The 72,089-nt window shown below is 42.6% G+C and overlaps 2 protein-coding genes across 5 annotated transcripts in view; one reads left to right on the top strand and one right to left on the bottom strand.

The window, feature by feature from the left end:
• Positions 1–10,271, bottom strand: part of zgc:110329 (uncharacterized protein LOC550500 homolog) — a 22,083-nt gene extending 11,812 nt beyond the window's left edge. For all 4 annotated transcript variants that reach the window (XM_024417889.1, XM_042320706.1, XM_024417890.1 and 1 more), the window contains exon 1: positions 9,931–10,271. In XM_024417889.1, coding sequence (XP_024273657.1) covers positions 9,931–10,017 — 87 coding nt within the window. In that variant the 5' untranslated portion in view covers positions 10,018–10,271. The remainder of the gene's footprint in view (positions 1–9,930) is intronic.
• Positions 10,272–26,156: 15,885 nt separating this feature from the next.
• LOC112248668 (substance-P receptor-like) lies at positions 26,157–54,825 on the top strand. Its single transcript, XM_042320705.1, has 5 exons — positions 26,157–26,973; positions 37,466–37,660; positions 49,976–50,126; positions 51,664–51,860; positions 53,140–54,825. Exons 1-5 carry the CDS (start codon positions 26,564–26,566, stop codon positions 53,507–53,509), a joined length of 1,323 nt encoding a protein of 440 aa, XP_042176639.1. The 5' UTR covers positions 26,157–26,563; the 3' UTR covers positions 53,510–54,825.
• The last annotated feature ends 17,264 nt before the right edge of the window (positions 54,826–72,089 follow it).

Here is a 72,089-nt window from a genome sequence, read left to right as displayed (position 1 = left end):
GCATAGATGGAAACAGAAAAGTCTGAGCCTTTTGGGTAAAACACCGGGGTAAATCCTCAGTGGAAATGCGGTATTACAGTTTGAGAGTGAGAGAAAGAGAGAAAAGTGTGCAAATTGAACATGAAAACAAATGCAATTTCCTTTGAGGTTAGAAGGAGAGTCATGGAGTGAGTCATGGAGTGAGAGAGAGGGTGAGAAAGCAGAGAGAGAGACAGAGAGAGAGGGATTCATTATACCCACTGATTGATTCCAGGAAGACGAGTATTCACAAACAATTGTGGTGGAAAGAGAGAGTGATGGAAGGGGCATGGTTACATTTAACTGATAAAGTAAATGGATGAGTAAAATACTCACTATCAAAATTGGCTGACTCATCCATTAGCCTAGGATAGGGTTTGCAATTCAAATATGACAACAAACAAACAAAAAGTGTCAGAGAGCACTAGCATATACTAGACATTCTAGTCTCAACACTTTCCAGGCAGCGCACCAACACCTAGGTTAATAACTACATAAGAACACACACAACAAAATGGAATTATTCAATGGCGCTCAAAGGTTGTCTACGGTGAGTCAGATATTGGCGATTTTCCCATTAAAGACGTCACCATATGCCTAAACACTGAGTCACTACTCACTACCCAAGAAAACCACTTGAAAGTCATGGCCAAAGTCACTCATCCATATCTCATACAATCTTCCCCCAGTTCCCTTCATCCTCTCTCCCTCTTTCAGAGGGAAACGACTGCCCCCCCCCTTCCATCGTTGAACCCACGGGAGTTGAAGGTCGACCACAGTACCGCAGGCATTGTTAGCAGAAAACATGACACCCCTCCATTATAGTGAATGGAAAAATGGCAATCTTCATGGTCAATTTGAGTAAATAAATACAAAATTCAAAAGACAATCGTGGTACCAGTAACTTCTTCTAATTACACCAGATGTATGTCCTTGAACCAAATTGTTTAAAAAAAAAAATGGCACAAAGAAGAAGTTATGAGGATAATTGAGTTGCTAATTCAGCCTGCAGTTCCCCGGTGGCCTTCAACTTGAGTTCAAATCTAATTTTATTAGTCACATGCGACGAATAGAACAGGTGTAGGTAGACCTTACAGTGAAATGCTTACTTACGAGCACCTAACCAACAACGCAGTTCCAAAGAAATATGGATAAGAAGAAGAGAAAAGTAGCAAGCAATTAAAGAGCAGCAGTAAAATGAAATAGTCTGGGTGGGTAGCCATTTGACTAGATGTTCAGGAGTCTCATGGCTTGGGGGCAGAAGCTGTTTAGAAGCCTCTTGGACCTAGACTTGGAGCTCCGGTATCACTTGTCGTGCGGTAGCAGAGAGAACAGTCTATGACTAGGGTGGCTGGAGTCTGACAATTTTTAAGGCCTTCCACTGACACCACCTGGTATAGAGTTCCTGGATGGCAGGAAGCTTGGCCCCAGTGATGTCTTGGCCCGTTCGCACCTCCCTCTGTAGTGCCTTGCAGTCGGAGGCCGAGCCGTTGCCATACCAAGCAGTGATGCAACCAGTCAGGATGCTCTTGACGGTGCAGCTGTAGAACCTGGATCTGAGGACCCATGCCAAATCTTTTCAGTCTCCAGAGGTAGAATAGGTTTTGTCATGCCCTCTTCATGACTGTCTTGGTGTGCATGGACCATGATAGTTTGTTGTTGATGTGGACACCAAGGAACTTGAAGTTCTCAACCTGCTCCACTGCAGCCCCGTCGATGAGAATGGGGGTGTGCTCGGTCCTCTTTTTCCTGTAGTCTACAATCATCTCCTTTGTCTTGATCACGTTGAGGGAGAGGTTGTTGTCCTAGCACCTCACGGCCAGGTCTCTGACCTCCTTCCTATAGGCTGTCTCGTCGCTGTTCAGGCGACGTCGCTGATCACTGTTGTGTCATCGGCAAATTTAATGATGGTGTTGGAGTCGTGCAGTCATGAGCGAACAGGGAGTACAGGAGGGGACTGAGCACGCACCACTGAGGGGCCCCTGTGTTGAGGATCAGCGTGGCGGATGTGTTGTTACCCATCCTTACTACCTGGGGACGGCCCGTCAGGAAGTCCAGGATCCAGTTGCAGAGGGAGGTGTTTAGTCCCAGGGTCCTTAGCTTATTGATGAGCTTTGAGTGTACTGTGGTGTTGAACGCTAAGCTGCAGTCTATGAGTAGCATTCTCACATAGGTGTTCCTTTTGTCCAGATGGGAAAGGGCAGTGTAGAATGCAATAGAGATTGGATCATCTGTGGATCTGTTGGGGCAGTATGCAAATTGGAGTGGGTCTAGGGTTTCTAGGATAATGGCGTTGATTGTGAGCCATGACCAGCCTTTCAAAGCACTTCATGGCTACAGACGTGAGTGCTACGGGTCGGTAGTCATTTAGGCAGGTTACCTTGGTGTTCTTGGGCACCGGCACTATGGTGATCTGCTTAAAACATGTTGGCATTACAGACTCGGACAGGGAGAGGTTGAAAATGTCAGTGAAGACACTTGCCTCTCAGTGAGAGGGGGCAACACTAAGCTAGCCTTCAATGTCACTTCCTGGAGTAGCTTAAACTGGGCATGTTATGTCTCTATCTTAACCAACTTCATTTGGCTTCAATGCGGTATTGAGTCTTTACATAGGAATGAACAGTGTCACGTGATCGATGGCTTTGTCCATTCATATATACAGTTACTGGCTGCATCACTCCTCTCTGCCTGGTGGTGAGATGACCGTAGAGACTGTTATAGTTAATATTGCATCACCTGCAGAGACCGAGCAGAGTGTACAGTTGATCCCTCTCAGGACCACTGCTCTCACTCAAGGCCTCGGTCTCAAGAGACTCAAAATACATCTCAACACACCAGTTGCTTCCGAAATGGCACCTTATTCCTGATATAGTGCAGTACTTTTGACCAGGGCCCATACTGAACACAGCCATATGGACCCTTGTCAAAAGTAACCGTACAGTAAATGTAAGAAGTAGAGTAAGGCTTTTTTGGCTGAATAGATAGATGCAGTTCAATGCATGATTAATATAATTCACAAATATACAGTACGTCTTGGTAGTCCCACAAATATTGCTATCAGGTTTCAAATCACAGCCAACCTGGAACATTGTTTACTTCCTCAAGCTATTCGGGATGCACTATTTCAACTGGCATGCTCTGATCCAGTAGAAACATCATAATATAGGCCTACCCGATTACCTCTTATCAGTGCATGACTTTGATTGAAATAGGTTCCAGTACTCATTGTGAGTGCTGGTACTGTTTATATTTAGGTGCAGGAGCTCCACAATACTTTTGATCTAATATTCCTTAAGAGGAACAGGAGCTCAAGCAGTAGAAAATGTGAGGTGCTGGTAGTCAGCTTCGGTGGGCTCCTGCCCAAGTGAAGTACTGCTTATTATCCCTTGCGCAAATAGCCTACAATAGCTTGCTGGCACATGCTTTTGGCCAGGCCCAATTTAATACAATGTTTCAAGTTCATTGCAGACAGGCCAGGTGTAGCGTAGCGGGTCAAGAGATTCAAGTTCCTTGGTGTCCACATCACCAACGAACTATCAGTCTAAACACACCAAGACAGTCGTGACACCAAACCTTTTTCCCCTCAGGAGACTGAAAAGAGGCGCTACAGAGGGTAGTGCGTACGGCCCTGTACGTCACTGGGGACATGCTTACTGCCATCCAGGACCTACAGTTGAAGTCGGAAATTTACATACACCTTAGCCAAGTATATTTAAATTTAGTTTCACAATTCATGGCGTTTAATCCTAGTAAAATTTCCCAGTCTTAGGATCACCACTTTATTTTAAGAATGTGAAATGTCAAAATAATAGTCGAGAGAATGATTCATTTCAGCTTTTATTTCTTTCATCACATTCCCAGTGGGTCAGAAGTTTACATACACTCAATTAGTATTTGGTAGCGTTGCCTTTAAATTGTTTAACTTGGGTCAAATGTTTCAAGTAGCCTTCCACAAGCTTCCCACAGTAAGTTGGGTGAATTTTGTCTCTTTCCTCCTGACAGAGCTGGTGTAACTGAGTCAGGTTTGAAGGCCTCCTTGCTCGCACATGCTTTTTCAGTTCTGCCCACACATTTTCTATAGGATTGAGGCCAAGGCTTTGTGATGGCCACTCCAATACCTTGACTTTGTTGTCCTTAAGCCATTTTGCCACAACTTTGGAAGTATGCTTGGGGTCATTGTCCATTTGGAAGACCCATTTGCGACCAAGCTTTAACTTCCTGACTGATGTCTTGAGATGTTGCTTCAATATATCCACATAATTTCCCTTCCTCAATATACCATGTATTTTGTGAAGTGCACCAGTCCCTCCGGCAGCAAAGCACCCCCACAACATGATCCTGCCACCCCCGTGCTTCACAGCCAGCTGGTTTCTTCACGCATCTCGCTGACAGATACAAGCATCTTTCTGGTAAGAAGAAGGGCGGAGGTGTATGCCTTATGATTAACGAGACGTGGTGTGATCATAACAACATACAGGAACTCAAGTCCTTCTGTTCACCTGAATTGGAATACCTCAAAATCAAATGTCGACCGCATTGTCTACCAAGAGAATTATCTTTGATTATAATCACAGCCGCATACATTCATACAAGCAGACACATTGATGGCCCTGAACGAATTTCATTTGACTCTATGTAAACTGGAAACCACATATCCTGAGGCTGCAACCATTGTAGCTGGGGATTTTAAGGCTAATCTGAAAACAAGACTCACTAAATTCTATCAGCATATCGATTGTGCAACCAGGGCTGGTAAAACCCTGGATCATTGTTATTCTAACTTCTGCAATGCATATAAGGCCCTCCCCCGCCCTACATTTGGAAAAGCTGACCACAACTCCATTTTGTTGCTTCAAGCCTATAGACAGAAACTAAAACAGGAAGCTCCTGCGCTCAGGTCTGTTCAATGCTGGTCCGACCAATCGGATTCCACGCTTCAAGATTGCTTCGATCATGTGGACTGGGATATGTTCCACATTGCGTCAAACAACAACATTGACGAATACGCTGATTCAATGAGCGAGTTAATTAGCAAATGCATCGGCGATGTCGTACCCACAGCAACTATTAAAACATTCCCAAACCAGAAACTGTGGATTGATGGCAGCATTCGTGTGAAATTGAAAGCGCGAACTACTGCTTTTAATCATGGCAAGCTATTCCCTTCACAAGGCAATCAAACAAGCTAAGCGTCAGTATAGAGACAAAGTAGAGTCGCAATTCAACAGCTCAGACACAAGAGGTATGTGGCAGGGTCTACAGTCAATCACGGATTAGAAAAAGAAAATCAGCCCCGTCGCGGACCAAGATGTCTTGCTCCCAGACAGACTAAACAACTTCTTTGCTCGCTTTGAGGACAATACAGTGCCACTGACACAGTCCGCTACCAAAACCTGCGGACTCTCCTTCACTGCAGCCGACGTGAGTAAAATATTTAAACGTGTTAACTCTCGCAAGGCTGCAGGCCCAGACGGCATCCCCAGCCATGTCCTCAGAGCATGCGCAGACCAGCTGGCTGGTGTGTTTACGGACATATTCAATCAATCCTTATCCCAGTCTGCTGTTCCCACATGCTTCAAGAGGGCCACCATTGTTCCTGTTCCCAAGAAAGCTACGGTAGCTTCCGTCATCATGAAGTGCTTTGAGAGACTAGTCAAGAACCATATCACCTCCACCCTACCTGACACCCTAGACCCACTACAATTTGCTTACCGCTCCAATAGGTCCACAGGCGACGCAATCGCAACCACACACTACCCCAACCCATCTGGACAAGGGGAATACCTATGTGAGAATGCTGTTCATTGACAACAGCAAAGCATTCAACACTGGGTCTCGACTAGAGGTCAACCGATTATGATTTTTCAACGCCGATACCGATTATTGGGGGCCCAAAAACGCCGATACCGATTAAATCGGCCACTTTTTTTTTATTTGTAATAATGACAATTACAACAATACTGAATTAACACTTAATATAAAACATCAATAAAATCAATTTAGCCTCAAATAAATAATGAAACATGTTCAATTTGGTTTAAATAATGCAAAAACAAACTGTTGGAGAAGTAATATGTGCCATGTAAAAAAGCTAAGGTTTAAGTTGCTTGCTCAGAACATATTAAAGTTGGTGGTTCCTTTTAACATGAGACTTCAATATTCCAAGGTAAGAGGTTTTAGGTTGTAGTTAATATAGTATTTATAGGACTATTTCTCTCTATTCCATTTGTATTTCATACACCTTTGACTATTGGATGTTCTTATAGGCACTATAGTATTGCCAGGGTAACAGTATAGCTTCCGTCCCCCTCCTCACCCCTACCTGGGCTCGAACCAGGAACACATCGACAACAGCCACACTCGAAGCATCGTTACCCATCACTCCACAAAAGCCACAGCCCTTGCAGCGCAAGGGGAATAACTACTCCAAATCTAAAAGCGAGTGACGTTTGAAACAGTAATATTTCAACCGGACAATAACGTCGTCAATATACAAAGTAAACAAGAAAGGCACTCTCTCGCGATTGCGCATGAAAAAGCTCTGTGACACGTCAGGGTCCACTCATTCAGACTGGTCTCCATTTATCAGAATACCATCCGGAGACAATTTCTAAAGACTGTTGACATCTAGTGGAAGGCATAGGAACTGCAATTTGAGTCCTAAGTCAATGGATACTGTAATGGCATTGAATAGATAACAACAACAAAAATAAAAAAAACGACATCCTGAATGGATTTTTCTCAGGTTTTCGCCTGCCAAATCAGTTCTGTTCTACTCACAGACACTATTTTAACAGTTTTGGAAACAGAGTGTTTTCTATCCAAATCTACCAGTTATATGCATATCATATCTCCTGGGCCCGAGTAGCAGGCCGTTTAATTTGGGCATGCTTTTCATCCAAAATTCCAAATGCTGCCCCTACCCTAGAGAAGTTAAATCATCCCCCAGCATTGCATCGATTATATGCAACGCAGGACACGCTAGATAAACTAGTAATATCATCAACCATGTGTAGTTAACTAGTGATTATGATTGATTGATTGATTGTTTTTTATAAGATAAGTTTAATGCTAGCTAGCAACTTACCTCGGCTTCTACTGCATTCGCGTAACAGGCAGGCTCCTCGTGGAGTGCAATGAGAGGCATGTGGTTAGAGCGTTGGACTAGTTAACCGTAGGGTTGCAAGATTGAATCCCAGAGCTGACAAGGTGAAAATCTGTCGTTCTGCACCTGAACAAGGCAGTTAACCAACCGTTCCTAGACCGTCATTGAAAATAAGAATGTGTTCTTAACTGACTTGCCTAAATAAAAGGTGTCAAAAAATAAATACATTTTAATTTAAAATTTAAAATTAAAATAAAATAAATAAAATCCCAAAATACCGATTTCCGACTGTTATGAAAACTTGAAATCGGCCCTAATTAAATCGGCCATTCCGATGAATCGGTCGACCTCTAGTCTCGACCCCGCCCTGTGCAACTGGGTCCCAGACTTCCTGACGGGCCGCCCCCAGGTGGTGAGGGTAGGTAACAACATCTCCACCCCGCTGACACTGGGGCCCCACAAGGGTGCGTTCTGAGCCCTCTCCTGTACTCTCTGTTCACCCACGACTGCGTGGTCATGCACGTCTCCAACTCAATCATCAAGTTTGCAGACGACACTACAGTGGTAGGCTTGATTACCAACAACGGCGAGACGGGCTACAGGGAGGAGGTGAGGGCCCTCGGAGTGTGGTGTCAGGAAAATAACCTCACACTCAACGTCAACAAAACAAAGGAGATGATCGTGGACTTCAGGAAACAGCAGAGGGAGCGCCCCCCTATCCACATCAACGGGACAGTAGTGAAGAGGGTAGTAAGTTAAGTTCCTCGGTGTACACATCACGGACAAACTGAATTGGCCCACCCACACAGACAGCGTGGTGAAGAAGAAGCAGCAGCACCTTTTCAACCTCAGGAGGCTGAAGAAATTCGTATTGTCACCAAAAGCACTCAAACTTTTACAGATACACAATCGAGAGCATTCTGTCGGGCTGTACCACCGCCTGGTACGGCAACTGCTCCACCCACAACCTCTCTACAGAGGGTGGTGCGGTCTGCACAACGCATCACCGGGGGCAAACTACCTGCCCTCCATCACAACTACAGCACCCGATGTCACAGGAAGTCCAAAAAAATCAGCAACGACAACAACCATCCCAGCCACTGCCTGTTCACAACGCTACTATCCAAAAGGCAAGGTCAGTACAGGTGCATCAAAGCCGGGACCGAGAGACAGAAGCTGTTTTTCAATCTCAAGGCCATCAGACTGCTAAACAGCAATCACTAACTCAGAGAGTCTGCTGCCTACATTGAGTACCAATCACTGGCCACTTTAATAAATGGATCACGAGTCACTTTAAACAATGCCATTTTAAATAATGACACTTTAATAATGTTTACATATCTTACATTATTAATATCATATGTATGTAGTGTATTTTATACCATCTACTGCACTTTGCCTACGCCGCTTGGCCATCCATATATTTATGTACACATATTCTCATTCACCCCTTTAGATTTGTGTGTATTAGGTAGTTGTTGGGGAATTGTTAGAATACTTGCTAGATATTAATGCACTGTCAGAACTAGAAGCACAAGCATTCCGATACACTCGCATTAACATCTGCTAACCATGCGTATGTGACCAATAAAATTTGATTTGATGTAAGAGGACTCCCATGGTATTTACATATTTATAGAAATCCATTCGGGTGTATTCTGTGGCTCATGGCAAATCTTTCTAATGATTTAAAGTCTTGATGTTGCTACTGCCTGTAAACACACAGTCCAGATTAAAGTAATTGATGGCAGGCCCATGTGGCAATTGGCTTATTTGCATATAAGCCTATTGTAGCTCTGATGGCTATGGTTCACTGGCCGGTGTAGATATTTTAATTAGGTTTTATTCGCTGCAGTGTCTATTCATTTTCCAAACGCACAGACACTTTCCCACTCTATAGTGCTATAGCATTATCACAAATGCCTGAGCCATTCCCAAACATTCTATGAAAGTATGAAAACGACCATATCTATATTCTTGCTTGTCAGAAAGAAAAAAGCCGCCACAATCCTCCTGTGGGTGTATATGAACAGATTTGAAAAATGTTGACAAAATGCTGTCAGTTCCACTTTAAAGCCAACATGACACATAAGTGTATGTGTGTCATGTATGCTAGTATGTTATTGATTTTAAGTGAATTAGACCTGTGTAACCCACTCCTGCCCTGAAAAGCTGTAACAACACTGTAGTAAATGCCCCACATGTCTCAGAGCACCAAGAAGAGGCATTAACACAAGGCTGCATTTAATGGTCATTTGACTATAACACTGATTAGACTCATTAGGCTTAATCAAATGTAGAGTAATAGGTAGGCTTAGCCCTATAGCTAGTTACTCTTTCCAATATTGCAATATGAAAGCCCTAGAATAGTCTGAAACAATCAAATGTGTTAATGGGCTACAGTTAGCATCCCATTTCCTGTCGGCAAAGAAAATCTCCCACTTCACTTTTAACTGTATCACAGTAGTCTCACGGCACGGCACGCCCTACACTACAAAGCAGCAAAAGCAGTGTAGCCTAGTGTAGTAAATGAACAACAATAACGTGCACAGCAGTATTTTCATTATTTGTTATTCTTGCAAGCAATTTGACACCAGAGTTAGCTAGCTAGCCAACTTAGAAGATCCTGGCAGCTACTAGATAGCTGTTACACTGGCTAGCTAGACAGCTGGCTAGTAACATATAACGTTAGCTGTGTAGTAAACAAAGGTGATGGTGGTTCTCTGACAGTCACACAAACCAACATGTTTGTGGTCCAGTCCCCAACCGTGTCCCTGAAACCAACAAGTCAATATTAAAACACTTACCGAAAAGAGCATTGAGTAGATATTTAAGGTGAATTTGATGAAATAATAGAAACGGTTGCTTTTCCTCACTGCTTTGTACGAAGGCATGTTGCTTGGTAGCTGAAGAAGCAAGCTAGTTTCAAGCTAAGAACCCAATTTAGCTAACGTTAGCTATCTATGCTAGTAGACGCATACCAACACTGACCTAATTAGCTATTTCAGCTAGCCACAGTTAGCTAACTATATTATCCGATAGAATTTTCAAAACATCTCTATTTTTACACAAGTAGGTCAACGCCTTCGTTTAGCTTATTTACTCAGGTTAAATGTACCCTCACAAACAATAGCAACTTCCGGGCCACGTTCCATGCACGCTCTGTTTTGGCGACGTCATTTAAAGGGCCTGAGTAGTGAAATACGTTCAGCTATTTCATATGTAATTATCCAGTAAAACTCGATTACAGTGCGATAGCTGAGACAGTAGACAAATGAGCTGGCTCTCATTATCCAGACTATTGCTTGCTTTCCTTTACATCTTAAAGGAAATGGGTCACATCTCAGCCCACTGAAGAGTCTGTGTTCACTACCCTACAAGTGTCACTGTTACTGGCATTAATCCCTGCTATTGCTCCTTGTTGCATCAGTTGTTGGTTGGCTGTTGTTGGTATATTTTTGGCACACGTGATGTGGAAGCTGGATACTAGGCTATTACTAGGTCACTAATCTTTGTTGTAACTTAAAGTGTAGACGCAATGATGTCTAATTGCTGCCTGCAATTTGGGGCATTCCAGCATGTGGGCATTCCTGCATCTGTAGGAACCCCTCTTTATACTTATATTGGTCAGCTAGTACACAGTGTCGCTCTAACCTCCCATCTGCTGTGCTAGCGGGAGACAGGGACGACCTGTACACAGTGTCCTTCACCCAACCGGTCGGGCACAGTATTCTCTGGTACACAGCAGGCGGGAAGCGGGGGTGAAATCTTGTGCTAGCTAACTAGCAAGCTCGCACATGGTGTCGCTAACTAGCAAGCTAGCTAGATAGCTAGTATACGGTGTCGCCCTAGCCTCCGGTCTGCTGTGCTAGCGGGAGCATTTATGCAGGAACCAATGGGATGCTCGATGGGGGGGATTCCTGCAGATGCAGGAATGCCCACATGCAGAAACGCCCCAAATTGTAGGCTGCAGTTGCACACTATTGGAAGCCGCAGGTAGAATGAACACATCTAACGAGCCTGTTGGAATCTCGTGCCCTAATACCAGAGCACAACCATTCAGCACCATGGACAGCGCCCCGGACCTGATTCAGCACCACAGCTGCTAGAAAAGCACAGTGCCCAGGCATCTCAATCCACTTTTCCCTGTACTTTAGATTTGTGATAAGATGCAACGTACCTACCTGTATGTAGTGGTGTAGTGGGGGCTATACGCAGGTGAAAAAAAGCGGCACCAACTGGTGGTGGACTCTGATAGAGGTACCAGTTTAGATTATAGGTGCAACTGTCCCAGCGTCCCGGTAAGAAGATGGAAATGACCAGTAAGACACAGGTGTACAGAACACACGTTTATGGACACACTCAAGACAGGCACACACACAGTGAACAGGAAGGATAATAGACTAGTGGAAGAAAGGTCCAACTGATGAGTTGGTGTGAAGCCAGGGACACTACAGTGGTAGGCTTGATTACCAACACCGACAAGACGGACTACAGGGAGGAGGTGAGGGCCCTCAGAGTGTGGAGTCAGGAAAATAACCTCACACTCAACTTCAACAAAACAAAGAAGACGATTGTGTACTTCAGGAAACAGCAGAGGGAGCACCCCCCTATCCACATCCACGGGACAGTAGTGGAGAAGGTGGACAGTTTTAAGTTCCTCGGCAAACACATCGTACAAACTGAAATGGTCCACCCACACAGACAGTGTGGCTTGTCACCAAAAACACTCACAAACTTTTACAGATGCACAATCAAGAGCCTCCTGTCGGGCTGTATCACCGCCTGGAACGGCAACTGCTCCGCCCACAACCATAAGGCTCTCCAGAGGGTAGTGAGGTCTGCACAGCCCATCACCGGAGGAAAACTACCTGCCCTCCAGGACAACTACGCCACCCGATGTCACAGGAAGGCCAAAAAGATAATCGAGGAAAACAACCACTCGAGCCACTGCCTGTTCACCCCGTTATCATCCAGAAGGCGTGGTCAGTACAGGTGCATCAAAGCCGGGACCGAGAGACTGAAAAACAGCTTCTATCTCAAGGCCATCAGGCTGTTAAACAGCCATCACTAACATTTTTATGAATTGATACGCAAAACAACGCCGGATTTCAAAACTTCAAATTTTTCAAAATAATTTACTATACAAAATTCTTGCAACTAATATAATGTTATACATATGGGGGATACAATCTTCCCAGCTCTGCAGATTCTGCTGTGGGGAGGCAGAGTCATTAGATCATTTATTTTGGTATTGTCCATATGTAGCTCGTTTTTGGTCACAGGTCCAGGAATGGCTGAAGAATTGCAACATTTTCCTAGAACTAACGCTTACAGATAGCAACACTGGGTGTTTTGAAAAGCCATAGTCAATCAATCAATAATATAATAAATATTTTAGCAAAAATGTTTATTTTTAATTTACAATCTGTAGAAGCTATGAGAATAGGAAGGTTCAATTATTTTGTGAAGCATCACAGCACAGTTGAAAAATATATGGCAAATAGAAATCCGAAATGGATGACGTTGAGAGATAGATGGGAGGGGTTGAATGGAGCTGAAGGGTGGGACTAATAACAAGATAAACAATGTAAAGCATATTGGATCTGTAAAATGTATATAGGTTCGGAACTTTTGTGAAATAGCATAGTTACAAATAGAAATCAAACTGGATGGACATCAGAAATAGAGGAAGGACTAAGAACAAACAAGAGAGAACTATTGTAAAGTAGACTGTGTCTGTAAAATGTGTATAAGATATATAAATTGAAGGTAAAAGCAGAAGTGTTTATTAGTTTACTCTAATTGGGGGATCGTCGGTAGTGTTTGCGGGGAATAATAATAAAGGTATATTCTTTTTTTAAAGTATGTATGTCTATATAGGTATGTGTATGTATATATGTGTATATGTATGTATGGATGCATGTATGGATATATATATTTACCCAAAAAATATGGGGCATTGGAAATGATGCAGACAATTACATTGGAAGCAACATTCTGTCTGCAATATTAAGCTGATCCACCCCTTGAAAAAAAACACACGAAAAAAACATTGAGTGGCTGCTGCCAACATATTGACTCAAATCTCTAGCCACTTTAATAATGATTTGATGAAATAAATGTATCACTAGTCACTTTAAACAATGGCACTTAATATAATGTTTACATACCCTACATTACTCATCTCATGTGTATATACTGTACTCTATACCATCTGCTGCATCTTGCCTATGCCGTTCGGCCATCGCTCATCCATATATTTATATGTACATATTGTTATTCATTCCTTTTGTCAGAATGTGTGCGTACTGGTAGCGAAGTCAGGTCCAGTAGAGCAGAGATTTGTGAACAGGCGCACACTTTATTTAGGCAAAAGTGCAAAACGCACAAAACAGTCACAAGAATTATGATTAACAATAAACATCTTCATGAAAAATAACACGTAAAAAACAAGCCCGTCTGGCGCGTCAACGATACACACGTAACACAAACAATCTTACACATAGACATGATGGGGAACAGAGGAATAAATACATGTAGATTGATTGGGGAATGAAAACCAGGTGTGCAGGCAACAAGACAAAACAAATGGATACATGAAAAATGGAGCGGCGATGGCTAGAAAGCCGGTGACGTCGACCGCCGAACGCCGTCCGAACAACGAGAGGAGCCGACTTCGGAGGAAGTCGTGACATCTTTACACTTATGTGTATAAGGTAGTTGTGAAATTGTTAGATTACTTGTTAGATATTACTGCACGGTCGGAAACAAGAAGCACAAGCGTTTCGCTACACTCGCTTTAACATCTGCTAACCATGTGTATGTGACCAATACAATTTGATTTGATTTGAATTTGATTTGAACAGTGGCAGGTGCCTGCTCAGCTGAATTAAAGGGTAACAACACAAAAAAAATCTAATCTATCTTAGATTTTTCCCAGATCTCAAAAGTGGTATACTGGCATTGTTGTGGAGTTATAACATACTTAAAAAAAATATATTACAAAAGTGTGACTTTGAGAGGGAAAACCTGAACATTTTGGGAAAAATCTGAAACCTCTGACTCAGTTGACAGCCTCATTTATCTATTTAAATAGTAGGCCTCCTATTAGTCTACTTGCACAGTGCAGCTTGGATTGGCCTGATTGAATGAACAATATGTGTTTGATCATTTTAGGTTATTCAGAGTGTATGTTACTGTTTGTCATAGACTTTTTCACACAGGGCACCTTTCCTTCGCCGGGTGGGCCATTCAGTAAAGTTTTGGCAAAATTTCAGTATACCCACTTCTCCAGGCACCACTACACCACTGCTTGTTGTGTGTCTTTGTTGTCTGTAATCTATGAAAATGGTATGCTTAATTGCCGTCCAATATGACTTTACATTGTGAAACACAACAGGTGTCATTAAAGAACATTTAATTTGCCTCGAAGAGAATTGCAATGCTGGCATCGGAGACCACAGCTCACACAATATAATGATGCTGCAACATTTACTGAGTGGGCAGAAGATTGACATGGCCTGCATCCGAAATGGCACCTATTCCCTAGTGCACTACTTTTGACCAGGGCCCTAGTGCACCATATAGTGAATGGAGTTCCATTTTGGATGCGTATATGGTCTTTTTGGAATGCAGGTCAGCACCCTCTCCTCCATCACCTCACCATATTTGAAAAAACGTAGAGTCGATGTCCGCACCCTCGTGGAAATCGAATTAGCATAATATACAAATCCCCATCAAAATCCGTATGTTTAAGCTAGAGATATGTTTTTTTGTTTGCATGGGTTGCGTCTCAATCCACCGTATCCGGCCATGTCGGCCACATCTGGGGTGGAAGGTGGCAGAGCTACAGTGTTTGTCAGACCAGGAGACATCCTGAAAATCGGACTTCTCACGAAAATGTCTGCAGAGTCCAAATGGTTTGGGCTGTATGACCACCACAATCCATGTTTGTTGTTTTACTCTACTACACCCACAAGCCTCACAAGACTTGTCTGAAGGTAATCCAGTACCGGGATGAGAAATGTATCAGGTCAAACGTATACAGGTCATTCTCCGGTAAAAACAAATGAACAAATAATAAACAATCCTTAGCTTTCTTATATCTCTCAGATATAGGACAGACACTGCGTTTCTATGGGCCAATAGCGAATTCAATGGGTTTTTAAAAAAAAGTATAAATAAGTAATTTGACTCTAGAGGGATTTATCTCCTCTGAGATACAGGGGCTGACCACCAAACCCAGTTCCCATTTATTTATTTGAATATTCACTGATATTCATAATTAATTTCCCCCTGTATTGACAGGTAGTGGCTTGAGAAAGGAGTCAAGTTATCAACTGAGATAAATGGGCTCATTGTAGAAATAGGATATCCTGTCTTGTGGCATCCTATTCCCTAATGCTATATAGTGCACTACCTGTGACCAAAGCCATGGTCAGAATTAGTGCACAGTAAAGGGAATAGAGGGCAATTTGGGATGCACACTTGCACTTTCCCTCAGGGTAGATATTATTCTTACCATGATTTGGATGGTAGTTGGTGCATGGAATGGAGGAATTTGGAGCTGATTGCAGGCTATGGAGGTTTGCCTCTGATTGTGCTGTATAGGCCTGACCATAATGAAACAAGAGAGCTGAATATCTATGAGGAATCTAACCTGTCGGTGTCTCACTTAGCTTTTTACTTTTCCAAATGCTCATACTGATTCCTTTCAGGATTCAAATTGAGTTTGAAGAATAGACAAGTCAATTATGGAGCTGACAAGTCTTCACAGGTTGAATATAGTTTAAGGTTGAATAGGTTCACATGCTGAATAGTTGTTTTATTTTCATCTATAATTACTTTTTGACTACACCCTTGTTGGCTGAGCTTCCTGCCTTGTTTCTTAACTGCTCTTAACAATGTTATTCTTCTACTTCTTTCACCTCCTACATTATACATTCTATACCAGATACATTCTATACCAGTTTTGATGTATTTTCAATTATTCTAAAATGTAGTAGGTGTGTCCAAACTTTTGACTGGTGCTGTACATGTAGGTAGGGGTAAAGTGACTATGCATGGATAATAAGCAGCGAGAAGCAGCAGCATAAAAAATGGGGGGGGGGGTCAATTCAAATAGTCCGGGTTGCCATTTGATTAGCTGTTCAGCAGTCTTAAAATCCACCTTTCCAGAAACACCAACATCTCTCACCGTTGCCGCTTGCTATAGACCACCTTCTGCCCCCAGCTGTGCCCTGGACACCATATGTGAATTGATTACCCCCCATCTATCTTCAGAGCTCGTGCTGTTAGGTGACCTAAACTGGGACATGCTTAACACCCCGGCCATCCTACAATCTAAGCTAGATACCCTCAATCTCACAAAATTATCAATGAACCTACCAGGCACAACCCCAAATCCGTAAACACAGGCACCCTCATAGATATCATCCTAACCTACCTGCCCTCCAATTACACCTCTGCTGTCTTCAACCAGGATCTAAGCGATCACTGCCTCATTGCTTGTGTCCGTAATGGGTCTGCAGTCAAACGACCACCCCTCAACACTGTCAAACACTCCCTAAAACACTTCAGCTAGCAGGCCTTCCTAATTGACCGAACTGGTATCTTGGAAGGATATTGACCTCATTCAATCAGTAGAAGATGCCTGGTTATTCTTTAAAAGGGCTTTCCTCACATTCTTAAATAACCATGATCCATTCAAAAAATGTAGAACCAGGAACAGATATAGCCCGTGGATCACTCCAGACCTGACTTCCCTTGACCAGCACAAAAACATCCTGTGGCATACGGCATTAGCATTAAATAGCCCCCGCAATATGCAACTTTTCAGGGAAGTTAGGAACCAATATACACAGGCAGTTAGGAAAGTAAAGGCTAGCTTTTTCAAACAGAAATTTCCATCCTGCAGCACAAACTCCAAAAGGTTCTGGGACACTGTAAAGTCCATGGAGAATAAGAGCACTTCCTCCCAGCTGCCCACTGCACTGAGGCTAGGAAACACTGTCACCTCCGATAAATCCACAATAATTGAGAATCTCAATAAGCATTTTTCTACGTCTGGCCATGCTTTCCACCTGGCCACCCCTACCCTGGTCAACACCCCTGCACCCCCCACAGAAACTTGCCCAAGTCTCCCCCATTTCTCCTTCACCCAAATCCAGATATCTGATGTTCTGAAAGAGCTGCAAAATCTGGACCCCTACAAATCAACATGGCTAGACAATCTGGACCCTCTCTTTCTAAAACTATCAGCCGAAATTGTTGCAATCCCTATTACTAGCCTGTTCAACCTCTCTTTCGTATCGTCTGAGATCCCCAAAGATTGGAAAGCTGGCGCGGTCATCCCCATCTTCAAAGGGGGAGACACTCTAGACCCAAACTGCTACAGACCTATATCTATCCTACCCTGCCTTTCTAAGGTCTTCGATAGCCAAGTTAACAAAAGATCACCAACCATTTCGAATCCCACCGTACCTTCTCCGCTATGCAATCTGGTTTCCGAACTGGTCATGGGTGGACCTCAGCCCCGCTCAAGGTCGTAAATGGTATCATAACCACCATCAATAAGAGACAATACTGTGCAGCTGTATTCATCAACCTGGCCAAAGCTTTCGACTCTGTCAATCACCACAGTTTTATTGGCAGACTCAACAGCCTTGGTTTCTCAAATGACTGCCTCGCCTTGTTCACCAACTACTTCTCAGACAGAGATCAGTGTGTCAAATCGGAGGGCCTGTTGTCCAGACCTCTGGCAGTCTCTATGGGTGTGCCACAGGGTTCAATTCTCGGGATGACTCTTTTCTCTGTATACATCAATGATGTCGCTCTTGCTGCTGGTGATTCTCTGATCCACCTCTACGCAGACGACACCATTCTGTATACTTCTGGCCCTTCTTTGGACACTGTGTCAACTAACCTCCAGATGAGCTTCAATGCCATACAACTCTCCTTCCGTGGCCTCCAACTGCTCTTAAATGCAAATAAAACTAAATGCATGCTCTTCAACCGATCGCTGCCTGCACCTGCCCGCCAGTACAGTATCACTACTCTGGACGGTTCTGACTTAGAATATGTGGACAACTACAAATACCTAGGTGTCTGGTTAGACTGTAAACTCTCCCTCCAGACTCACATTAAGCATCTCCAATCTAAAATTAAATCTAGAATCGGCTTCCTATTTCACCTCAAAGCATCCTTCACTCATGCTGCCAAATATGCCCTCGTAAAACTGACTATCCTGCCGATCCTTGACTTCAGCGATGTCATTTACAAAATAGCCTCCGACACTCTACTCAGCAAATTGGATGCAGTCTATCACAGTGCCATCCGTTTTGTCACCAAAGCCCCATATACAGCCCACCACTGCGACCTGTATGCTCTCGTTGGCTGGCCCTCGCTTCATATTCGTTGCTAAACCCACTGGCTCCAGGTCATCTATAAGTCTTTGCTAAGTAAAGCCCCGCCGTATCTCAGCTCACTGGTCACCATAGCAGCACCTACCCGTAGCACGCGCTCCAGCAGGTATATTTTACTGGTCACCCCCAAAGCCAATTCCTACTTTGGCCGCCTTTCTTTCCAGTTCTCTGCTGTCAGTTCTCTGCTGGAACGAATTGCAAAAATCACTAAAGCTGGAGACCCATATCTCCCTCACTAACTTTAAGCACCAGCTGTCAGAGCAGCTCTGTCACGCCTTGGTCTTAGTATTTTGTGTTTTCTTTATTTATTTGGTCAGGCCAGGGTGTGACATGGGTTTATTTTGTGGTGTGTTTTTGTATTGGGGTTTTAGTAGGTATTGGGATTGTGGTTGAGTAGGGTTGTCTAGCATAGTCTATGGCTGCCTGAGGCGGTTCTCAATCAGAGTCAGGTGATTTTCGTTGTCTCTGATTGGGAACAACAAGCTAAGCGCCAGTACAGAGACAAAGTAGAATCTCAATTCAACGGCTCAGACACAAGAGGTATGTGGCAGGGTCTACAGTCAATCACGGACTACAGGAAGAAACCCAGCCCAGTCTCGGACCAGGATGTCTTGCTCCCAGGCAGACTAAATAACTTTTTTGCCCGCTTTGAGGACAATACAGTGCCACTGACACGGCCTGCAACGGAATCATGCGGTCTCTCCTTCACTGCAGCCGAAGTGAGTAAGACATTTAAACGTGTTAACCCTCGCAAGGCTGCAGGCCCAGACGGCATCCCCAGCCGCGCCCTCAGAGCATGCGCAGACCAGCTGGCCGGTGTGTTTACGGACATATTCAACCAATCCCTATACCAGTCTGCTGTTCCCACATGCTTCAAGAGGGCCACCATTGTTCCTGTTCCCAAGAAAGCTAAGGTAACTGAGCTAAACGACTACCGCCCGTAGCACTCACATCCGTCATCATGAAGTGCTTTGAGAGACTAGTCAAGGACCATATCACCTCCACCCTACCTGACACCCTTGACCCACTCCAATTTGCTTACCGCCCAAATAGGTCCACAGACGATGCAATCTCAACCACACTGCACACTGCCCTAACCCATCTGGACAAGAGGAATACCTATGTGAGAATGCTGTTCATCGACTACAGCTCGGCATTCAACACCATAGTACCCTCCAAGCTCGTCATCAAGCTCGAGACCCTGGGTCTCGACCCCGCCCTGTGCAACTGGGTACTGGACTTCCTGACGGGCCGCCCCCAGGTGGTGAGGGTAGGCAACAACATCTCCTCCCCGCTGATCCTCAACACTGGGGCCCCACAAGGGTGCGTTCTGAGCCCCCTCCTGTACTCCCTGTTCACCCACGACTGCGTGGCCATGCACGCCTCCAACTCAATCATCAAGTTTGCGGACGACACAACAGTGGTAGGCTTGATTACCAACAACGACGAGACGGCCTACAGGGAGGAGGTGAGGGCCCTCGGAGTGTGGTGTCAGGAAAATAACCTCACACTCAACGTCAACAAAACTAAGGAGATGATTGTGGACTTCAGGAAACAGCAGAGGGAACACCCCCATCCACATCGATGGAACAGTAGTGGAGAGGGTAGCAAGTTTTAAGTTCCTCGGCATACACATCACAGACAAACTGAATTGGTCCACTCACACAGACAGCATCGTGAGGAAGGCGCAGCTCTTCAACCTCAGGAGGCTGAAGAAATTTTGTCACCAAAAGCACTTTCTACAGATGCACAATCGAGAGCATCCTGGCGGGCTGTATCACCGCCTGGTATGGCAACTGCACCGCCCTCAACCGTAAGGCTCTCCAGAGGGTAGTGAGGTCTGCACAACGCATCACCGGGGGCAAACTACCTGCCCTCCAGGACACCTACACCACCCGATGCTACAGGAAGGCCATAAAGATCATCAAGGACATCAACCACCCGAGCCACTGCCTGTTCACCCCGCTGTCATCCAGAAGGCGAGGTCAGTACAGGTGCATCAAAGCTGGGACCGAGAGACTGAAAAACAGCTTCTATCTCAAGGCCATCAGACTGTTAAACAGCCACCACTAACATTGAGTGGCTACTGCCAACACACTGTCAATGACACTGACTCTACTCCAGCCACTTTAATCATGGGAATTGATGGGAAATTATGTAAATATATCACTAGCCACTTTAAACAATGCTACCTTATATAATGTTACTTACCCTACATTGTTCATCTCATATGCATACGTTGATACTGTACTCTATATCATCGACTGCATCCTTATGTAATACATGTATCACTAGCCACTTTAACTATGCCACTTGGTTTACATACTTATCTCATATGTATATACTGTACTCGATATCATCTACTGTATCTTGCCTATGCTGCTCTGTACCATCACTCATTCATATATCCTTATGTACATATTCTTTATCCCCTTACACTGTGTATAAGACAGTAGTTTTTTTTTGGAATAGTTAGTTAGATTACTTGCTCGTTATTACTGCATTGTCGGAACTAGAAGCACAAGCATTTCGCTACACTCGCATTAACATCTGCTAACCATGTGTATGTGACAAATAAAATTTGATTTGATTTGATTTGATTTGGAACCATATTTAGGTGGCCTGGGTTTCACTGTGTGTTTGTGGGTGATTGTTCCTGCCTCTGTGTTAGTTGTCACCAGATAGGCTGTATAGGTTTTCACATTCCGTTTGTTGTTTTTGTATTGTTTGTGTTTTTTCGTTATTAAACATGTATCAAAATTACCACGCTGCATTTTGGTCCGACTCTCCTTCGACGGAAGAAAGCCGTTACAAGCTCACAGATCACTGCACCTGTACATAGCCCATTTGTAAATAGCCCATCCAACTTCCTCATCCCCATAATGTTATTTTTGTATTTATTTTTTATTTGTTGCTCCTTTGCACCCCAGTATCTCTATTTGCACATTCATCTTTTGCACATCTATCACCCAAGTGTTTAATTGCTAAATTGTAATTATTTCGCCACTATGGCCTATTTATTGCTTACCTCCCTTATCATACCTCATTTGCACACACTGTATATAGACTTTTTCTCTATTGTATTATTGACTGTATGTTTGTTTATTCCATGTGTAACTCTGTGTTGTTTGTGTTGCACTGCTTTGCTTTATCTTGGCCAGGTCGCAGTTGTAAATGAGAACTTGTTCTCAACTAGCCTACCTGGTTAAATTAAGGAGAAATAGAAAATACAATATATATATTTTTAATAATATGCAAAACATTTATTTGTCCTTTGTGGCTCAGTTGGTAGAATATGGCGCTTGTAACACCAGGGTCATGGGTTTGAGTAATGCTGGGTCACACAAAAAATATTATGAATGCATGACTGACTGTAAGTCGCTTTGGATAAAAGCATCAGCTAAATTGCATATACTTTATTATATTATGATGCACTCAGATGCAGAAAATGACACAGAACAATATATCTCTGGGCCTGACCTGGTTAATTACCGGTTCTCCCTCATAAAGTGTATGATAGATCAAAAGCTGTTGTTGATGAAACTACTTTAATGCAGTGGTTGTATACCTGGACTATCCTCAGTCAGGGTCAGCCTGATGTTCATAGGTGGTTTGTAATGATGGTGACTCTTTTGTCAGATGTATTTATTATTCCTGCCATCTTTATTAGTGGTGTGCATCTGTTCCAGCTTTTATGCACATTTCCCTTAGGTAATATGACCTCTCCTGTCAGCCACATTGACACTGTGCTTCCTCCCTTACTTCCTGGCTGCGTCACACCCTGATCTGTTTCACCTGTCTTTGTGATTGTCTCCACCCCCCTCCAGGTGTTGCCCATCTCCCCCATTATCCCCTGTGTATTTATACCTGTGTCCTCTGCCCGTCTGTTGCCAGTTTGTCAAGCCAACCAGCGGTTTTGTGTCAGCGCCTGCTTTTCCCCAGTCTCTCTTTTCTTGTCCTCCTGGTTTTTCACCCTTGCCTGCCCTGACCGTGTACCCACCTACCTGACCACGCTGGCTGCCTGCCGTCCTGTACCTGTAATAAACATTGTTACTTCAAAAAGGTCTGCATCTGGGTCTTGTCTTGATCCCTGATAGGCTGCTCTCTCTGACAGTAAATAAATAGTCTCTCTTTCTCTCTCTCTCTCCCTCTCTCTCTCTCTCTTCCTCCCCCCGCCCCCTCTCTTCCAGGTTGCATTGTCTTTGACCCACTAGAGACCAGAGCCTCGTTTACCTTCAATTTCAAATGAAAAGATCCATCAAGACTTTTCACACCTTTTAATCGCTAGCAAGGCAATCTGTAATACGATAACACGATAACACAAATATGCTACAAAGTTATTTGACCATGGTATCAAACCAGCAACACACACATGAAAAAAGCCATTTATCCATGGTTTAAGAGCCAATAAATACCTCTAGTAAATCACTACTACCAGCGATATAGGCAACTCCACTGAGAATTACAAAAATGTAGAAGCAAGTTGTTCACAATTGACATGTTGAACTGTGAATTACTGTCAATATTAGCTCTGCAAAGGGCAGCACTCACACTTAATTTTCAGTCAGAAAATACTCCCTGGCACAGAACATCCCAACACATTTAATCTCAATACACAGAGCACGGAAAATGTCTAATAACATGGCATGCTACTGTGAAAAGCTGATCTTTTTTGTTTCAGCATGCAGGAAAATTCAGGTGCCTCTGAGAATAACATATTGCCGTATGAGTCATGACACTAAACTATTGAACATAAAAGATAATGGAAGTGTATCAGATGCTGACGGTTGACTTTGTCAGCTCTTGGCACAGATCATTAAGTGGCCACCAACATTGGCAAACAACAACGTTCCTTTCTTCTGTTTGCTGGGAGATACGGCTCTGGCCAAGGCAGCACTGAGCTATTTGGAGAACTATCCTGGTATGGCAGACAGTGGGGAAATATTGCATGACCAACTCTTGGCCTTCAGTCCAAAAGCCTGGGTGTCATCCCGAAAACACTCACTGATGGAGCAAAAATGAGACCAGCAAGATGGCATTCAAGCCTCTACTTCTGCCACCCAACATTAGTTATCCAAACAATATCTGGCTGTCTTGTTACAAAAGGGCACTGTGGCTTCAATTTAACTACTGGAACACAAAAGAGAGATGTAAACAGCGTAAAGAGTCATTTGCAAATCCTAAGGCAACCTCTCATTTTTCAGCTTTTACATGTAATCGGTTACATTTAATCTGATTACAAAAAAAACTTTACCTGTAGCCAGTTACGTTACCTGGAACAATATTGTAATCAGATTAAAGATACTTGAAAAAAATGATGAATACTTCTTTGATTACTTTTAAATTCAGAAAGGATGTTTGTGAAAAAAAATACATTGACACCTTTCTGTTTTCTCAATGATGTCAATTCAGAGACCACTATGATGACACACCAAATGCGATGGATCCTTTTTGTATTTTTCTAAAGCATCTTAAAGGGGAAGTAATCCAAAGGTTACTGAAAGTAATCAGATTAAGTTACTGAGTTTGGGTAATCCAAAAGTTACACTACTGATTATAACTTTGGGCAGGTAACTAGTAACTGTAACGGATTATATTTAGAAAATGAACCAACCCAACCCTGCCTGTGGCAAGCACATAATATGATCTCTCCTGTCAGCCACATAGACACAGCGAAAGGAATACAAATGTCCAGTTCGGCACCAGACAAGGGCTTCCTCCCTTTTCTCCTATAGCTGCTCTCGCTAACAGTCAATAATGTGTCCCTGACAGTCTATATTCAGCAGTCTTGCATTCAGTAGTCTCTCTCTTTCTCTCTCTCTCTCCATCCGTCCCCTATTCCTTCTACAACATTCATTCAGATATTTAGCTGTGACCATTATAGCGCAGAGTTCACCACAGAGCAGTAGGTGGCTGTGGCAGAAAGTACCACTAGATGGGGACAGTGAAAAGAAACATGTAGCAGACAGTCAGTTGTGATAAGGATCAAAGAGAGTAATACAACTTCTTGTTAAATTGTGTATCCCATGCTGTCTTTCAATTCTTAGGAAATTCATGTTTTACTTTGACATATCCCTTTATGGCTTATGATACAGAAGCCCATCATGTCAGTTTCCAGAGGCCTCTAAAATGACCCAAATGTATCCTTTCACAAAGGTGTCCACCTCAGTGTAAAAATATTTTAAGCTTTTACACCAATTTGGAGGAAACTGAGGAAAACAGAGCAACAATCATTTTAGTCTCTCTCTAAACTGCATCTCCCCTTCCCATTTTTGTCACCCCCACAACATGATGCTGCCGCCCCTGTGCTTCACGGTTGGGATGGAGGTTCTTCGGCTTGCAAGCCTCCCCCTTTTCCTCCAAACATAACGATGGTCATTATGGCCAAACTGTTCTATTTTTGTTTCATCAGACCAAAGGACATTTCTCCAAAAAGTACCATCTTTGTCCCCATGTGCAGTTGCAAACCGTAGTCTGGCTTTTTATGGCGGTTTTGGAGCAGTGGCTTCTTCCTTGCTGAGCACCCTTTCAAGTTATGTCGATATAGGACTCGTTTTACTGTGGATATAGATACTGTTTCCTCCATCATCTTCACAAGGTCCTTTGCCATTGTTCTGGGATTGATTTGCACTTTTCGCACCAAATTACGTTCATCTCTAGGAGACAGAAGGCATCTCTTTCCTGAGCGGTATGACAGCTGTGTGGTCCCATAGTGTTTATACTTGTGTACTATTGTTTGTACAGATGAATGTGGTACCTTCATGCGTTTGGAAATTGCTCCCAAGGATGAACCAGACTTGTGAAGGTCTTGGCTGATTTCTTTTGATTTTCCCATGATGTCAAGCAAAGAGGCACCGAGTTTGAAGGTAGGCCTTGAAATACATCCACAGGTACACCTCCAATTGACTCAAATTATGTCAATTAGCCTATCAGAAGCTTCTAAAGCAATGACATCATTTTCTGGAATTTTCCAAGCTGTTTAAAGGCACAGTGAACTTAGTGTATGTACATTTCTGACCCACTGGAATTGTGATACAGTGAATTCTAAGTGAAATAATCTGTCTGTATACAATTGCTGGAAAATGACTTGTGTCATGCACAAAGTAGCCGACTTGACAAAACTATAGTTTGTTAACAAGAAATTTGTGGAGTGGTTGAAAAACAAGTTTTAATGACTCCAACCTAAGTGTATGTAAACTTCCGAATTCAACTGTAGAATGTTTGTAGAATGCTGTCAGAAAATGTGAGCTATTGGAAATGGTTAGGTAAAGAGCCTATAATAAATTACACCATTGAAATACACCCACCATTCACTACAGGAGTCCTTATCTGCTATAGCAGAAACCGACCAGTCCTTTTATTCGTCGGCTAAATACTTCTCTATTGTCTACATTTGGACAATCATTAATTACTTTAAGTATGCTGGTCTTGCTGAACAAGTTGTCCAGTCCATGGACGTTTCAAGTTACCACACACTATTGCAGAACATCTATGATATTCGCGTATGCGCGCTCTTGGCTGCGCTCCCGTTGGCGCACGTCGATTGTGTGAGAGGAGAGAGAGAGCACCTCTCTGAGCCAAGAGTATAGGGTATAGGGTACGGAGTACAGAGCACAGCGCTGGAGACGAGGACGCTGTTCCCCATGTCTTTTTGCTGCGGTGGAGAAGAGCCACACACCAAGGACCATCTCAATTTCACACGGAGTGGAGTCAACTTAAATACATATTCATCGTATTATCCTAATTCAATTTTTAATAACTACGACAATTCTCAATTTTCTGTGTGTGAGTTGCGCCTTCAGTGATCATTCCATTATTTGACCATTCTAATTTAGCTGTGCCAAATGAATCAGAAGAATGGCAATGATGAAGAAAGTTTAAATTGAAAGACATCAACACACACCAAGATTATCTCTAACCATTTACTCAATCAGTTGTTAGTGGTTGAGTGTACATGTCATAGGTATTGCATGGACCAACATTATTTTTGTCACAAAAAAAAGATAACACCAAAATGGATCCCTTGTTCACCACGACTGATTTGCCATTGCTAAGCAATTGGACCAACGCTTCAGGGCTCAATGGAACTGATCTAGACGGAAACCAGTTTGTGCAACCAGTTTGGAGAATTGTTCTATGGGCTTTCGCCTACAGTTGCATGGTTACTGTGTCTCTGGTGGGGAACGTCGTAGTAATATGGATCATTATGGCGCATAAACGAATGAGAACTGTGACCAACTATTTTCTGTTGAACCTGGCGTTTGCAGAGGCGTCTATGTCAGCCTTCAACACCGTTATCAACTTCGTCTATTCCGTCCACAACGAGTGGTACTTCGGGCTGATGTACTGCCGCTTTCACAACTTCTTCCCCGTCGCTGCTGTCTTCGCTAGTATCTACTCTATGACTGCGATAGCGGTGGACAGGTGAGTTCAGTTTTGGGTGGAAGTTTCAATGGATATAGGCTAGAATGTTTGCCTATGGTCACAATAAGCAAAACAGAACAATAATGCAATTGGATCCTGTCACAAATGTATTTGTAATAAATATGTAATATCAATGAAATTAAAATTCAATCACATTTATTTATAGTCCTTTTACCATCAGCAGATGTCACAGAGTGCTTATACAGAAACCCAACCTAAACCCCCAGAGAGCAAGCAATGCAGATGTATGGCCACAGTGGCAAGGGAAAACTCACTAGAAAGGCAGGAACCTAGGAAGAAACCTAGAGAGGAACCAGACTTTGAGGGGTGGCCAGTCCTCTTCTGGCTGTGTCCATGGAGATTTTGTGTACAGGTTCAAAGCGGCAATCTGCAATTGATAGATCAATTTTTTCCTTATATATACCCATTGATTCTTGAAGAATATCGCTTACTGTCAAAATATATGTTTGTTTTACTCCATTGTTTGTAAACAATGTAGTTGTAAACAAACATTGTATAGCCTCAAAACATTGTTAAAACTTTACCCTAATGTTGATATCGTCAATGGTCAGTCCTTGAATCCATAGGTCTGTCTATGAATTTAAGAGTGGTTACATTCCTCCAGCCCTATCCCTCAGCTGTTTACCAAAACACTGGCTGGGCGCCCAATTTGTTGTTCTTTGAACTGCAGATTGCCCATTTAAGATAAGAACATTTCTACCAAGGTTACATAGACATGTTATATAGCTAATGTATTCATTCAACTTAATTGGTTCTGGGGTGATGCTGCTGTTGCTGCTCCACCATCAAACCAATCAATCAATAACGTGTGTGTGTGTGTGTGTGTGTGTGTGTGTGTGTGTGTGTGTGTGTGTGTGTGTGTGTGTGTGTGTGTGTGTGCGTGCGTGCGACCTCACTCTTGTGTTTATATCCAGGCTGTTGTTTTAAGCAGACTCACCCCCACAATGCTATTCTTATTAACCTCTGTTTCTGTTAGTGAGATAAAGCCATTCTCATGTGAAAGCTGCTGTCTGATTTCTCCTCTTACCCCCTGACTTGGTACTCCAGAGGTAATAACCTGTAATGCATGCATAGCTCTTCTTTTCTCCCAGCAGAGTCTGCATGTACTTGACCGTTGCATTGTTTTGATATTTAATTACCCTTGAGATGACCTGGAGTAGGGAGAGCAGGGAGAGCAGGGAGAACAGGCATCATGTGAGGCGCTAAAAGACATTCTTCAAACAACACATACTGATCTGATTCAACCCCATACTTATCAACGGGTTAAGCTTCTAGTCATCTCTCCACTCATCATTATCTAACCACTCTTATAAACCTGCCTAATGAATCCTGTCTCCTCATGATCACATTCTTTTGACATACTCAATGACCAGTGCTTGTGTATGCAAGATGTCATTTTTATTCTACATTTCCAGTAAACAGAGGGAGCGAAATAATCATGGCGCAGAGACTCTAATGTGTAACATATGGAGGAAAAACACCACAAACAACAGGTGTTTATGCCTTCAATTATATAGATCAAATGATGCGTCTTTCCATGTATTCCCCTTGTATAGGAAATGTCTCTCTAATGCCCTATAGAAAAGCAGTAGAGTGTGCTACGTGCCAGGTGATTGTGATGAGCGTCTCCACTTAATTCCCTCTCCCATAGTTCCAGCATCTGCTGCTTTGAGGCATCACCTCCATGTTACTCCCATGCTATGCTGTACACATATTCACAGCAAGGCAGACGCAAAACCAAGGCCTGTAGTGACTCTGTTACCCCCCTCGTGTCAATGTATGTGTGTGTGTTTGTGTGTGTGCGTGTGGGGTGACGCTGTGTGTATGTATGTGTGTGTGTGTGTATGTGTGTGTATGTGTGCGTGTGTGTGTGTGTGAGAGAGAGAAAGATAAAGAGAGAGAGCATGCATGTGTGTGACACTGTGTGTATGCCTGTGTGTGTGTGCTTGGCAGCGTTGTGCTGCTGCAGTGCAGAGCATCTTAATGCAGCCATGCCGTTCTCTCCCAGCTGTGGCAGCAAGACTACTGTGTCTGTTTTTGTTCATTCAATTTTCTCTAATTTCCTCCTGACTCTCAGGGGATGTCACAGCGATTCAGCCAATCTCTGTATATTTCTCTCCTATCTTCATCTGATTGCTTCTTATAAAAAAGCAGAACAAAATTCTGTATTTAGTTGTGAAGGAATAAAAGAGAGAGTTAGAGGGTTGTGATGAAAGAGATGTATGGAGTATGCGGGAAATGAACCCCCACTGTTGGGGGTCAAACGTATTTAGTCTGGGGTCAATACGGCAGCGCTATATCCAGACCAGACTCTGGCACACCGTCTATTCACTTTGGATTTATTTGCACTGTGTCATGTTAGGTCATCATACCCCGTCTCCCACCTTTCACCTACAAGAGAACTGCACACACACAGCCACACACGCCAATACAGAGTTGATAAATAAAGCCTATATTTACTGTAGGTCTACAGCTGATCTGTCCAGAGACACACTCACATAACACACGTGCGCACACACACACACATACACTTGAAGTCGGAAGTTTACATACACCTTAGCCAAATACATTTAAACTCAGTTTTTCACAATTCCTGACATTTAATCCCAGTAAATGTTCCCTGTCTTAGGTCAGTTAGGATCACCACTATATTTTAAAAATGTGAAATGTCAGAATAATAGTAGAGAATGATTTATTTCAGCTTTTATTTCATCACATTCCCAGTGGGTCAGACGTTTACATACACTCAATTAGTATTTGGTAGCATTGCCTTTATATTGTTTAATTTGTGTCAAACGTTTCAGGTAGCCTTTCACAAGCTTCCCACAATAAGTTGGGTGAATTTTGGCCCATTCCCCCTGGCAGAGCTGGTGTAACTGAGTCAGGTTTGTAGGTCTCCTTGCTCGCACACGCTTTTTCAGTTTTACCCACAAATGTTCTATAGGAAGGCTAGCATCCCGGAGTCGCCTCTTCACTGTTGACATTGAGACTGGTGTTTTGCAGGTACTATTTAATGAAGCTGCCAGTTGAGGACTTGTAAGGCATCTGTTTCTCAAACTAGACACTCAAATGTACTTGTACTCTTGCTCAGTTGTGCACCGGGGCCTCCCACTCCTCTTTCTATTCTGGTTAGAGCCAATTTGCGCTGTTCTGTGAAGGGAGTAGTACACAGCGTTGTACGAGATCTTCAGTTTCTTGGCAATTTCTCACATGGAATAGCCTTCATTTCTCAGAACAAGAATAGACTGACGAGTTTCAGATTACTTTTTTTGTTTCTAGCTATTTTGAGCCTGTAATCGAACCAACAAATGCTGATGCTCCAGATACTCAACTAGTCTAGAGAAGGACAGTATTATTGCTTCTTTAATCAGAACACCAGTTTTCAGCTGTGCTAACATAATTGAAAAAGGGTTTTGTAATGATCAATTAGCCTTTTAAAATGATAAACTTGGATTAGTTAACACAATGTGCCATTGGACACAGGAGTGATGGTTGCTGATAATGGGCCTCTGTACGCCTATGTAAATATTCCATTAAAAAAACTGCAGTTTCCAGCTAAAATAGTCATTTACAACATCAACAATGTCTACACTGTATTTCTGATCAATGTGATGTTATTTTAATAGACAAAAAATGTGCCTTTCTTTCAAAACAAGGACATTTCTAAGTGACCCCAAACTTTTGAATGGTAGTGTATGTGTTTTGGATTATAATAATTAAGGATATATTGCTTCAAATCTCTGTCTTCAGTGGTTTAGGTTGTGGGCTGTGGGATGTGGGCTGTGGGTAGCATTAGATTTAGGTTGTCTATGGCTGGAGTCCAGCGGGAAGTGCTGACTGCTGGAGCAATGAACGCAGGGTAGGGCACACAAACAAACGCACACACACACAATGCTTGGCAACGTTGGACTGCTGCACATATATATATATATATATATATATATATACATATATATATAGTATATGTCTCCGGCAGGAATAGAAATCTTCTCTACCAATCAGCAGTACCTCTCTCACCCGTCAGACCTGGGTTCAAATACTATTTGAAATCATTTCAATGACTTTATCTGTGCTTAATTGACCATGCCGCTTAATTGACCACTGTATAGTCACAATACTGTAAACCCCACCTATTTGGAACCGGCAACAACAAACACTCAACGTATTTGAAAGATTTCAAATAGTATTTCAACCCAGGTCTGCCACCGGGCTCATTTCCTCCCAACTGTTGATGGGGATTTTATGTAATCTTCAGCAAAACAACAGTACCCCCTAAGAGCACAATGAGCTGGGAAATAGATTCCTGATCAAATTTCAGCCTTCAAACCAAAACAATTCAAAAAAGAAAAAACACTGCACCGGGGAAGGTTAAATATTGTGTTGGCACCTCTGTAGAAGGAGCCTATACCTTAAAGACTTATAGAGCAAGAGAGCACCCGGACAGAGCATCTGCCTGTTGTCTTTATTGGATTATTCCTTATGTATTAAGTGCCTTTGGTGGTTTAGATGTCATTGCTGGATCATTAGACCTGTGCCTCTCTCATTCATTTATACCAGGGACAGGCAACTGTGATGGGGGTGTGGGCCACAAAATCTGAACTCATCATGAGGGGCCACTGTTGCAATTCTATACATTTTGCCACAGGGTGGAGAGACATGTTTGCAGTTTTTCATATTATATCTGAGTGAGAGTGACTAACAAAATCAATGGGGGCCCCTGGGCGGTAATTCGAAAATTATTACTATGAGTTTAGATAGCTGGCTTGACTAATTTACCAATCTAAAAAATGTTAGCTGACATGGGCTAATTGAGTGACTATCAGCGACTGACATGACAAAAGAAAAACTGCTTATGCAAAACCAAATTTTGAAATTGCACCTTGTGTATTCAACTATTCTAACTCGCGACAGTAAAATGAGACTCCGACTGAGTTTTTTTTTGGGGGGGGAGGGGGGAAATTTAACCGAGGTTCTTCAAAAGAGGGGCTGCGGGCCCCAGTTGCCCATACCTGATTTATACCATCTTCCAGTGGGGTCTGCTATTGCCCAGAGACATTCGCAACAAAGCCAGGTTGAAAACCGAGAAAGTAAGTGAGGTGTAAAACAGGTTTGAAAGAAAGTGAGACAAAGAGGGATGCCGCCGACACTCCGGGCAAACAGTAGATCCAGAAAACAGACTGAATTTCTAGTTTTAAAAAATTACAAAAGGATTCCCAAAACCGTGATTCCATGCTGTTGTTGTAAGGTTATACAAAATAAAGGGATCAGTCACCAGCAGCTAACCTACACAAGCCCTGTAAGCCAGGCCTCTATATGCTTTTCAAAGAGTGTTGTCAGAAACACAGCTAAACTAAACCCATACCATGGAAAAGCAGCATTGTGAGTATCACTTGAAACAAGATAGGAGATTCCAAGAGCCGTGTGCTCATGGAATGAGCCAGGTATAGCAGATAGTCAAGATGTGACAGATAGTTGTGTTCGACTACAGAGAACGTTTGAAATCAAAGATTATTGGGAGAATGTCCAAATAGAAGATTAAATGGGGCTATTAGGTGGATTAAGATGTTGATTAAATCTGAAAGTTAAAGACATTGAACTCTCAAGTGCTGCTTGACACGATCCTGTCACAGTGTTAGATATCGTTAGGTCAGTAGTCAATTGATGGAATGGGACTTGCTTGGGGTTGCATGCCAAATTGCAACCTATTCCATATAGTGCACTACTTTTGAACAGTCACTGGTCCTATATAGGGAATAGGATGTAATTTGGGACTAGGACTAAAGGGTTATTTCACAAATTATGTGCCTTTGATATTTGGGGTAGAAATAAAAAGGTTGGAACCGTTTCAGGGAACAGAACCGAAAACCGGAAATAACGAAATTATTTGAGGAACAGAACCCGAACTGAAAACAAAAGTGATCCATAGTGTTCTGGAACAGAACGTTATTTTAACAGCATTGGAACTGGTTAATAACATTATTTTACGTTCAAGGCATTTTTTTCCAGTCCCACAAAAATCACAACAAAGCACCCATGCAAGCCCTCACTGTGTCACTTAGAAACTTATTCCAGCGTCTGCCTGCCAGCTGGGTGTGTTTGTCTGTGTAGACTACCTGCCCCTCCCTTCTGAAGCATAGGATACTGTAGACTACTGACTATATTACAAGCATAATTCAGAAATTAGGGAGACACCTTTTACTGCAATGGGCTAAATCAGGATCACACAGAGTGTTTCTTGGTAAGTCTTAAACAAATCTACTTTGAAACAAAAGTATACACCTCACACACATGCTTATGGGCTTAAAAAAGACGACACCTGTACCATGTCAAATATATAATTGAAATGTATTGCATTTTCGGTTTGCATCCCAATATTACACTTTATATACATCGAAGAAAGCTGAAATATAACAAATAACATAACGTTGATTAATTATGAAATTATGAAACATATGAATAACATTCCACCCATGAAGCCACTAGGTAATTTGACTGCAGGAAAGGGCTACATAGAGAAGAATGGATTTACTTTTTAAATGCTAGTTAAGGATAGGATTTCACATTGGATATATTAACTACAAAAATGTAAGACGTTTTTAATTCTAGTGCTGCTCTGCACACACAAGCTTGTCATTTGCTCTGGTCCAACATTAAACCGACTCAGAAGTTTAAAGACGTTAAAAGTTCCTCCATAGAAGCCGCTCCTCCGTATGTATAATTCTGTGGGCCTAATTCAGATAATGCATGTCATAACAAAATGCCCCAGCACTTCAAGGTAAGCTTCCTCCATCCTCTCTCGTTCTCTCTCACCCTCAAAATTTCAGCTGCATCTCACGCCCTACACTGACTGGCAGCACAGTGTTTGTTTTGTCTTTCATTATGATTAAACCATGCAGTTATTGACTTTCTTATACAGATTCAATCGCTTACCCGCTCCACAGCAAGCTGCTCTATCCGCACTGATTGGTGAAGTAAGTTAATTTCGAGCTAAATGTAAAAAAATATATTTCAGAGGTTTAAAAAGGAATTGTTTGAACCACTTCAGAATGTTATTGTTTTGGTCGGAACAGTGGAACGGAATGAAAAAAATAATGGTTCTGTTCAGAATGAAACATGGAAAATAATTCAGTTCCAACCCCTGGAAGAAATTGTGGACAAATATTGAATTTTAAAAGCCTGTTATATTAAATTAAGTGTCCTTTAACATAGACCACATGGAAAATTCTATAAATCTGATTTTTAATATGAATAAAGACTTGCTCAAATTAATTTGTGGAGTGGTTGAAAAACAAGTTTTAATGACTCCAACCTAAGTGTATGTAAACTTCTGACTTCAACTGTATGTACAGTTGAAGTCAAAGTTTACATACACTTAGGTTGGAGTCATTAAAACTTGTTTTTCAACCACTCCACAAATGTCTTGTTAACAAACTATAGTTTTGTCAAGTCGGTTAGGACATCAACTTTGTGCGTGACACAAGTCATTTTTCCAACAATTGTTTACAGACAGATTATTTCACTTATAATTCACTGTATCACAATTCCAGTGGGTCAGAAGTTTACATACACTAAGTTCACTGTGTCTTTAAACAGCTTGGAAAATTCCAGAAAATGATGTCATGGCTTTAGAAGCTTCTGATAGGCTACTTGACATAAGTTGAGTCAATTGGAGGTGTTCCCGTGGATGTATTTCAAGGCATACCTTCAAACTCAGTGCCTCTGCTTGACCTGTAGAAAAAATGTAGACCTCCATAAGTCTGGTTCATCCTTGGGAGCAATTTCCAAACGCCTGAAGGCACCACATTCATCTTTACAAGCAATAGTACGCAAGTATAAACACCATTGGACCACGCACCCGTCATACCGCTCAGGAAGGAGACACGTTGTCTCCTAGAGTTGAATGTACTTTGGTGCGAAAAGTGCCAATCAATCCCAGAACAATAGCAAAGGACCTTGTGAAGATGCTGTAGGAAACAGGTACAAAGTATCTATATCCACAGTAAAGCGAGTCCTATATCGGCATAACCTGAAAGGGTGCTCAGCAAGGAAGAAGCCACTGCTCCAAAACCGCCATAAAAAAAAGCCAGACTGTACTGTTTGCCACTGCACATGGGGACAAAGATCGTACCTTTTGGAGAAATGTCCTCTGGTCTGATGAAACAAAAATGGAACTGTTTGGCCATAATGACCATCATTATGTTTGGAGGAAAAAGGGAGAGGTTTGCAAGCCATCCCAACCGTGAAGCATGGAGGTGGCAGCATCATGTTATGGGGCTGCTTTGCTGCAGGAGGGACTGGTGCACTTCACAAAATAGATGGCATATTGAGGCAGGCAAATTATGTGGATATATTGAAGCAACATCTCAAGACATCAGTCAGGAAGTTAAAGCTTGGTCGCAAATGGGTCTTCCACATGGACAATGACCCCAAGCATACTTCCAAAGTTGTGGCAAAATGGCTTAAGGACAACAAAGTCAAGGTATTGGAGTGGCTGTCACAAAGCCCTGACCTAAATCCTATAGAAAATGTGTGGGCAGAACTGAAAAAGCTTGTGCGAGCAATGAGGCCTACAAACCTGACTCAGTTACACCAGCTCTGTCATGAGGAATGGGCCAAAATTCACCCAACTTTTGTGGGAAGCTTGAGGAAGTCTACCTGAAATGTTTGACCCAAGTTAAACAATTTAAAGGCAATGCTACCAAATAGTAATTGAGTGAATGTAAACTTCTGACCCACTGGGATTGTGATGCAAGAAATAAAAGCTGAAAATAAATTATTCTCTCTACTAATTATTCTGACATTTCACATTCTTAAAATAAAGTGGTGATCCTAACTGACCTAAGACAGGGAACATTTACTAGGATTAAATGTCAGGAATTGAGAAACTGAGTTTAAATGTATTTGGCTAAGGTGCATGTAAAGTTCTGACTTCAACTGTATTACAGTATATAATGTATTATTCGACATTAGTGTTACAATAGTACTCATAGGAATGGGTCATTGTTTACAAGTTGCAAGCTATTCCCTAAAGCCATCCCGAATACCACATATTTTCCATCTTCTGAGTCTGGCAGCATAACAAATTTCAACGGAAAAATACATTCAAAGTGCTCAAAACAACTCTTGCTACATTGAAGGTTCCTCAAATAACCCCTTAATTAACCAACGTTTCAAATATAAACCCATTGACTGCGATGGTTCCTTGTCGAACTCCAGTGTTTCTTGAGAATCTCCAGGGTTCCTCGAGTCACCCTTAATTCTAAGAAGATGAGGATAAGCTTTTACTCTTTCAAAGGCATACAGTCTATGACTCAAACTAAATCGAGACAGGGGAGGATTGCAACATGCACATTGATATAGACCCTGATGCTCAGAGGGGAAGAATAAAACATTTGTTTTAGTTTGATCAATTTGTGTGTGTGTGTGTGCGCAGAGGTGGAAAAAAAATACTCAATTGTCATAATTGAGTAATAGTAAAGATACCTTAATCTAAAATGACTCATGTAAAAGTGAATGTAACCCAGTAAAATAGTACTAGAGTAAAAGTCTAAAAGTAAGTACAGTGGTGGAAAAAGTACTCAATTGTCATACTTGAGTAAAAGTAAAAAGTAAAAACTATACATCAAATAGCTGTCACGGGATTCTTCTGTTGAAGGAGAGGCGGACCAAACGCAGCGTGGTTATTTAGATACATCTTTAATAAAGATGAAAATAGAACAGTATTTAAAAACGTGACACACCAAACACAGCCCTATCTGGTGTAACGAACACAAAGACAGGAACAATCATCCACACACCCCAACACCAAACAGGCTACCTAAATATGGTTCCCAATCAGAGACAATGACTAACACCTGCCTCTGATTGAGAACCATATCAGGCCAAACACAGAAACAGACAAACTAGACACACAACATAGAATGCCCACTCAGATCACACCCTGACCAAACAAAACATAGAAACATACAAAGCAAACTATGGTCAGGGTGTGACAATTGCTTATATTTAACAAGCCAGATGGCACAATTTCCTTTTTTATAACTTTTTTTGACAGCCAGGGGCAACTCCAGCACAGACATCATTTACAAAGGAAGCATTTATGTTTATTGAGTCCACCAGATCAGAGGCAGTAGGGATGACCAGAGGCGTTCTCTTGATAAGTGTGTGAATTGGACCTTTTTCCTGTACTTCAAAGCATTCAAATTTTAACTTGTACTTTTGGGTGTCAGGGAAATTGTTTGGAGTAAAAAGTACATTATTTTCTTTAGAAATGTAGTGAAGTGAAAGTAAAAGTATTCAAAAATATAAATAGTAATGTAAAGTACAGATGCCGCGAAAAAAAATGCTTAAATAGTACTTTAAGGTATTTTTAAAGAAGTACTTTACACCACTGTGTGTGTATGTGTGTAGATCTTCACCTTGTATCTTCCTGGACATGTGTTTGACCCTCCTTTCTCTCCTCTTTTCCTAGGTACATGGCCATCATCCACCCCTTGCAGCAGCGTATGTCGTCCACAGAGACCAAGGTGATCGTGGGAGTGATCTGGGTGCTGGCTCTGCTCCTGGCCTTCCCTCAGTACTACTACTCAGTGACAGAAGAGCTGCCTGGACGAATCATCTGCTACATCGAGTGGCCTGAATACTCTGGCTTCGACTACAGAATTATGTGAGTTTCCTTTATAAGTGTGTGTATGTGTGAGAGAGAGAAAAAGAGAGAGAGAGAGCGAGAGTGTGTGTTTGTGTGCGTGTGCGTGGGCATTTCCACTAATCACTAAACTAAACACTCCTGATTACTTTGAATGGAGAACAAATGCATGAGGGTCGTTGGTATACACTAGCCAGTAAATAAAAGCAGCATGGAACAAAAATGCTTTGTTTCTTTTCTGTTTCTCGATGAAAGAAAAAAAACACCAAAAGCTTTTTATCAAGTACACCTGTGCAGGGAAAATATCACTTCAGATGTAAACAGTAGAAGACATGACTATACAGTTTACTCTTCTCTCACTATTTATTAAAGCCAATGTAACGTTTACTATTCCCGCACTGCTTATTAAAGCAGCAGTTTGACTCTGTTTTAAATACAGTGCTAATGATGACTGTTATCGAACGCAGCGGAGAGTTAAGGCCCCCTGTGTCGACTTCTGCATGTCTTCAGCAGAGCATATAAAAGATAGACCAAGACATTCTGCTGTTTACTATTCTGTTGCCTAACAGATCAAATATTTTATTTGCCTTCACTATCGATTCCAAATTCCTCGAATTGTGTCTCCACTCAAGAGCAGCTTGGGTTAAACATAAAAAGCCCAATTCCATTATCTTCTAGCTGTCCAAACACAGGGCAGATTTCATATTATCCTCTTAGCTCCATCCATCGAAAGCAATAAACAAACTGAAAGGACTGAGAGAACATCCCAAATGGCACCCTTTTCCCTTTATAGTCCACTACCGTTGACTAGGGCCCATATAGCTCTGGTCGAAAGTCGTGCACCATAAAGGGAATGAGGGTGCCATTTGAGACGCAGACTGGACTGAGAGTGCATGCAGACTACATACCCTGTGTCTAACCTTAACGAAACATTGTTGGAAGGGAACAGAGTATTATTTATTGGTGTGATTGCGAAGCCAGTAGACACATTCTGAGCTGCAGTATCAGGTGAATATGGGTAGCCAGATATTGAACAGATTATTATTTGTATTGTAGGGGGCTTTGGCAGTTTAGATGTTATTGCTGAATCATTGGATCTGAGCCTCTCGCATTCATTCTTCCATTCGCCCCGCTCTCAACTCTCCTCTTTCACACTGTTTTGCTGTGCTTCACAGTTGAACATGAAGCAGGAAAGTGACACCATCAGGCACGTGTCTGACTGAGTGATATTCTGCCCAACCTTTCCTCTACATTGCTTCCTTCCTTACGTTACCAAAATAGAACGGAAAGATTACGGTTGTCATACCCCGATTCAGAGGGTTGGGTTAAATGAGGAAGACACATTTCGGGTTGAATGCGTTCAGTTGTACTCACTAGGTATCCCCTTTCCCTTTTTCAATGAACAATGCAATTATAGGCGTGAAGTGCTTTATATATATATAAGGAGTTAATGTTAGCACTTCACACCTATAATATTATCACTTCACACCTATAATTGTATGCTGTATTTGATTTGTACAGTGGGGAATAGAATAGCAAGTCTGTCACCGGGACCGCTTCCCAACGCTCTCCTTGGTTCTCTTCACCCCATAATGTACGGCAAACTAAAAGCTGTGAAGCAGTGGAGTCTCCTCAGAATAGGAAGGGGAGGCCCATCCTCCTCAGTGAATTTCATACAAATAAAAATGGTGAAACATTAAAAGTTATCCTTATTAGATAAAACTATGCTAAGTATATTTACATCACCATATCATTGATTAAAACACAATGCAATGAAGGTCTACAGCAGCCTCAACAGCACTCTATAGCGTAGCACCATGGTGTAGCCTGAGGACAGCTAGTTTCCGTCCTCCTCTGGGTACGTTGATTTCAATAGAAAAATTAGGAGACTTATGGTTCTCACCCCCTTCCATAGACTTACACAGTAATTATGTCAACTTTCAGAGGACATCCTCCGACCTCTTACAGTATTTACTGACATTTTGTCAATCAAATCAGATGATCAGAGAATGAATCTAGTACTGAAAGCATAAGCTACAGCTAGCTAGCACTGCAGTGCATAACATGTGGTGAGTAAGTGACTCAGAGAAAGGCAATAGTTTTGAACAGTTAGATTTCTTTAAAAATGAAGGAGAAGCAAGAGAGAGAGCGAGAGAAAGAGAGAGAGAGATTACGTAGCATTTATTTTTTCACTTTCAGTTTCATTAAGCTAGCAAATGCAAATTGCTAGTTTAGCCTACTCAAACACCCGGCTCAAACAGAGAGGGATGCTATGTTAGCTAGCTGGCTATGCCTATCCAACACTGGAACTCTTCCAAGTCAAGGTAAGCTTTTGGTTTTATTAATTTATTGCCACCGGGTCCCGCCGGTATAACTGCTAAACTGCTTGCTGACTGTACTGCGTGATTGTAGTGGGTTTACTAATGCATTAGTTCTAGTAGTTATGTTGACTATGACGTTATATGGTAATATGCTAATATCGTGACAATTATATAGGCTGTGTGTAGCAGTTAGTGGTTATGATATGAAGGTTTGGCTTGGAAAGTTTTTTTTGCCTGGTCACAGACAGATGATGTGTTGTGCACTGAAGTCCACAAGCGAAGGGGAAAAGTTAGAGGAGGAGAGCGAGTAGATGCGAGAAGGAATTATACAACGAGCAAAATGATCATGCTGTTTGTATGTGGCTACTATTAAATTGAACTGTGTTTGCGTGTGATAAGAGGTGTGTTAATTCCACCGATTCTGTTTAAAAACCTTTCTAAAACGTGAGCAAACGGAATAAAACGGGGATAAACATACCTGAATTTGTCCAATGGAACCTCTTGTTTGCAACTGTTGGACTAATAATTAAAGCCTAGATGAGCTAGATGCAGGCAAGAGTGTGCAAGGCGGTATTGAATGTGTCACTGTCTGTCACATTGATTACTAAAAATGTTCTTTCGACTTGTGCATCTACGTTGTAAACGTTCATTCATAGGCTAGGTTGTAGCAACCTCATGATGGGTATAGGGAACATTTGAGTATCATGTACTAGCCTAAACCCATCGATGTAACATTAAGCTGGGTGAATGGAATATGAATGACAGTCATCCAATATAATGTAATAGACATAAGGCCATGCTCATAACAAAAATGAATCGTCCTCCCTAATTGTAAACGTCACCGACCGCCACTGCTGTGAAAATGTATTACAGTGTGTGTGTGTGTGTGTGTGTAAAAGCCATGAAGGTGTATGGCAGCTTCAGCTGAAGGTTGATGGCCACATTGTAGAGAGTGCGAGAGAGAGAGAGTGTGACAAAGAGAGAGAGACCTGAGACCTGGAGATTCGAGGAATGATTCTAGCACGCGTAAGGCACATTTACTCTTAACAGTGGGAAAGTGCTCCCCACCCCTGTGGCCCTTAATGTATTTGTTTGACTGCAGTCGTTACCTTCCGACATCCAGTGAGCTGATAAACGCACAGCCTCCAGCTCTGATCTGATCAACAGCAGCCCCTCTGCTCTCAGCACATCAACACCACAGCATTTTAGGGTTGCTCTCTTTGTCTCCAAATGCCATTGTCATTTAGTCTGGCTGTCCAGGCTCCCACCCTTCCACATTGTGACCATTTGTCATAAATAGCACGATGGCAATTAGAATGTTCATGTAGGAATCGCTGTGGCACTTATTACTTTTTCAATGAAACTGTAATCACTGACACACGAGGGCTAAGTGAGCGGAGCTTTGGTGTGGTTGTAATTCAGCCAGCCCGTCCGCTGCTGTAATTGACACATTTGATTATGGCTGACCCTCCAGTCCAAGCAATGTGTGGGATGTTGTGAGTGTGTGGTTGTGTGTGTGTATGCTGCCCCTCTGCCACCGTCGCTATGGCCCCCTCTCAGTGAGCAGGAATTAGGGAGTAAGGCCACAGGGAGGGTATAAATAGCAACATCACAAACTTACAGAAGATTCAGTTTCCAACAGTATGATCACACACTCAGACAAGTACGCTGGACCTTCACACACGCCCGTGTGCGGGTTTGAGCACAGCCGCATACACAGCTGTGCACAGACCTTTTCTATACACACACTAATATACAGAGCGATAGACACACAGTTACACCCCCTCCCACCCCCCACACACACACACATACACAGATAGTTAGACACACAGTGACCCCCCACACACACACACACACACATTGAGAGAGAGAGAGAGAGAGAGAGCGAAAGAGAGGGTGAGTAATGAGTAATAGAGAAAGAGAAAAAGGCACACACAAAGTGACACACACAGACCATCCTGAGCAAGCACACCCCGTTCTCTCTGTTCCCCCCGTCCCCTAAATTGGGTACCTAAAGAGCTTGTCTTTGACCTATGCCAGTAAACCAGCAGCATTGTGCAGGGTGTCATGTTACCTCAGCCACTACATTCATCTCCCTCTGCAGACGCCCAGGCTTCATTCTCTTCTCCCAGCAATGTCAAAAGAACAGCAACAGCGGCCCACACATGGCGCAACAGAACACAGACAAACGTTGAGATCCAGTCTAGAGCTTGGCTGGACAGTCAGGCAGGAAGAGAAGACAGAAAAATAATGAGCAGCAAGTACTGTACATGGTGAATATTTTCTGGATGGGCTATTGGACCTTGATGTGCTGGGTGTAACTGTAAACTGTAAAGTTGATGTATCATTCCTCCCAGTGTGACTTTATTTGGCAGGATGTTTATTGATAACTGTGCTGTGACAGTTAGGTGACAGACACTCACTTCTCTTTTCTGCTAGCCCAGCGAGCAGGAGGCAGGGGGCAGAAGGCTTAAGGGAGACGAGAGGATGGGGGAGAGAGAGAGGAGAGGGGACGAGAGGAGGAGAGGAGATGAGAAGATGGGAGAGGAGAGGCAGGATGCAGGTAGCCACCGGGCTCATTACGTATTCCGGGGAAGTTTGCTCAAGGCCGCACTGATTTTTGTAAATTGCCTTATACCCACAACAGGCTCTCCTGGAAGTACTGACAGTTCTTTAGACGGACAATAGTTTTTATAACTAAATGTAAATTTTTCTACAAACTCTCACCAAACTGTGCGTGTGTGTGTGTGTGTTTAAGCATCTTTATTTGTAGGATCTTAATTTGATCACCTTGTTGCAGGAGACCTTCTGAAGTTTCTAATTTCCACTTTGAAATCTCAGACTTAATTTCCCCTTATGAAATATGTATCAACCCCTACAAAGATGTCCAATAATTATAAGCCTCATAATAATTCACATTTCCTGTGTCTGCAGGATTATTTTCCTGCTGTAGCAAACTGGCTAAAAGATCTTACATCTGTACACTTCCAGGTAGAACCCTTTTGGGATCCATGTCGAAAGGGTTCTACATCAGTGGATGCTGCTGAGGGGAGAACTGCTCATAATAAATGCTGGACTGGAGCAAATGGAATGGCATCGAACACATGGAAACTATGTGTTTGATACCATTCCATTTATTTCGCTCCAACCATTACCACGAGTCCGTCCTTCCCAATTAAGGTGCCACCAACCTCCTGTGTTCAACATTGAACCAAAAAGGGCTCTACCTGGAACCAATATGGTTCTACTTTGAACCAAAAATGGTTCTTCAAAGTGTTGTCCAATTGAGACAGCTGAAGAAACCTTTTAGGTTGTAAATAGCACCTTTTTTTCTACTAATGTATGTGTATAACTGTACGTGTTTGCCAGTTTGTGTGCATGCATTTATGTGTGTTTCTCTGTGTATGTCTATGGCATGTATGTGTGTCAATGCATGGGTCTGCCTGGCGAGTGTGTCTGCATGAGTGCGTCGACGACATATGATATCCTCAGCTGCTTGTGATGGGTGTTGCAAAATACTAAAATGCCGTCTGACTCACAGTCTCTAAGTGAAGTGACCCTGATAAGGACCTCCAAACAGTCAGATCCTCAGCCTGGCAAAACACAACACACTGACAAGCCCTGCTACCTTTTGAAATTTTCCCCTGAAGAAAATAGTTATCCTAGTGACAACAACAACCCTGAAAACTGTCAGAGAAATTAAACACATGCTTTGCTGACAGAATCATAGGGAATGGAAAAGCTGGCCTGATATACACATTCTTTCTATGTGTCCGTATTTGGAAGTCCCTCAGATTGCGTCGCAAATGGCACCCTATTCCCTATGTAGTGCACCATATAGGGAATAGGGTGCGATTTGAGAATTCTTTCATGTTGAGAGAGGGATGAAAATATGGCACCGTTGTTATTGGTTTCTCTGTTGTTACAAATACACTGAACAAAGGTATAAACGCAACATGCAACACTTTCAACGACTTTACTGAACTACAGTTCATATAATAAAATCAGTCAATTGGAATAAATTCATTAGGCCCTAATCTATGGATCAGTGCAACATGCATAGAGTCTCCTTCGCATAAGGTTGATCAGGCTGTTGATTGTGGCCTGTGGAATGTTGTTCCACTCCTCTTTAATGGCTGTGTGAAGTTGCTGGATATTGGTGGGAAATGGGTGACATGTCTGGTGAGTTTTCAGGCCATGGAAGAACTAGGACCTTTTCAACTTCCAGGAATTGTGTACAGATCCTTGCGACATAGGGCCGTGCATTTTCATGCTGAAACATAAGGTGATGGTGGCGGATGAATGGCACGACAACGGGCCTCAGGATTGTGTCATGGTCTCTCTGTGCACTCAGATTGCCAAAGATAAAATGCAATTTGTTCGTGCTCCGTAGCTTATGCCTGCCCATACCATAACCCCACCGCCACCATGGTGCACTTTGTTCACAACGTTGACATCAGCAAACTGCTTGCCCACACAACGCCATACACGCTGTCTGCTCTGTACAGTGGAAATCGAAGTTGTTTACAACGCCGAACTGCAGTCAGGTGAAGACCCTGGTGAGGACGACAAGCACGTAGATGAGCTTCTCTGAGACGGTTTCTGCAAAAATTATTTGGTTGTGCAAACCCACAGTTTCATCACTAACAGGGAAGCAAACAAATGTGTTCACAGAATTTGAGCGAAATAAGCTTTTTGTGCATACGGACAATTTCAGGGATCTTTTATTTCAGCTCATGAAACATGGGACCAACAATTTACATGTTGCTTTTATATTTCTCTTTACTATAAAACAAGACTTTATCTGAGGAAGTACTGCATACCTGTTCTCCAAAGACAGTGCAGTATGAAGATAGGCAGAAAACGGCTTCTCCGGCTTTCTCCGAAATCCCCAATCACACTTGTAGGCGATGTCATGGCGTCATTGGCTTGCTAAGCTCATGTGCAGAAACACATCTTCGGGTCCAACGGTTGTCTCGCGACGAACTGCGTGTGGTCAGGCCATCAAATCAAAGGCACTTCTTCGATATAACGTTGTTTTTGACTAAAATAACATCAGTTTATCTCTTTAACAAGGTTGTTTACTAAGACATTTGCTCGAACCGAGAAAATGAACAAGTAAGGAAGATTGTTTAACTTCTCTCATATACTTCTCAAACCCCAAACCCTGCCCTGGTCGCCTTGGTCTGTTTCACACGTGTTACCAGCAGTCTCGCGATGTTGCTCCTCTGTGTTCTCCTTTGCATTGAATTCATTTCCCTCCTCCTATCATATTATTTACAAAAAGCAAGTATTAGGGAGCTGTGACCGTTAATTTCACACATCTCAGACAAAAAAGTAAGTGGAAGTCTGTACAGGAGCCCACCCATTACCAATTTGCTGCCTGTACTCTCTCATGCAGTTCCCAAACATTTCACTGTAATAATCACTGGTAACAGACTGTGAATGCCATTAAAGGGATATTTCAGGATGTTGGCAGTGCCCTTTATCTACTTCCCCAGAGTCAGATAAATTCGTGGATACCATTTTTATGTCTCTCTCTGAGGAAGTTGCTATGTTGCGTTAGCGCAATTGCTAACTATTGTTGACTGGAACAGCTAGCATGCTAGCTGTTCCTGTAGACTTCCAGTCATTAAGATAATGCTAGTTAGCATTGATTCGCGAAACTACCTATAACTTCCTTCATACTGGACACAGAGACAAAAGAATGGTGTCCATGAGTTTATCAGACTCTAGGGAAGTAGATAAACGGCTTCACTGACACAATTCGGAAGTATACCTTGAATATTTGGTTCCTCAGCAAACACAAACAGATGCTTTCCACAGTTGTCTTACCTTTTATATCCAAAAAACTAAAGCACTGCATGCATCACTAGAGAACAAAAAGGTACAACAGAGCTTTTGGGGAGGAAAACCATTGATGCAAAAAAAAGATAAGCCTTCAAGTCAATTGGTTGAATTGCAGCTGCTCTCTCTTTGGACTCATGTCTTATGCCTTGTGTACTGTGTGTGCCAGGTTTGATCCTCTGGTGCACCATTTTGCTCAGTAGGCCGGTATGAGGGCCTGAAGTCTGGTGCTGTGTCTCTGTCCTCCTGGGCATTCTGATTATAATAATTGTCAGAATTTTACTTGTTTAAAAATAAATAAAAAACACAGACTTCCATGGAAGTCTCTGGGGAGGAGAGACCGGCTACTGTGTCTGAAAACCAAGCCATTAACTCATATTAACTGAATCTGAGCTGTCTTAATTTGTTATTTATTATTGGAAAGTTCATTATGGGGGGAGTTAGTTCCTTTGCCTTGTAAATATAGAAAATGCTCTCAGAATAGTTGTATTAGATATGTTTGCTCGATAAGGAGGCCCTTATTCATACCCTATTACTGTTGCACCTGGCGTAAAGATACTGATAAGACCTGATAAGTATCCCATTCGAACCCACAAACCTACCTGATCCCTTTTTTTGACTCTTATGTCATCGTTCACTGATGTCCTCCCTGTCTCCTCTTTTCTTCCAGCTCCCTGTTGTTTACAAGTAACATCCAAAATAAAGGAAACATCAACACAAAGTGTATTAATATGGCATTGGGCCATCATGACCCAGAACAGCTTCAATGCACCTTGGCATAGATCAGTGTTTCCCAAAGGGGTGCACGTTTTGGTTTTCACCCTAGCACCACACATCTGATTGAAATAATCAAAGAGTGATGATTTGTTGATTATTTGAATCAGCTTTGTATTGCTAGGGCCTAAACAAGAACGTGCACCACATTTGGGAAACTCTATTGTAGGGATTCTTCCATAAGTTCTATAATTTAGTGTTTTAATGATAGTGGTGGAAAACGCTGTCTCAGGCACCACTCCAGGATGTCCCATAAGTGTTAAATTGGGTTGAGATCTGGGGACTGAGACGGCCATGGCATATGGTTTACAACGCTATCATGCTCATCAAATCGCTGAATTAACTCAGGAACCACACCTGTGTGGAAGCACCTGCTTTCAATATATTTTCTATTCATCATTTAGTAAAAGTGTTTCCATTAGTTTGGCAGTTTTTATTTAACCAGGAAGGGCTCATTGAGATTTAAAATCTCTCTTTCAAGAGCGTGCTGGCCAAGATAGACAGCACCAAGTCATTACATAAATTACAGACAAACATGAAAAACTACAAGTAATCTAGTAAAAACCATAGAATTCACAAGATTGTAACAAAATCAAAAACAGCAAATTAAAAACATTGACAGGTCAGGGAATCAGTCTCAAGATCATTCATCAGTGATTTAAAAATACCAATAGGGACAAGTTCTTCCAGTTTAAAAGTATTTTGTAAGGCGTTCCAAGACGATGGTGCAGAGTACATAAAAGCCCTTTTACCAAATTAGGTTCGGACATTTGGAACAGTTAGCAGGATAAAGTCCAGCGAACGAAGAGAGTACCCACCACATTTCTGAACAATAAAAATGCCCAAATAAAAAGGTAGTAAACCCAAAATGGCTTTGAAAATAAAAGTATACCAGTGCCTGAGTCTATGAGTGACTAGAGAAGGCCAGCCAACCCTGGTATACAAAGTGCAGTTGTGCGTAAAGGTTTTGCAGTTTAAAATAAATCTCAAAGTGCTATGGTAAAGGGTGTCTATTGATCTCAAACACTGAGCAGAAGCATTCATACAGTGGGGCAAAAAAGTATTTAGTCAGCCACCAATTGTGCAAGTTCTCCCACTTAAAAAGATGAGGCCTGTAATTGTTACGGTTTTCTTGCAGTGAAGGAGAGTCGGACCAAATTGCAGCGTGGTATTCTTGATATATGTTTAATGACGACGAAAAAACAAACAATACAAAACCAACAAACGTACCGTGAAAACCTACAGCCTATCTGGTGCAAACAAACACAGAGACAGGAACAATCACCCACGAAACACTCAAAGAATATGGCTGCCTAAATATGGTTCCCAATCAGAGACAACGATAATAACCTGCCTCTGATTGAGAACCACTTCAGGCAACCATAGACTTTTCTAGATAACCCTACTAAGCCACAATCCCAATACCTATTAAAACCCCAAGACAAAACACACCACATAATAAACCCATGTCACACCCTGGCCTGACCAAAATAATAAAGAAAACACAAAATACTAAGACCAGGGCGTGACAGTAATTTTCATCATAGGTACACTTCAACTATGACAGACAAAATTAGCAAAAAAATCAAGAAAATCACATTGTAGGATTTTTAATGAATTTATTTGCAGATTATGGTGGAAAATGGGTATTTGGTCAATAACAAAAGTTTATCTCAATACTTTGTTATATACCCTTTGTTGGCAATGACAGAGGTCAAATGTTTTCTGTAAGTCTTCACAAGGTTTTCACACACTGTTGCTGGTATTTTGGCCCATTCCTCCATGCAGATGTCCTCTAGACCAGTGATGTTTTGGGGCTGTTGCTGGGCAACACGGACATTCAACTCCCTCCAAAGATTTTCTATGGGGTTGAGATCTGGAGACTGGCTAGGCCACTCCAGGACCTTGAAATGCTTCTTACGAAGCCACTCCTTCGTTGCCCGGGCGGTGTGTTTGGGATCATTGTCATGCTGAAAGACCCAGCCACGTTTCATCTTCAATGCCATCTTCATCTTCAATCTTCAATGCGTTTCATCTTCAATCTTCAATGTTTTCACTCAAAATCTCACGATACATGGCCCCATTCATTCTTTCTTTTACACGGATCAGTCGTCCTGGTCCCTTTGCAGAAAAACAGCCCCAAAGCATGATATTTCCACACCCATGCTTCACAGTAGGTATGGTGTTCTTTGGATGCAACTCAGCATTCTTTGTCCTCCAAACACGACGAGTCGAGTTTTTACCAAAAAGTTCTATTTTGGTTTCATCTGACCATATGACATTCTCCCAATCTTCTTCTGGATCATCCAAATGCTCTCTAGCAAACTTCAGACGGGCCTGGACATGTACTGGCTTAAGCAGGGGGACACGTCTGGCACTGCAGGATTTGAGTCCCTGGTGGCGTAGTGTGTTACTGATGGTAGGCTTTGTTTCTTTGGTCCCAGCTCTCTGCAGGTCCTTCACTAGGTCCCCCTGTGTGGTTCTGGGATTTTTGCTCACCGTTCTTGTGATCATTTTGACCCCATGGGGTGAGATCTTGCGTGGAGCCCCAGATCAAGGGAGATTATCAGTGGTCTGTATATCTTCCATTTCCTAATAATTGCTCCAACAGTTGATTTCTTCAAACCAAGCTGCTTACCTATTGCAGATTCAGTCTTCCCAGCCTGGTGCAGGTCTACAATTTTGTTTCTGGTGTCCTTAGACAGCTCTTTGGTCTTGGCCATAGTGGAGTTTGGAGTGTGACTGTTTGAGGTTGTGGACAGGTGTCTTTTATACTGATAACAAGTTCAAACAGGTGCCATTAATACAGGTAACGAGTGGAGGACAGAGGAGCCTCTTAAAGAAGAAGTTACAGGTCTGTGAGAGCCAGACATCTTGCTTGTTTGTAGGTGACCAAATACTTATTTTCCACCATAATTTGCAAATAAATTCATTAAAAATCCTACAATGTGATTTTCTGGAGAAAAAAAATCTAATTTGTCTGTCATAGTTGAAGTGTACCTATGATGACAATTACAGGCCTCTCTCATCTTTTTAAGTGCGAGAACTTGCACAATTGGTGGCTGACTAAATACTTATTTGCCCCACTGTATATAAAATATCCCCATAGTCTAGTAAAGGCATAAATGTAGCTGATACTAGCCTCCTTCTGGCTTCAAAAGAAAAACAGTCCTTATTCCTAAAATAAAATCCCAAATTCAGCTTCAATTGTTTTGTAAGTTGTTGAATATGCAATTTAAAAGAGAGGCCGTCATCAATTAAAATTCCAAGATATTTATATGAGGTTATCTGTATGTGTGTGTGACTTTGTCGATCTTCTTCCCCTTTCCTGTAGGTACAATTGTAGCAGTGCTGCATGCTGATCTTGTCTTCCCCTCCCTGTCGTGCCCTGTAGGTACTACATGTGCGTGACAGTGCTGATCTACTTCCTGCCTCTACTGGTGATGGGCTGTGCCTATCTGGTGGTGGGCCTCACTCTCTGGGCCAGTAACATACCTGGAGACTCCTCTGACCGCTACAAAGAGCAGCTCACTGCCAAACGCAAGGTACAGCACACTATAATAAAAGGTGCAGCACACTATAATAAAAGGTGCAGCACACTATAACAAAAGGTGCAGCACACTATAATAAAAGGTACAGCAGACTATAATAAAAGTTGCAGCACACTATAATAAAAGGTGCAGCACACTATAATAAAAGGTACAGCACACTATAATAAAAGGTGCAGCACACTATAATAAAAGGTACAGCACACCATAATAAAAGGTGCAGCACACTATAATAAACGGTACAGCACACTATAATAAAGGTACAGCACAATATAATAAAAGGTGCAGCACACTATAATAAAAGGTGCAGCACACTATAATAAAAGGTGCAGCACACCATAATAAAAGGTGCAGCACACCATAATAAAAGGTGCAGCACACTATAATAAAAGGTGCAGCACACTATAATAAAAGGTGCAGCACACTATAATAAAAGGTGCAGCACACTATAATAAAAGGTGCAGCACACTATAATAAAAGGTGCAGCACACTATAATAAAAGGTGCAGCACACCATAATAAAAGGTGCAGCACACTATAATAAAAGGTGCAGCACACCATAATAAAAGGTGCAGCACACTATAATTAAAGGTACAGCACAGTAACCCTGGGTTACACCAGCCCAGCTCACCCTAACCCTAACACTAACCCTAACCTAACCCTAACCACAAGGTACCATACAGTAACACTAGGTTTAAAGAAATAGCATTGACCATAGTATTATATCATGGATGCAAGGTACAGTAGGATCTTCATTGATCACCCTGTTGCAGGACATTTTAAACTTGTAGTGTATTTGAGTTTTTAATTTTTATGTCCATTAATTATAATCCACATAATAATTCACATTTCCTGTTGCTGCAGGATTATTTTCCTGCTGTAGCAAACTGGCTCAAATTAAGATCATATATCTGTACACTAACAAATCAGGGGTATTGTATGGTAAATATTTACTGTGGGGCTCTGGGAAAGATTAGACTATGTCAGAATTGAGTACAGTAAGTATGCATGGGTTTACACCATGGTAACCTATTGTGTACATGCTCTGCTAGCTACTGTACATCAAAATGATCCAAGTGAATTATCAGTAAGAGTATGTGGAGTTTATGGGGCTAGCTGTATACCTCTATGGCTGCATTTACAGAGGCATCCCAAATCTGATAGTTTGCCCAATGTTCGAAAAAAGCACAATTGTATGAGCCCTTGTCAAAGTCAGCGCACTTTATAGAGAACATGGTGTAATTTGGGAGAAAAACTTGAACAACTTGGCTTCATCACCTCCAGGTCCAGCCAGGGAGAACTTTCTTATGTCTCTCACGCATACCCTATTCCACTTTATTTCCTGTTGTCTTGACCCCACAATCTAAAATTACATTTTGATTCAACAATGGAGAAGTGCCATGTATACCATGGAAATGCCTCCTGAAATGACTGAATCGAACTCGGAATTACAGAACTAATTTAATAGGATCTCTGTCATTAGAATTTGAATGAACCCCAATCCTGCGGTTGATCTGTGTCTCTGTCTGTGGTAGGTGGTGAAGATGATGATCGTGGTGGTGTGCACGTTTGCTATCTGCTGGCTGCCCTACCACGTGTACTTCCTGCTCCATCTGTTCTTCCCCCTCCTGTTTGAGACGCTCTACATCCAACAAGTCTACCTGGCTGTCATGTGGCTGGCCATGAGCTCCACCATGTACAACCCAATCATCTACTGCTGTCTCAACGACAGGTAGGTACACTACAGAGGAACACACACAGGCACCTAGGCATGCATGCAGGCACACACACACACACACACAATGGGTAAATCAAAATGGTTTACAATTCTCTTACCTGTTTTTTATTAGGTAGATTATTTATTCACTGCATTATTTATATGTTGAGGAACATTCATCACATATTACTCATAACCTTTACTTGTGTGGTGAAGGCAAAATGAGAAAAAAAATGAATTCCTGCATGAACAGCTTGCTATAATATGACTTGTTTCAGTTTTTTTATCGCTTTGGTGCAATTTTCACAATTGTGTGGTACAAAACTCAAAACAGATCATCAAAAAGGCAGTTGTTTCAAAACTCTAAACACATGAAATCATAGTCATTTTTTTCACCAAACTTAATCAGTGTTTCATCTAGAAATATATGTTTGACGTTGCAATACAGTCTTTCATTTGATTACATTGTGAAAGATGTCTTCAATGATCACAGCTTTGATCACACATGAGATTAAATCCTACTACAACGGCTCTGACGCTCGTCGGATGTGGCAGGGCTTGAAAACTATTATGGACTACAAAGGGTAACCCAAACGTGAGCTGCCCAGTGACAAGAGCCTAACAGACGAGCGAAATGCCTTTTATGCTCTCTTCGAGGCAAGCAACACTGAAGCATGCACGAGAGCACCAGTGTATTGCCAAATGTGAAAACAGTGTAATGTGCTGTAATTTACAGTACTGTAGCATACTTAATTCAAATGGCAATTTTGAAACCTGTATCTTACATTTCTTGCAATTGTAAATATGTTTAATTCACTGTGGTGGTACATTTTATGAAGAACCAACCTCCCATTGGTTTTCCTATCAACCACCTGCCGGCTGTCTAGTGTCTCTGAAAGATGCCTATTTCACACTAGGTTATGGCTGAGTGTCATTAAAGTACAAAACAAAAATGTGAGAGTTAGTTACACTGCTAGAGAACTGCCAGGGTCTAAGTCATGAAACATTCTGCAGCACCCCTCTCCTCTCCACATCTGCCTCCACTCATTTTCCATCAAACTCTTTCCTCTTCTTCTTACTATATCCTCAGCTTTTTCACATTCCCCTTTAAAATAAAATCTGTCCTCCTGCTCTCTCGTCTGTCTGTCTGTCTGTCTGTCTGTCTGTCTGTCTGTCTGTCTGTCTGTCTGTCTGTCTGTCTGTCTGTCTGTCTGTCTGTCTGTCTGTCTGTCTGCCTGCCTGCCTGCCTGCCTGCCTGCTTGCCTGTGCTATCTGTCTCTCTGTCCTTCCCTAGGTTCCGAGCTGGCTTCAAGCAGGCGTTCCGATGCTGTCCCTGTGTTCCCGCTGGCTCTTACGAGGGTCTGGAGCTCAAGTCCACACGTTACCTACAGACCCAGACCAGCATGTATAAGACCAGTCGCATGGAGACCGCTGTGTCCGCCGTGCCGCACGTGGTCGACGACGTGGAGCCTCCCAGGTTCGGGGCCCTATCTGGGGCCGGGTGTGAGGCCGGGGCGCGGGGGGTTGGCGTAGGGGGCGTGGGGTTGTGTGCGGCGGCACCCAGGCGCTCCTCTCTGGACCTGACTTCCAATGGCTCTTCGTCCCGCAGCATCTCCAAGACCGTTTCGGAGACCTCCAGCTTCTACAACAACCTGCCTGAGTAGGGAGGGGAGAGTAGAGTCAAGCACCGCTGAACACTCTCTCACAATATCTGCCAATGGGGACCGTGTGCATGTGTGTTTGTGTGTGTGTGGCCGTGAACGTGTTTGTGTGTGAGTGTACATTTGAGTTGGTGTGTGGGTTCCGTCCATGTATGTGGATGATGTCCTTTCATTGAATGTTGGGCATCAAGTCTACCGCCTGTGACTAAGGCTTGGTTTGGTTCCCCTTCAGAGGGCTTTCCAGTGTGCCCTGATTCAAACTAAACAGGAGTCAGTAGACACTAAGGCCATAAGGCATACCTAGCCCACACTACCTGGTACCTGCTGTACACGAGTTAGCTGAGAACGTCACGAAAACGATGCACACGCTTCAATGGGGCAGAAAGCCGTGTGTTGTTGGGATTCTGGATGGCCAGGTAGCTAGCAACAATGACAAGTGGGGAATCGTGAGTGGCTCGTTTCAGCTAGTTTTACCTTGTTTTTTGAGGTTTTTGACTGCTGTCACATCTATGCTAAAATGGCTCAAATTAGCCTGCTAGCTAACCAAGAAATGTAAGGATGTATTTCAGAGACAACATGTACTCATTGTGCAACTTTATTTATGTTTTCAATAAACATTGGAGACAAAATGTAGTTTACATGTTGTCAGAAATTTAAACCAACCCTGTCTGTTTTGCCCCATAGTTGCACACGTGTCGGTTTTGTTGCTAAACAGCCAACCCGTCTATAGCCCGCAGAGCTAAAGGCTGGGTTCAAGACTGGGTCACAAGACTTGATCAATACAGAAAACAAGCTTAATACAGGACCCAGCCCTAACTGAACTCTAGAACCTTTACACTGTCCGCAAAGCTTCAATTAACAGAATCTACCTAAAACTTACCTAGCATATTATCAGTTGCTTCTAATGCTCATATTACCACCAGTACTTCTGAATGATGCATTAGTGTGTGATTGCTGGGAGAACAGTCAGTTCTCATGAACATGTTTATGATAAGCTTGGTATTCCGGTTGCATAGCCTAAGACCCTGAAATGAAGCCCGGGGTTAACAAGCCAGCACTCCATGGGAAACTAGACTACTGGGAAACTAAATTAGACTACTGGGGCTGATGTGTGTTTAGCTGGTGGCCTTTTCAGCATGACTTCAGTGGAATAATGTGGGATAGACCTGAACAGAGTGTACTTCAGCTGTGTACTTCACAGGACATCAGACAGTGGAGAAGTGTAGTGTGATTACATAAACAAAGAGAAACTGCACTGCCAGGCTTTTGTTAGTTCTTGTAACTAGCGATGGGAACATGGGTTTGGATACTTAGCATAATGGCGCTGAGGGAGGGAGGAAGGTGGCGCTGAGGGAGGGAGGAAGGTGGCGCTGAGGGAGGGAGGAAGGTGGCGCTGAGGGAGGGAGGAAGGGAGGCAGCTTTGAGGCAATTCTCTCTGTATAAAACCTCTGGGTCTCAGATGGAACCCTATTGCCTAGATAGTGCATTTTGACCAGAGGGTGCCCTTTGCCTTGCAACCTTCTGAAACCTAGCGAGTACACTTATGTATGTATGATGTTCAGCTCACACATAATCACACATTCTCACACAGACCCAAAGACACCCACAGCTGTTCACACACATGTATCTAAATTCCTGAATTTTACATTTGTATTAACATTTTACATTTTAGATCAATATTTTTTCATTTGTAATGCCTTATTGAATAATTGAATTCATCAATTCAAATTGTATTTGATGATTTGAAATGGAATTGAATGAATATTGCATTAAGTTTTAAAATTACATTTCAATTTAGTTCCATATTCTATATTTATATTCAGTGTCAATATGGTAGATACAGTACTGCATTCATCCTTTACGTTAACTTCCTGAACATATGCCTATGTGGGCTAACACAGTCTTCTGTCATGCATGTTCCGGAGAGTATTAGCTTTCAGAAATGGCATAAGCTTATTGCCCAAAAGATTAAAACTCTAGAGCCACATTTCTAGGAAGACAATAAATTCAACATACCACAATGGCTTCAGAAACCAACAGAATCTGCTCCTTTGATACCACTAGCTTCTGTTCACCACAGAGAGAGTTTGATTTTATCGGTCCTCCTCTACCTTTCCTGGTTTGCAAAGTACCAGGATGTTGTTTTGAATCTGAATCTGGGGAGTACTGAATTCAAAAACGTAAATCATTAGAGGTGTAGAATATCTACCTATCCCGTTGTAATTAGATACTTAATCTTTCTGCCTTGCCACTCCTATGTTACTGTGTCTGGTAGACTTCTAAGATTCATTCAGATGTAATGGTGTGTGTGTGTGTGTGTGAGAGAGAGAGAGAGACACACGTCTCAGTGGATACAGTCTGTAAGGAGGAGGACAGGATTCACTCAGACATTGCATTTCTCCTCAAGAAACACGCCTTGCAACTGATTAATTTAACATGGGGAACCAGATAGTCTATTTTTCTCTCCAAACAAACCCTCTCAGGCAGACACTAGTTTAGCCAAAAAGGCATCCCTCCTAAACCAAAAGGTCGGTAGCTCCCATACAGTTGAACTGAATACTGAAACCAAAAATAGACCAAACACTCAATGTCTAAATTCAATAGAATGTTTTTACATTTCAGATGGCAGGTTCAAGAGAAGATTATGCCAAAGAGAGGCAGCTGAATGTGTACTCAACCTCATTCAAAAAATATTTGTTAATTGACAATGTTGCAGGATGTATGGTTGCTTATTTCAGAAAGCAGTGTTAGTTTTGATCACTGCAGTGATGGAGACAATAGGCTGGCCTTGTTCCCATGGGTTGGGAGAGAGCTGGCGCCATGCTGTCTACTCAACTGGGTGAATGTCCTCATCAACGCCATCTCTCTCCAATCACACTAATTACCCACAAGGGGAGAGAGACGGAATGGAATGAGACAGAACAGCTGTACACACACATACAGAAAGAAGCACACACACAAAGACACAAACGCACATAGGCACATACAGACACATCCATGCACACAAATGCACACAAACAGACACACACACACACAGGGTAAAAAGAGCAGATCTCTCCTTTGCCTTAATGATGTGATGTGTTTTTCACTTACCTGTATGTATGAGCCTACCATCTACATGATGGATTCTGGCTGGTGCAACGCACCATGAGATGTGCTTATCTCTGCTACAGTGATCTGAGTGGCTACTGCTTTGATGCGTTTAGATCAAGAGAATCTGCCAGGACTGAATGGGATGGGTGGGAGCCGAGCAGCATCAGTTCCAGTTTTTCGTCACTGGTCATTTGGACATATCAGGATTGGGCAAAGACAGAGAGCTTGCTTTTGCGAGGGTGGAGACTTTTTGCCGGAACTCTCCATTTCAAACACGTACGAACACAGAAGTTTATAAAGCAGCTGACCAAATCACGTGAGATTTTACTTCTGGGTTAGCAAAGATTACAGCAGTACTGCTGGACAGCAGCTCACACACTGCTTGTAGTTTACCACAGTCACAGTTGCGCCCCAATTGGCACCCTATTCCCTATATAGTGCATTTATTTTGACCAGGGCTCATAGGGAATAGGGTGCCACACACAATGCTCTCTGATACAGTGCTGAAGGATCAGTTAATCTCTTGTGTGGACCTCCTTGTACATAGTACAGTTATGTTTGGTTGGTTCTCTGTATAACTTTGTTGTTTCTTTGAAATGTCATTGTTAAGCATACCAGATGAACTCATACTGCAGGGGTCGGCAACAGGTGAGCCACGGGCCAAAACCTGTCCACAAGTGATTTCCCCCCACAATTAAGGTATGTAATTAATGCTATTTTCAAATACAATCTCTTTTGGGGCTTAGTTGTGGTCAATTTGCAGCATACAGATTATTATTATTAGGTTCCGGCCCTCCAACCATACGCTTCGGCAAAAATTGTCCCACGGCTGAATCTAGTTGCCTACCCCTGCCATGCTGCAATGTTACAAACACTTGCTCATTTACTGCTACTCCACATGGCTTGGCTTGTGTGGTCTGTGTTGGTCTCTGTTGTACATTTTGTTTTGAATACATCTGTCACGCTAAACAGCACATGAAAGCAATTGAACATATCCAACTATTGCAGCTGATGTGGTTTACAAGCTGCTGGAGGGAGAAATGCTGCAACTTGGTCTCAGAGCATTTCGTATTATTCTATACGAGACACTCCATTTAGCATAATATGTTACGTATGTATGTTCGTATGTATGTATTAATTTGTGGACTTCCATTATCCATTTTGTGTGATATGTTATGAATTACAATTGTTATAAGTTACCCATTGCAATTCATACAATATATTAAGAATTTGTAATATGTATGATATGTTACGATTTCCAATTTGTTGTGGCTATCATTAGCTAGGTGGCTAGGTGGCTAATTCAAACATTAGCTAGGTGGCTAATGTTTGCTAGGCTATGGGTGAGTGGTTAGGGTTAAGGTTAGGAGTTAGGTTATAGGGTTACGGTTTAGGAGTTAGGTTAAAGGGTTAAGGTTAGGGTTAGGAGAAAGGATAGCTAACATGCTAAGTAGTTGAAAGTAGGATGTAGTTGCAAAGTTACTAATTAGCTCAAATGTTTACGTTGTCCATGATGAGATTCGAATACGCAACTTTTGGTTTGCTAGACATTTGCGTTATTTTTGCCTTAAGTAACCTTTTGTCTTATGTAACCATACCAGTGGAGTCTTGTGGGAGGAGCTATAGGACAGGCTGATTGTAATGACTGGAATGGAATTAATGGAACGGTATCAAACATATGGAAACAACATGTTAGACTCCGTTTCATTTATACAATTCCAGCCATTGCAATGAGCTCATCCTCCTATAGCTCATCCCACCAGCCTCCACTGAACCATACCAAATGTTACATATCATACTAATTTTAGTGTCCTGGATTTACATGCACTGTTATATCTAGTCTATGAGACCAGGATGGGAGAAATGGTAAGATGAACCATTGAACAAAACAACTTTGTTGTTTGTATTGCACTGATCTATCAAATGGACTTCACTTGTCCTGCTGCTGACTTGTCTGAGGCACTGGTGAACATTTCTGAACACTCTGTCAGACAATTACCCTGAAGGACTGAACTATTAGCCCAGTATGCAGCATCCCTGGTGGAAGATCTCTGTTTTCAACAGAGCAGCATGTATTACTGTCCAGTTTCCACATTATATCCTCTACCTGACTGAGTCCCCTGCATTGGCCATTATCAGCAACTATCCCAAACCACCTCTGTTACACCACTTACTCTCTCGGATTATGCTTTCATAAGTGTTATTATGTGTTATTTCAGACATGTGTATTTCATATGTATTTGTTACTCTTGTTGAGAGATCGACATTGTGAACGCACTTATTACAGTCGTGTCAAGATATTTATTTTAGCAGGATTCTTCAGTAAAGAAAAATGTAAAAAGAGCAAAGGTATTTACAGTGTTCGTATTGCTTTACACTAAACCCACTATCTCTGATGTACATATTCAGGTGTTTTCTGGGGTTTCTTTTGCCTTTTAACGCATAGCTTTGTTGTTTGTTGTTTTCATGCAAATCTCAATATCGTGTTACTGTTTTGAATACGTTTGCTCATATTATTGCTACTATTTTAATCCAACATCAGTTTGTCGAGAATATTGTAGCCTATAGTATTTAGTATGACTTCAAACAAAGAATCTAAACAATGTTTAAGTGTAGAAAAAGTTTAAATATCCCCCCCAAAATAATGTTGGGGAATTACTAAAACAACACAGACAACAGTTCGCTCTGGGATTGGCATGGTCTCATTATAATTCCTGACCTCCAGTAGAGACCTCACCACACAGATAAAAGGAGAGAAGAGGGAGAGGAGAAGGATCGGCGAGTGGAGAGCCCTGTGTCAGAGTAAGTGTGTTTGTGTTTGGACTGGACCTTTGTTTTTTGGTCTGTAAAAGGAGAGCAGAGGGCCGTCTGTGCGTATTAAACACCAGTCCAACTGCACGGGTCTGGACAGAGTGCGTCTGTCCACGTTTCTGTAGACCTGCCAGAACAGCAGTGACTCACAGGCCATGTAATTTATCCGTAAATTGGGATACATTCCAAATGGCAGCCATATGTGCCCTGGTCAAACGCAGAGCTCTATAAAGGGAATAGAGTGCAAATCTCAGACATGGGCTTGGCTTTCGGGAACCAGTCTATTTAAGAATCATCTGACCGTAACAATCTATCCTATTTCAAGGAAAATATAAAAATATGACATACCTGAATGTTCCTGATGATACTTTTTACAGCATTGTAAGGTGTTTTTGTGAGGAGTGTGTTGGTTGTAGAGTGAGCTAACCGTAGCCCGATCCTTGAATTGCCTCAGTTGCAAATGCATTAGGAGACAGAAGTGAAGTTGACAGATGAACAGAATAGGCAACGAGGAGATACAAAATGATATTGACAGCATGAAGAGAGTGATAGAGAAGATGGAGACAGAGAGACTGACCGAGGAGAAAAGGTGACGGGGAGTATAGAGGAACCCATGCAGAGACTGATTATCACGTCTGGATCACCCTCTCTGTTCGAAAGCCAGACTGATCTGCAGCTCATGTAAATAAATCCTGATTTCCTCATTCACTTATCTCACTTCTTCTCAGAAGCCTATCACCCCACTCACAGAGAAATGTGAGAGAGGCTGGCAACAGACAGACTAGAAGCTAGATTCTTTCCCAGAGAACAGGTGTGTGTGGCTCTAGTGGCCTGAGCGTCCGTGCAGTGATTAGTGTCGGTGTGCCTAGTTTGCGGTTCAGAAAGTTGCAAGAAATACAAATCGCTGATGCATTCTTTAATATTCTTTACATGGAGGCTTCAGATTGAACTAATATTCACTTGCTTTTTTCTCGAGGGCACAACAATTATTATCTGGGGTGATTTATTTTCGTGGTCACACTGGTGCTCCCAAACTAAATGTCAGGTCGAAAAGCAAAATATCTAGGAGCATATGCGACTAAAATGGTTGCACTTTAGAGCCCTGAGTGGCAGGTGGTGGAGAGCGGTAGGGGTTCCGCTTTCCCTTATCAAGCACATCTTTCATTATCATACATTATCGTGTGATCATGCAGTGTAAGTGGATCTATGTTCGTACTTGTGTTCTTCCTTTCTTTCTCTGTCTCATCTTGATGTGCATAAGAAGGGACTTGATCTGAGGGCCCTTAGATGGTACCGTATGTCTCTCTTCAGATGTTCTGCTCTGATTGTCGTAAAGGTTTGTGCTGTTGTGGTTCCCTCAAACAATGTACAAACTGTATTGAAATGAAACAACCACCAATAAAGGCTCCTTTTGTTGAGAGAAACTGTGTCTGTTATTAAGTATGACTTTTGATCTTATATACTGTATCTTATTGAGGATTTATTTAAACTCTTTTTTTCTGCTTTCTTTCTGCTTTCATTAGCATTCCTTCTTCCTCTTTCACTATTACTGAAATTACCATAGCATTCTGACAAGGTCTCTCCGAGATACATGTCCCCCTTCCTTAGTGGGCAGTGCAGTTTTGGATAGAGGAGAATAAAGAGAGGGTGAGTCACACCGGGCAGTTGTCTGAGAAGGTCCAACTCACATGTCCATCTGTCCTAAGGGCATGCATAGGAAGCAGATACAAGGACTCTTGATCTCCCTCTCTCACATAAACATGCAGAGACATATATTCATTCACTGCTACTGTAATAATACACTTTATATATATATATAACATTCACTACTACTATTTGGGCTCCCAAGAGACCACTCCATCTCAGTGCTAGAGGCGTCATTACAGACACCCTAGTTCGAATCCAGGCTGTATCGCAACTGGCCGTGATTGGGAGTCCCATAGGACGCTACTCAATTGGCCCAGCGTCGTCCGGGTTTGGTTGGTGTAGGCTGTCATTGTAAGTAAGAATTTGTTCTGAACTGACTTGCCTAGTTAAATAAAGGTTACATTATTATTTGTAACACCATAATAATACACTATATGTATCAGTCACCTGCCTCTGAATGGGTAAAGGACTGACAAACCTAACATTCCCTACGCTGTCAGATTCTTCTCATGTAAAATCAAAAAATTACAATGTGCTTACATAGAGGTGTTGGGTCACATATACTATGCAGTGGAGACAATTAGCTACTACAGTGCAAAGAGAAAGAGGAGTGCTGAGTTGTTATCAGCAGAAGTAAGTTGGGAGGAAGTAACCCCATGAGTGGCAGAGAGAGAGTGACTGTTTTAGAATGTCTATTTGGGAAATGTCCTCCAAACTCTGCTCTAGGGAGAGTGGATGTCAGAAACAAAGATGGAGCCAAGTGTGAAGAGGCATGGGAAGCGAAGCCTCCCGTTGCTCTTTTTTAACTGAGCGTGCATCCCCCTGCTCCTTCACTCACACACACACACACACACATACGCACGCACACGCACACACACACTCCTCCAACTACAGCAGCAGCTCTGCAAACCTGCTTAAATAATAAAAACAATGATGCATTCTTCTCTGCCAACAGCAAACATGCTCAACATGACAGATTAAATTGCCTCTTGTAGGCAAAGCCCGCAGAATAATAAAGTGTACTCTCCTCTCTCTCTGGTGCTTCTCTGTCTGTTTCTTTGTCTCTTCAACCATTATTTATTTCACTCCACTCCCTCTCTCTCCTTCCTTGGCTCTCTCTACAGATGTCAGCTCTTAACTTGACCACTCGTCATTTTATACTGCTTAATAATGCAAGATAGATATTGGTCTGCACTAGGCTAGGACATACAAGTTTCTAGTGTATCCTAAGGTTACAAACCTTAGTTCGTAGTTCAATCATGGCCTGGCGTGGTCTAGCAGTTAAGGCCGCTGCCTTCAGTGTGCACATATAGGCCTACTGTGCTGACATGGGTTTGATTCTAACCCATGGACTCCAGGCACAAATAACTCAATCCTCCAATGGACTTGATGTAGTTACCCATTTCAAATATGTCCAGGGTTATTTTACCCCCGATCTTGATAAGAAATGCACAGGGTTGATAGTTTTATGAATTAGTCACAATGCAAGCCAACTCATTACAAATGCAATATTAGCGTGAAACACCACTGCCCAGTGACCCAAGCCTACCAGATGAGCTAAATGCCTTTTATAGTCACTTCGAGGCAAGCAACATGGAAGCATGCAAGAGAGCAACAGATGTTCTGGACAACTGTGTGATAATGCTCACGGTAGCCGATGTGAGCAAGACCTTTAAACAGGTCAACATTCACAAAACCGCAGGGCTAGACGGACTACCGGGACGGGTACTCAAAGCATTACCAGGACGTGTACTCAACTTCTCCCTGACTGAGTCTGCAATACCTACATGTTTCAAGCAGACACCATAGCCCCAGTGCCCAAGGAAGCGAAGGTAACCTGCCTAAATGATTACCGCCCCATAGCACTCACGTCGGTAGCAATGAAGTGCTTTGAAAGGCTGGTCATGGCTCACATCAACAGCATCCTCCCGGATACCCTGGATCCACTTCAATTCGCATTCCACCCCAACAGATCCATAGATGACACAATCTCAATCCACACTGTCCTTTCCCACCTGGACAAAAGGAACACCTATGTGAGAATGCTGTTCATTGACTACAGCTCAACGTTAAACACCATAGTACCCTCAAAGCTCATCACTAAGCTAAGGACTCTGGGACTAAACACCTCCCTCTGGAACTGGATCCTGGACTTCCTGACGGGCCGCCCCCAGGTGGTAAGGGTAGGCAACAACACGTCTGCCACGCCGATCCTCAATACTGGGGCCCCTCAGGGGTGTGTGCTTAGTCCCATCCTGTACTCCCTGTTCACCCATGACGGCGTGGCCAAACACAACTCTAACACCATCATTAAGTTTGCTGATGACACCGAATATTATGAGACAGCCTATAGGGAGGAAGTCAGAGAGCTGGCAGTGTGGTGCCCGGACAACAACCTCTCCCTCGATGTGAGCGAGACAATGGAGCTGATCGTGGACTACAGGAAAAGGCGGCCGAACAGGCCCCCATTAACATCGACAGGGCTGTAGTGGAGTGGGTCGAGAGTTTCAAGTTCGTTGGTGTCCACATCACCAACGAACTATCATTGTCCAAACACACCAAGACAGTCGTGAAGAGGGCACGACAACACTTTTTTCCAAACAGGAGACTGAAAAGATTTGGCATGTGTCCCCAGATCCTCAAAAGGTTCTACAGCTGCACCGTCGAGAACATCCTGACCAAATCAAATCAAATTTATTTATATAGCCCTTCGTACATCAGCTGATATCTCAAAGTGCTGTACAGAAACCCAGCCTAAAACCCCAAACAGCAAGCAATGCAGGTGTAGAAGCACAGTGGCTAGGAAAAACTCCCTAGAAAGGCCAAAACCTAGGAAGAAACCTAGAGAGGAACCAGGCTATGTGGGGTGGCCAGTCCTCTTCTGGCTGTGCCGGGTGGAGATTATAACAGAACATGGCCAAGATGTTCAAATGTTCATAAATGACCAGCATGGTCAAATAATAATAAGGCAGAACAGTTGAAACTGGAGCAGCAGCACGGTCAGGTGGACTGGGGACAGCAAGGAGTCATCATGTCAGGTAGTCCTGGGGCATGGTCCTAGGGCTCAGGTCCTCCGAGAGAGAGAAAGAAAGAGAGAAGGAGAGAATTAGAGAACGCACACTTAGATTCACACAGGACACCGAATAGGACAGGAGAAGTACTCCAGATATAACAAACTGACCCTAGCCCCCCGACACATAAACTACTGCAGAATAAATACCGGAGGCTGAGACAGGAGGGGTCAGGAGACACTGTGGCCCCATCCGAGGACACCCCCCGGACAGGGCCAAACAGGAAGGATATAACCCCACCCATTTGCCAAAGCACAGCCCCCACACCACTAGAGGGATATCTTCAACCACCAACTTACCATCCTGAGACAAGGCTGAGTATAGCCCACAAAGATCTCCGCCATGGCACAACCCAAGGGGGGCGCCAACCCAGACAGGATGACCACATCAGTGAATCAACCCACTCAGGTGACGCACCCCTTCCAGGGAAAGCATGAGAGAGCCCCAGTAAGCGAGTGACTCAGCCCCTGTAATAGGGTTAGAGGCAGAGAATCCCAGTCGAAAGAGGGAAACCAGCGAGGCAGAGACAGCAAGGGCGGTTCGTTGCTCCAGAGCCTTTCCGTTCACCTTCCCACTCCTGGGCCAGACTACACTCAATCATATGACCCACTGAAGAGATGAGTCTTCAGTAAAGACTTAAAGGTTGAGACCGAGTTTGCGTCTCTGACATGGGTAGGCAGACCGTTCCATAAAAATGGAGCTCTATAGGAGAAGCCCTGCCTCCAGCTGTTTGCTTAGAAATTCTAGGGACAATTAGGAGGCCTGCGTCTTGTGACCGTAGCGTACGTGTAGGTATGTATGGCAGGACCAAATCAGAGAGATAGGTAGGAGCAAGCCCATGTAATGCTTTGTAGGTTAGCAGTAAAACCTTGAAATCAGCCCTTGCTTTGACAGGAAGCCAGTGTAGAGAGGCTAGCACTGGAGTAATATGATCACATTTTTTGGTTCTAGTCAGGATTCTAGCAGCCATTTTAGCACGAACTGAAGTTTATTTAGTGCTTTATCCGGGTAGCCGGAAAGTAGAGCATTGCAGTAGTCTAACCTAGAAGTGACCGATTGCATCACTGCCTGGTATGGTACTGCTCGGCATCTGACCGTAAGGCGCTACAGAGGATAGTGCGTACGGCCCAGTATATCACTGGGGTCAAGCTTTCTGCCATCCAGGACCTATATATTAGGCGGTGTCAGAGGAAAGCCCAAAAAAATTGTCAAAGAGACTCCAGTCATGTTGTATTCGGCGCATGTGACAAAGAACATTTGATTTGATATTATTCATTCTTAAACAGTTAGTAAACTAGCTTATTTAGCTATCTGAATAAATCATAGAATGTGTGATATCATGCATGTAAGCTTACCTGTCATGTCCACAATGATGAAGAAGCGACCAATCACTTTTCTGGTCGGTGTCAACTTCATTCATTAAAAGGTACTGAGGAGATCGATTCTGTTACTTGTTATTCATGTCAGCTATTTCCATTTTGGGATAGTTGCGTGGAATGTCAATGCGTTATCACATGATGCTGGGGTGGCAGGGTAGCCTAGTGGTTAGAGTGTTGGATTAGTAACCGAAAGCTTGCAAATTCAAATCCCCGAGCTGACAAGGTACAAATCTGTCATTCTGCCCCTGATCAGGCAGTTAACCCACTGTTCCTAGGCTGTCATTGAAAATAAGTATTTGTTCTTAACTGACTTGCCTCGTAAAATAAAGGTTTAAAAAAAAATTTTTTTTTTAAATGCTGCTTTCAAATCCCATCCTACTGAGGTAGGAACCTTTGGAGGCAGGTAGGCAGCAGCCTTTGGATTGGTTAAATAATAACAGTATGCTACACCAACATTAGTTTCTATTCACACAAAACGATTGCCCAACACTGGGTGCGAACTCAGACAACTGTGCTACAGCAGTTCACAATGCTCTCACAAGCCGTGATGATACTTGATGGCAGTGGCGATTTTAACATGTACATCTTTGTGGGGCAAAAAAACAACATGTGGAATGCATGCCAGCAAAGCAACAACACAACACTAAACAATACATTAATTGAACTACAACGGTGACAAACGGAGCCCACAAACTGTTAGGGCCCAACAGCAGTCCCAACACCTTACCACTGATACAGTTCATTCAGCCTCATGTACTGCCTTTCAAAAAAACATAGCTGATATGGCTGACTTGTTTAAACAAATGTGGCTTCTACTGACAATTGAGATATGCCATAGTTTGTACAAGGGGACGACAAGCGGATAAGAGGCTATCCGTAATTTTGATTAAGACATTAATGAGCGAGAGACGACGGACGTAGTCAACATAACTATTTGTTCAGCACTTTTGAAATGTACAGCAACAGAATTCAGAACATGGGCCGTTCTTACATATAAGCAGACAATGAAAGTTCTTACAATATTCGATGATTACATTTCTCTAAAACAGTTTATTGGCAAACAAGCACACACCGGCCACGAATGATGTGTTTACAATACCACGTTGGTGAAAATAAACCAAATTATTAGGGTCAGGCACATGGGCAACTAACAGCTTACTACACAACATACACTTAGTATTACTTCAGCTACAGTATACATATCTCTCTGGCATCCTTTATAATTTGTGAAGCAGCATAAGGCATTTTTGGACTCACGTTATGATGTGTGTAACGGATGTGAAATGGCTTGCTAGTTAGCGGTGTTCGCGCTAAATAGCGTTTCAATCGGTGACGTCACCTGCTTTGAGACCTTGAGGTAGTAGTTCCCCTTGCTCTGCAAGGGCCGCGGCTTTTGTGGAGCGATGGGTAACGATGCTTCGTGGGTGACTGTTGTTGATGTGTACAGAGGGTCCCTGGTTTGCGCCCGGGTATGGGCGAGGGGACGGTGTAAAGTTATACTGTTACATGTGCTTCAACAGAAAAGTGGCGTGGCGGTTCTTCGTGGGCAAATTTTGTCATCAAAGAGAAAGATGCCGGATTTACAATTCCAAGTTGAATGACCGCTCAAAACGTATTTTCCCAGTCGTTCCCAGTTGTCTTGAACTCACAGTTAGCCACTGATTCCTTCCCAAACCACTCATTGTTGAATTTTGCGATTTCCAACTTGTTGTGTAATGTTTATGTCCAATGGCCGATGAGCACGGAGACGTTTTATCTCTAATTTCTCTTCATATGACAAGGATTGAAAAGGATTTGATTGTCGACATGATTCATGGTGACGACTGCTAGCTTGCTAGCTAAGATTTTGAAGTATGACGTTGACCAATGTCAGTCCAATCAAAACTACTGTACATATAACGTGATTTTATGTCGTTCTATGTGTGGCCAATGACCTTGAGCCTTCTTGGATGGGCACTTCTAAAATAATTATATGGCAGAACCCGAGGGGCTAAACTTTTAGAGCTTTAACCTTAGAATTGGGGATGACATACTGTCCCATGAGTGACAGAAAACTGAGCCATTCATGACAGAAAACTTAGCCAATCAGGCGCAATGCTCCGTATTTTCTGTTGGCTGGCCCCACCACCACAGAAAGCACTGAGCTAGGCTGAAACACTGAAACACCTGCATGTTGGAGCTGCCTTACTCAAGAAAGCAAAAAAGAGACCATGTTTGTATGCGGCTTTATTTTTTAATTTTTTTTACATTGTTTGCAAACTGATATGAGTGACATGTATTAATGCCAAAATAACAAGCAAAACAGGCAAGCCCCCAATTTTTTAAATTAATAAATAAATATATATACAGTATATAAATTAACCTAAAAGTGTGGGGCTCAAAACAGCAGTTGGTTTGCAGAGCCTTCCCCAAACCATAGCCCCCTATGTACAGTATTGCATTGTATAGCCTACAGACACCGCTTCCAGCTGCCCCCTGGTGGCGATTAAATATTTATTAGAATCCTCCTGCTGCAGGATTATTTTCCCGACGACGACGAAATGGGTCACATTAATATCCGACATCTGTACATCCTCCTTGATCTACTCTTCTTGAATTTCTCATTTTGTCCTCTCTTTGTTCTGTCTTAGAGGGTTTCTGTCTGTCTGTGTCTGTTGATATTGTGTGACTCCATCTCTGTTTCCCCCATATTCAGATTCCAACAGAGTTGCAGTGTTTTAGACAGACATCTTGAAGCAGAATGAGTCTTAGGTCATGAGGGATGTTTGTCAGGAAAATAAGAGTTTGTGGTCGCGGATTGTGATGTGTATTCACTCTGACATCAATTTCTCTGCCACCAAAGGAATGCAGTTTGATATACAATGCTGTTTTCCTTTTAAATACAATAAGATGCTCTAGAGCAGGGGTGTCAAACATACGGCCATGAAGAGGACCAAGGTGCAGAGTTGTGAGCGTACATATTCCTTTATTTGTATGATGTCGACAAAACAATAAAAAAATCCAAAAACCAACCGTGAAGCTATAGTGCCAACCGACAAAGACAACCTACCACACAGAAAGGAGGGAAAAGGGCTACCTAAGTATGTTTCCCAATCGGAGAAAACGATAGACAGCTGTCCCTGATTGAGAACCATACCTGGCCAAAACATAGAAATACAAAATCATAGAAAAACAAAACAGAGAATGCCCGCCCCAAATCACACCCTGACCAAACCAAATAGAGACGTAAAAAGGCTCTCTAAGGTCAGGGCGTGACAATATATTTGTTTTGTTTTTTGTTGTTTCCGACGAAAAATTATCTCAATCGATTTTGAAATGACAAAAAAAACTAATAGAAACTGTAGATGTTATAATTGGCCCACATTTATAGTCTCATTACTCTGTCCAGCTTGCTAACAGTCATCGAAACGAAATCTAGAGCTCCCTCCTTGTGACAGTCACTTGAACTATGGAGAGAGAGAGAGAGAGAGAGAGAGGACAAGAGAGAAAGCGAGCAAGAGAACGAAAGTCTGTCTTAAGCTATGGAGGTGAGTGACCTCGCCGATGCGCAATCTGCAACCAGGAGTAGAGGAGTCAGAGGGACCACAACTATACTGTGGAGTCAGCTAAATGTCAGATTACGATGGTGGTGGTTAGCTGGGATTGTCTCAGGAGGAGAGAGAGAAACAGATCAATACCAGCCATATCATGAGGGATCTCTCTCTCTCTCTCCGAGTCACAGGCAGGTGTTGATGATGGTGTCAGTTGTGCAAGGACATGCGATTGCGCTCTTGCCACAGAGGCAGGGAAGGAGGGAGGGTTAAACCATGGGCTTAACACATCACACCAGGCAGAGAGCAGAACGCGGCTGGCTCTTCAGTTGGGGCCTGTGGCTTGGTAAATAAGACCAAGTATTTGAGTGTGGCGGCACGTCCCATTGGATAGAGAAATAGTTCAAATGTGGGCTACTGAGGCAGACACTGAGTCAAAGTAATTACAGAATTCATGAGCACGCCATGAACAGGCCAAGATAAAAAGCTTCCTCTTTCTCTCTTCCTGTCCTCTTCTCTCTCTGTCCACCCCTCTCTTTTTCTCTGCACATCTCTATCTCTCTTTCTGTCCACCTCACTGTCGTCGTCCTCCTCTCTCTCTCTCTCTCTCTCTCTCTCTCTCTCTCTCTCTCTCTCTCTCTCTCTCTCTCTCTCTCTCTCTCTCATCCTCCTCCACTCTCTCAGTTCTACTTCCTTTTCTAATGAAGTTAGATATCTATTCTCGTAGCTTGACCAGCAGAGAGTGGGAGTAAAATACGTGAGAAGGGCCCCAATTTTCACAACGACCATCACTGGTGAAATTAAGAATTGTATTTAGTATTTTAGTGCTATAAAACATTTTGATACATGCTACTCTGCATGGCTGTGGGACGATTTTATCCGCCTTAATGGTCTGCCTGATACATCTGACAGTGTAGACCTACTGCATCTCAAATTTGACAGATTACATACTTTAAAGATACATTTGCAGGAGAACTCGCCCACATTATGTTGGAAGAGAAAATGTTTTTCAAGCAACTCTATTTAAATGTAATTCATATTAGAGTTAACTAAACCTAATCATGTTAGTTAACGCTATTTCTTGCCTTTCTGGTCCTTCTACAGTTTGAGTTACAAAGACACCGAGACACCTGGCAGTATTAGTAGAACACAAACAAGGCTGTGAAGCTAGGAGCTGCCATTGAAACAATTGTATTCAGACAATCAAACCTTTTCTGTCTCTGGATTGGAATTGAGTGTAAGTGTCCTTCACCCTTCAGCTATTCTTTATTTTCTTCTACCAATTCAAAACAAAGCATTCAATTGAGATGTGGAAAATCAACTATTCCTGCCCACCAGCTCCTTCAAGTTAAATGGGAGTGAGAGTTCAAACACTGCCAGCCAAGGTCATCTACTATATTTATACTGAACAAAAATATAATGTGTTGGTCCCATGTTTAATGAGCTGAAATAAAAAATCCCAGAAATGTTCTATATGCACAAAAAGCTTATTTCTCTCAAATGTTGTCCACAAATTTGTTTACATCCCTGTTAGTGAACATATCTCCTTTGCCAAGATAATCCATCCACCTCATAGGTGTGGCATAACAAGAAGCTAATTAAACAGCATGATCATTACACAGGTGCTGGGGACAATAAAGGGCTACTCTAAAATGTGCAGTTTTGTCACACAGCACAATACCACTGATGTCTCAAGTTTAGAGGGAGCGTGCAATTGGCATGCAGACTGTAGGAATGTCCACCAGAGCTGTTGCCAGATAATTGTATGTTAATTTCTCTACCATAAGCCACCTTCAACGTCATTTTAGAAAATTTGGCCTCACAACCACAGACCACGTGTAACCACGCCACTCGGACAGCCACTCGGACAGCCACCCGGACAGCTGATGAAATTGAGGAGTATTTCTGTCTGTAATAAAGCCCTTTTGTGGGGGAAAACTAATTCTGATTGGCTGGGCCTGGCTTCCCAGTGGGTGGGCCTATGCCCTCCCAGGCCCACTCATGGCTGCGCCCCTACACAGTCATGTGAAATCCATAGATTAGGGCCTAATGAATTCATTTAAATGTACTAATTTCCTTACATGAACTGTAACTCAGTAAAATCGTTGAAATTGTTGCATGTTGCGTTTATAGTTTTTGTTCAGTATAGAAAAGCAGTTTAAATGTGTTTAAACAAACACATGCATGCACAATAAGTGCAGAAAGAGCAAAGTAGATATACCTTCATGTAAACTTGCACACATTTTATGAACAAGCAAATACCAGCAGAAGCATCTATCCCATTAAAACTAACAGGGTCGCTTGCACACACACGTGCATGTACTCACACACACACACACACACACACACACACACACACACACACACACACACACACACACACACACACACACACACACACACACACACACACACACACACACACACACACACACACACACACACACACACACACGTGCATGTACTCACACACACAAATTATATAGCAGTTAACTATTCAGAGTTAAACTTGGACTTCTCTCTCTGGGTGTGTGATGGGCTTTGTAATCCTGTGTCAAGTGAAGTTCTTTCTTTCAGACTAAGTAAACACAATCAACATTTCATAGAATAGCCATCAGCCAATGTTTTCCTCCATTCAGACAACGGTGACCAGAATCTCAATCAAACCATTCAAAAGAACTTCATCAAAACTGTGAAGCAAACAAACAAAGAAACAAACATACCCTGGTGAGAGGATAATTCAATGAGCATAGTGAGTCCACATGCTGCCAATAATCCACCTTCCCTTAAAATATTTTGACACAAAGAGCCACAACATATTACACAAAGAGCCACAACTAGTCATAGTTATGATTAAATTACTGGATTGCTGGAATCTAGTAGAGTTTTGCCAGAGCAAGTTGACGTCATAAAATATCCTAACGGTCTAGCATATTCCAAGTCATCATTCCAGAGACAGATCATTATCCAAACAGAAATAGAGAGTGCATCCCAAATGGCATCCTATTCCCTACAGAGTTAGGGAGTAACTGATTCATCAGATATTTATTTT

This window comes from Oncorhynchus tshawytscha, linkage group LG04, assembly GCF_018296145.1.
Source record: "Oncorhynchus tshawytscha isolate Ot180627B linkage group LG04, Otsh_v2.0, whole genome shotgun sequence".
In the NCBI taxonomy this organism is placed as follows: Eukaryota; Metazoa; Chordata; class Actinopteri; order Salmoniformes; family Salmonidae; genus Oncorhynchus; species Oncorhynchus tshawytscha.
This window is presented reverse-complemented; position numbering and strand designations above follow the sequence as displayed.

Excerpts from the sequence above, each read along its gene's own strand:
- LOC112248668 (XM_042320705.1), top strand. The coding sequence starts at position 26,564 with ATGGATCCCTTGTTCACCACGACTGATTTGCCATTGCTAAGCAATTGG. Across the intron at positions 26,974-37,465 it reads ACTGCGATAGCGGTGGACAG|GTACATGGCCATCATCCACC; the intron begins GTGAGTTCAGTT and ends CTCTTTTCCTAG. Across the intron at positions 51,861-53,139 it reads TACTGCTGTCTCAACGACAG|GTTCCGAGCTGGCTTCAAGC; the intron begins GTAGGTACACTA and ends GTCCTTCCCTAG.